General features: G+C 38.7%; 6 protein-coding genes across 9 annotated transcripts; 2 read left to right on the plus strand and 4 right to left on the minus strand.

The window, feature by feature from the left end:
- The first annotated feature begins 19024 nt into the window (after positions 1-19024).
- LOC107782640 (putative F-box/kelch-repeat protein At1g15680) lies at positions 19025-20919 on the plus strand. Its single transcript, XM_016603537.2, has one exon. It carries the CDS (start codon positions 19433-19435, stop codon positions 20819-20821), a length of 1389 nt encoding a protein of 462 aa, XP_016459023.1. The 5' UTR covers positions 19025-19432; the 3' UTR covers positions 20822-20919.
- An 8609-nt stretch (positions 20920-29528) lies between these two features.
- LOC107817446 (E3 ubiquitin-protein ligase RMA3) lies at positions 29529-32863 on the minus strand. Of its 4 annotated transcripts, none has more exons than XM_075257227.1 (3): positions 32650-32863; positions 31937-32090; positions 29529-30457 (listed from the first exon to the last, which is right to left on the minus strand). In XM_075257227.1, exon 3 carries the CDS (start codon positions 30450-30452, stop codon positions 29697-29699), a length of 756 nt encoding a protein of 251 aa, XP_075113328.1. In that variant the 5' UTR covers positions 30453-30457; positions 31937-32090; positions 32650-32863; the 3' UTR covers positions 29529-29696. The 4 variants fall into 4 exon arrangements, with proteins under 4 accessions (XP_075113328.1, XP_075113326.1, XP_075113325.1 ...); XM_075257225.1 differs by having other exon boundaries at positions 31903-32083; positions 32650-32862; XM_075257224.1 differs by having other exon boundaries at positions 31903-32090; positions 32650-32862.
- Positions 32864-35008: 2145 nt separating this feature from the next.
- Positions 35009-37367, minus strand: LOC107817447 (uncharacterized). Its single transcript, XM_016643275.2, has 2 exons — positions 37004-37367; positions 35009-35518 (listed from the first exon to the last, which is right to left on the minus strand). Exons 1-2 carry the CDS (start codon positions 37239-37241, stop codon positions 35205-35207), a joined length of 552 nt encoding a protein of 183 aa, XP_016498761.1. The 5' UTR covers positions 37242-37367; the 3' UTR covers positions 35009-35204.
- A 931-nt stretch (positions 37368-38298) lies between these two features.
- On the minus strand, positions 38299-42874 carry LOC107817448 (3-deoxy-manno-octulosonate cytidylyltransferase, mitochondrial). Its single transcript, XM_075257235.1, has 8 exons — positions 42527-42874; positions 41382-41427; positions 41126-41212; positions 40907-41031; positions 39446-39585; positions 39306-39357; positions 39100-39210; positions 38299-38827 (listed from the first exon to the last, which is right to left on the minus strand). Exons 1-8 carry the CDS (start codon positions 42764-42766, stop codon positions 38735-38737), a joined length of 894 nt encoding a protein of 297 aa, XP_075113336.1. The 5' UTR covers positions 42767-42874; the 3' UTR covers positions 38299-38734.
- A 1020-nt stretch (positions 42875-43894) lies between these two features.
- LOC107822004 (uncharacterized) lies at positions 43895-54386 on the minus strand. The gene is made up of 13 exons (XM_016648497.2): positions 53954-54386; positions 52749-52861; positions 52559-52615; positions 51876-51971; positions 51675-51745; positions 49043-49085; positions 48883-48963; positions 48682-48741; positions 47763-47813; positions 45890-45987; positions 45740-45788; positions 45372-45416; positions 43895-44853 (listed from the first exon to the last, which is right to left on the minus strand). The coding sequence occupies exons 1-13, from the start codon at positions 54306-54308 to the stop codon at positions 44407-44409; spliced, it is 1566 nt and encodes a 521-aa protein (XP_016503983.2). The 5' UTR covers positions 54309-54386; the 3' UTR covers positions 43895-44406.
- Positions 54387-63020: 8634 nt separating this feature from the next.
- LOC142164808 (uncharacterized) lies at positions 63021-63413 on the plus strand. The gene is made up of 2 exons (XM_075223506.1): positions 63021-63210; positions 63289-63413. The coding sequence occupies exons 1-2, from the start codon at positions 63021-63023 to the stop codon at positions 63411-63413; spliced, it is 315 nt and encodes a 104-aa protein (XP_075079607.1).
- Positions 63414-71806: the final 8393 nt, after the last annotated feature.

Raw genomic sequence — 71806 nt, forward strand, 5'->3', positions numbered from 1 at the left:
TCCTAGGCCCTTTCAGTCAACTCTTCAGGTTTCCCATGGTACTTCAGGTGGTCGTGGTTCTCAGACGCACTATTCTGATCAGCAGCCTTACAGTGCACCATCAACACCTATCAGTGCACCGCCGCTTCAGAGTTTCTAGGTTCGTCAGCCCCAGTAACCGAGGGCTTGTTTTACTTATGGCGACACGTGGCACATTGCTAGGTATTGCCCTCGAGCTTCGAGCAGTTCTCCGCATCAGGGTACTCGTGCTATGGTACAAGCATCAGATGTCCCACAGCCTGCCCAGCCAACAAGAGGCGGGGGCAAAGGTGTTAGAGGTGGAGGTAGAGGTCCTAGAGATGGAGCTCAAGCCGCCAAAGGTGGAGGCCAACCAGCAGCAGGCCGTCCTAGAGAAGCAGTTCAGGGTGGTGGGGCTCAGCCCCGATGTTATGCACTTCCAGCCAGGCCCAAGGCTGAGTCTTCAGATGCAGTCATTACAGGTACTATACTGGTTTGTGATAGAGATGCTTCAGTGCTATTTGATCCAGGGTCTACATATTAGTACGTGTCATCTTATTTTGCCCCGTACCTGGTCATGCCTAGTGATTCATTGAGTATTCTCGTTTATGTGTCTACACCAGTGGGTGATTCTATTGTGGTCGATCAAGTTCATTGTTCTTGTATTGTAGTGTTTGGGGGTCTTGAGACCCGTGTCGATTTGTTGCTTTTGGACATGGTCGATTTCGATGTTATATTGGGAATGGATTGGTTATCCCCGTACCATGCTATCTTGGATTGTCATGCCAAGACCGTGACCTTAGTCTTGCCGGGTTTGTCCCGTTTAGAGTGGAGAGGGACCCCTAGTCATTCTACCCGTAGTGTTATCTCTTATGTGAAGGCTCGGCGTATGGTCGAGAAGGAGTGTTTGGCCTATTTGGCTTATGTTCGTGATTCTAGTGTGGAGGTCCCTTCTATTGATTTTGTACCCATTGTTCGGGAGTTTCCTGAGGTTTTTCCTTCAGACCTGCCGGGTATGCCGCCCGACAGGGATATCAACTTTTGCATTGATTTGACTCCAGGCACCCCGCCCATTTCTATCCCGTCGTATCGTATGCCCCCGCCGAAGTTGAAAGAGTTAAAAAAACAGTTGCAGGATTTGCTTGAGAAGGGTTTCATTAGACCCAGCGTTTTGTCTTGGGGTGCGCCGGTGTTGTTTGTGAAGAAAAAGGATGGGTTGATGAGAATGTACATTGATTACCGGCAATTGAACAAGGTTACGATCAAGAATAAGTATACACTGCAGAGGATTGATGATTTGTTCGATCAGCTTCAGGGTGCCAAGGTATTTTCAAAGATTGACTTGAGATCTGGCTACCATCAGTTAAGGATTAGGGCATCTGACGTCCCTAAAATAGCTTTCCGCACTCGGTACGGGCATTATGAGTTATTGGTTATGTCATTCGGGTTGACCAATGCCCCAACAATGTTTATGGAGTTGATGGACTGAGTGTTCAGGCCTTATTTGGACTTGTTCGTGATAGTCTTTATTGATGATATCCTGATATATTCCCGCAGCCAGGAGGAGCACGAGCAACACCTCAAAGTGGTTCTTCAGACTCTGAAGGATAGTCAGTTATATGCTAAGTTCTCGAAGTGTGAGTTCTGGTTGAGTTCGGTGGCATTCCTGGGTCACGTTTTATCAGCAGAGGGTATTCAGGTTGATCCAAAGAAGATTGAGACAGTCAAGGACTGGCCTAGACCAGCATCAGCTACAGAGATTCGGAGTTTCTTGGGATTGGCAGGCTACTATCGTCGGTTCGTGGAGGGGTTCTCGTCTATTGCAGCCCCGATGACCAGGTTGACCCAGAAGGGTGCCCAGTTCAGATGGTCGGACGAGTGTGAGGCGAGCTTTCAGAGTCTCAAGACAACCCTCACTACGGTGCCGGTGTTAGTTTTGCCCACAGGTTCAGGGCCTTACACCATTTATTGTGATGTATCTCGCATTGGACTTGGTGCAGTGTTAATGAATGATGGCAAGGTCATTGCCTATGCTTCGAGGCAGTTGAAGGTTCATGAGAAGAACTATCCAGTGCATGATTTGGAGTTGGCAGCCATTGTCCATGCATTGAAGATTTGGAGGCACTATCTATATGGAATGGCATGTGAGGTGTTCACGGATCATAAGAGTCTTCAATATTTGTTCAAGCAAAAGGAGTTGAATTTGAGGCAGAGGAGGTGGTTGGAGTTGTTGAAAGATTATGACACCACTATCCTATATCACCTAGGGAATGCCAACGTGGTGGCCGATGCTTTGAGTAGAAAGTCAGCCAGTATGGGCAGTCTTGCTTATATTCCGGTCGGTGAAAGGCCGCTTGCTTTGGATGTTCAGGCTTTGGCCAATCGATTTGTGAGGTTGGATATTTCTGAGCCTAGTCGAGTTTTAGCTTGCACGGTCGCTCGTTCTTCGTTATTGGAGCGTATCTGTGATCGGCAGTTTGACGATCCCCATTTGTGTGTCCTTAGAGACACAGTGCAGCACGGAGGTGCCAAGCAGGTTACCTTAGGTGATGATGGAGTTTTGAGTTTGCAGGGTCGAGTTTGTGTGCCTAATGTGGATGGGCTTCGAAAGTTGATTTTAGAGGAGGCCCATAGTTCCCTGTACTCTATTCATCCGGGTGCCGCGAAGATATATCAGGATTTGCGGCAGCATTATTGGTGGCGTAGAATGAAGAAGGATATCGTTGCCTATGTGGCTCGGTGTTTGAATTGTCAGCAGGTTAAGTATGAGCATCAGAGGCCTGGTGGTTTATTTCAGAGGATTGAGCTTCCCGAGTGGAAGTGGGAGAGAATCACTATGGACTTCGTTACTGGACTTCCGTTGATCCGGAAGAAGTTTGATGCAGTTTGGGTCATTGTTGATAGGCTGACCAAGTCAGCGCATTTCATTCCTATGGCAGTCTCTTACTCGTCCGAGATGTTAGCTGAGATCTATATTCGGGAGATTGTTCGTCTTCATGGTGTGCAAATATCTATCATTTCGGACCGAGGTACGCAGTTCACCTCGCGTTTTTGGAGAGCAGTTCAGCGAAGGTTAGGCACCCAGGTTGAGTTGAGTACATCATTTCATCCTCAGACGGATGGACAGTCCGAGCGGACTATTCAGATATTGAAGGATATGCTCAGAGCTTGTGTTATTGACTTTGGAGGTTCGTGGGATCAGTTCTTGCCTTTAGCAGAGTTTTCCTACAATAACACCTACCAGTCAAGTATCCAGATGGCTCCTTACGAGGCTCTATATGGTAGGCGGTGTCGATCTCCGATTGGATGGTTTGAGCCGGGAGAGGCTCGGTTGTTGGGTACAGATTTGGTTCAAGAGTCCTTGGATAAGGTCAGGATCATTCATGATAGGCTTCGTACAGCTCAGTCCAGGCAAAAGAGCTATGCAGATCGTAAGGTTCGAGATGTGGCTTTTATGGTTGGTGAGCGGGCATTGCTCCGAGTGTCGCCTACGAAGGGCGTGATGAGATCGGGAATAAGGGCAAGCTTAGCCATAGGTTCATTGGTCCATTTGAGATCATTGATCGAGTGGGAGAGGTGGCTTATAGACTGGCATTGCTGCCTAGCTTATCAGTCGTGCATCCAGTGTTTCATGTGTCCATGCTTCGGAAATATCACGGTGATCCATCCCACGTGTTAGATTTCAGCACTGTCCAGTTGGACAAGGATTTGTCATATGAGGATGAGCCGGTGGCTATTCTAGACCGACAGGTTCGCCAGCTGAGGTTGAAGAGTTTTCCTTCGATTCGTGTTCAGTGGAGAGGTCAGCCTCCTGAGGCATTGACCTGGGAGTCCGAGTTCGATATACGGGACCGTTATCCTCATCTTTTCCCCGACTCAGGTACTTCCTTCTTCTGTCCGTTCGAGGACGAACGATTATTTTAGAGGTGGAGAATGTGAAGACCCAAAGGGGGTCATCACCTGTTTCTAATTGAAATTTGTCTCTGAGGCCCTGAAAACCTCATTTAGAGTTGCCTCGATTTGTGTGCGTAGTCCGGGCGCGTAGCCGGAAAGTTTAAACGTGAAATCTTGTGAAAATTTCTAAGTTTTTACCTCGAAATGAATAAGTTTGACTTCGGTCAACATTTTAGGTAAACAGACCCGGACCCGTGATTTGACGATCTCGAAGGGTCAGTAGGAAAATATGGGACTCGGGCGTATGCCCGGAATCGAATTCCGAGGTCCCCAGCCCGAGTTATGAATTTTTAAGTGAAATTGTTCTCTGAAAATGTTTAAAGAAAAGTGAAATGAAAACTGATGTGAAAGTAATGATATCGGACCCGTATTTTGGTTCCGGCGCCCGGTACAGGTTTTATATATGTTTTGAATCACTCCTGTAAAGTTTGGTCAAAAACGGATGTCGTTTGACGTGATCCGGACCCAAATTGGGAAAAATGATGTTTAAAAGGAAACCTGAGAAATTTCATGGATCGTGAGGCTCAATTCGATGTTCATGACATTATATTGGTGATGTGATCACACGAATATATTCGTAGGGTGTTTTGAGGTAGTGTGCATGCTTGGTTTAGAGTTTCGAGGGCTCGGTGAGTTTCTAGTAGGTTCCGGGATGTTTTAAGCTTAAAAAGATCAGATGTTGCAGGTTCAGAAAAATATTGCAGACCTCTGAACCCTTTGGCGCGGCCCGCGAGGAAACGCGTGCGGCCGCGGTCACTTTTGCGCGGTCCGCGGTGGGTGCTGTGCGGCCGCGGTCGGCCTTGCGGGGTCCGCACGGGGCATAGATCCGCAGGCCTTCAGGAAGCCTGTGCGGCCGCGTTCCTTCTTGCGCGGTCCGCGGTGGGGACTTCGGAGGGGTATAAATACACGTGAATTTCAGTTATTTTACACTTTTCAAAACCCCAAAACATAAGAGGCGATTTTTCAAACAACTTTTCTTCTCCAAAATGATTAGTAAGTGATTTCTAACTTATTTTCTTCACTTCTTAACATCTTTTAACATGATTTCAACTTCAAATCAAAGATTTTCATGGGGAAATTGGGTGATTTGGGTAGAACCTAGGTTTCTCAAAAAATTGGGGATTTGGACCTCTATTTGAGGTCCGAATTCAAAATAAACCATATATTTGAATTTGTGGGGGAATGGGTAATCGGGTTTTGGTCCGAACCTCAGGTTTCGACCACGTGGGCCCGGGGGTCATTTTTGACTTTTGGGTAAGACTTTTGAAAACTCATTTTCATGCATTGGGGTTGATTCATTTAGCATTTATTAATGTGATTAAGTAACTTATGACTAGATTCGAGCGGATTGGTGGTGAAATCAAGGGGTAAAGCTATAATTGAGACTTGAGTGGTGTTCAAGGCACCGAGGTAAGTGTTTGGTTTAACCCTAACTTGAGGGATTAGAAGTTGGGTCATATTTGCTACTTGCTTCTTGTTGAGTACGACGTATAGGTATGGCGACGAGTATCTATGCGTTGGTGTCAAGCATGACCGTGGGTCTTAACTTGAAAATTGTTGTGTTTTTGAATGACACCGTGTATACTTTAATTAATGATCCTATATGATTAAGTATTTCCATTAATTTAACTAAGTACTAGTAAAGTGAGATTGGTTATAGCTGATTCTCCCTTGCCGGGATGACTATTTCGATATCCTTGTTCCCTTACCGGGAAGTTATTATATTACCTATGTTCCCTTGCCGGAATTTCTTGTGATTGTGTGGTTAATTGAAATGGGAGCGGGTGGTATGCCTACCACAAGATATTATGAAATGGGAGCGGGTGGTACGCCTACCACAAGATATTATGAAATGGGAGCGGGTGGTACGCCTACCACAAGATATTATGAAATGGGAGCGGGTGGTACGCCTACCACAAGATATTATGAAATGGGAGCGGGTGGTACGCCTACCACAAGATATTATGAAATGGGAGCGGGTGGTACGCCTACCACGAGATATGAGAAATGGGATCGGGTTGCACGCCTGCAACAAGAGGAAACTGAAAGTGAAAGTTGCTTTATTTTCTTCATTTGTGATAGAAGTTATAGTGCTAGCTTCCTTATTATTCTGTGTTATTCCTTTTACTGCTATCCCCGAAGCATGTTCCCCTTCCCCAGCTTTAAATGCTTATTACTTGTTTACTTTTCCGCCATATATTATATAATTGTATAGGTTTATCTGGAGTCTGGTCCTAGCCTTGTCACTACCTCGTCGGGGTTAGGCCAGACACTTACCAGCACATGGGGCCGGTTGTGCTGATACTACGCTCTGTGCTCTTTTGCATATATCCAGGTTTTGGACAGCAGCAGTAGCGCGGGAGCCAGCCTTCAGTTCAGTGAGACACTGAGGTAGCCTTGCAGACGTTCGCAGGCCCGGCGTCTCCTCTATCTTTTATTTCCGTCTGTTATCTCATATATTCGAGACAAACAGTTTATATTTTCTTTCAAACGGTTGTATTTAGCACTCTTAGAAGCTCGTGAGTAATGTGACACCAGTTCTTGGGTAGGGGCATATGTTGATTCTCGCTTTATTGTTCAGTTTTTCTTTAAATTTAAGTCTTCCGTATATTTATTTAATTCTGTTGCTTTCATGCTATCGCCGATAATTGTTAAAAGAAGTAATTGTTAACGATGTAAGTAGTTAAGGATTGGCTTGCCTAGCTCTCATTAGTAGGTGCCATCACGAATCCCAAGGGTAGAAAATCCGGATCGTGACATTTTTGTTCAGATTTATCTTTTATATGAAAAATGGCTAAATTTGATTACTTTTAAAACGATGGCTATTTTCAAATACCACTGACAAATTTGGCTATTTTGAATTTATCCCCAATTAAGTGTTATTATACATAGGCAAAGTTAATATATATAGGTTCGAAATCTTAATCTTTCGAAGTTATTGAGATTTTAAATAAATGCTTTATATATATATATATATTTAATGAATTTCTTAAGACAGATAAACTATTTAAACTAAAACTACTAATGCCGAACCCGTAAGCATACTCTAGCTCTGCACCTCTAAAAATTATTCTATGATTCTATCCACTCCAATTATAACTGACACTCTTTCAATTTTGGAATGCTCCAAAAATATTAATGACCATTTTATTATTATATAACTTTAAAAAAAGTTCAATTTATTAAACTATCTACTATGATTATGGCGTGAGGTTTGCTCTTTTTTCAACCACAATTTTAATCTTTTAATCCATTTCACTAGCATATCGGGTATAATCACTTTTAGCCTATATCAAAAATTATTTATATTTGATAATTAAAAAAGTATATAAAATCTGTATAATTTTACATATAACATATATATATATATATATATATATTATTTTTATAACGGTTATATAGTATCATTTTTCGTATTAAAATTCACATTCAGCCAAATACCATCAAATAAATTAAAACGGATAAAATATCTTCTTTAATTAAAGAAAGGCAAGCATAATATTACCTACATAATTGGTTTACCAGCTGCATTAATGATTAATGTAGATGAAGAATTAATGTACCTGAAATTAGTTTTTATAATTAAGTTGACTACTAATTGAAGACACTAGAATTCAACTTTAATATGAAAAAGGACGTTATTTCTCAAGACCAACTAATTATCGTTTTAGTTGACAAGGAAAAAAAGTCAAGAAGCTTGAAAATAAGTCTTTTGGACTTTTTGACCAATTCTAATTCTTATCACTAAAGTAAAATAATATTTGCTCTCTTTTATTTTATTTTACGTATATATTCTTGTTTGATTCATTTTAAATTTTTTCGTTATTGATATGTTCGTAAAGAATGAGATATCATGAATTTCCTCACACCCCAAGAATGAGATATTGTTAAAATCGTTTGATTGTTGATAATTTATGCTTAAATTTTTTAGTTCAAATACCGATTTAGTGATGTACTTTAAATAGCGTTAAACTCTTTGTTTGACTTTAGAAAGTGTTGAAGAAGACAAAATGGATCTTTTTAATTTGGTGTTATTTGACTAAATTGTTTATTGGGGATTGTTTATATTGATATTTGGAAGTTTTATTTCAAATTTGAGATCATTTGAAGCTGAACACTTTAATAGAAATTAAAGTTGTAAATTCGAAGAATACTTTGTTAAAACAACACACAAAAAATTATGCCAATCGAGCAGACTTCGATGAGTAACTTAAAAAATATAGTATAAACTCTACCAATCCGGCAGAGAAATCTTGAACATCGAAATCATGTCAATTGGTAAACTTTGATGAGCATCTTAATATATGTGTAGAGTAAAATATAACATAAACTCTAATAATCCGGTAGAGAAATACCTGACCACGAATTCATGCCAACCCGGTAGACTTTGATGAGCATCTTAACATATATGTAGAGTAAAATATAACATAAACTCTACCAATCTAGTAGAGAAATCCCAGAACAGTGAAATCATGCCAACGTGATAGACTTTGAGGAGCAACCTAACAAATAAGTAGAATAAATATAGCATAAACTCTACTATCTGCTAGAAAAACGTTGATCAACAATAACTAAGTGCTGGTTCTGATAATATATATACCCCTCAACTTTCGGATATTGTCTACATTTAACCTCTGTTATACTAACAGGCTAAATTTATACCTCCGTTATACTATCCGGTCAATTTTATCCCTATTGTTATACTATCCGACTAAATAACAGATCTGGGGGTAATTTTTAAAAGTTTATTGATGGTAGAGGTAAATTTGGCCCGATAGTACTCCCTCCATTTCAAATTAGATGAGGTACTTTCCTTTTTAGTCCGTTCCAAAATAAATGACATATTTCTAAATTTGGAAATAATTCAAATAATAATTCAACTTTAAATTCTATATTTTACCCATTTACCCTTAATGAGAAGCTTTTATAACCACACAAATGTTATGACCCAACAAAACTTTTACCCCTTAAGCTTTTAAGACCACAAGTTTCAAAAGTCTTTTTTTTTCTTAAACTCCATGCCAAGTCAAATGACATCATCTAAATTGAAACGAAAGGAGTATAATGGTACGGGTAAATTTGGCTGGATAGTATAATGAAGGTTAAATGGAGTCCGAAATCTAAATGCCAATATTTTGGACTCAAAATACCTTTCTACTATATTAAAAAAAAGATACTTTTCTATATATAATGTGGTATTATACCGCGATATAGTTTAACGATGTTTCTGCCGTTAAAATATAGCGCGATATAATAACACGTTATATATAGCACTGTATAATACCACGTTATAAATAGCGCGGTATTATAACGCGTTATAAATAGCTCGGTATTATAACGCGCTATACCTATTAAATAATAACCCCTTCTTCTTCCCCACGACAGAGACCTTTCTCTCCTCCCCCCCCCCCATTTTTTAAAACAATATTGGGGTCCCCCCCCCCCCTCTTTTTCTCCAAAAACAATTCGAGTGGACCCCACTCTTTTTCTCCTAAAACAATTCGAGTGGACCCCACCCGTCACACCACATAAAAAGATAGTATTGTAGGTCCCGCATCCAACCCAAGCCTTCTGTTATTGTAATTTCCTCGTTTTGGGCTCAAATTTTTAATTTTTCGACTTTTCTAGAAACATAAATCGAGGTATTCTGATTTAGTTTATGTCGAAACTCGTATAATAATGCACATTAGTTGTCTTGAATGTGTGTCCATATTTTTTTGTGTTTTGTTTGCGATTAAATTAGTATGTTATTTTTATCCGGATTAAGATATTAGTGTTTTAAAAAAATATTTAAAATTGAGAAATAATTCTATTATTGTTTTATATGTAATTTCGTGAATGTTATGTTATTAAAATATGTTTGTTGTTTTTATTTTGTTTAGATTATTTATTTAAAGACTAGTGCCCTTATAGCGTAGTAAAATATAGAGTCTTTTAGCGTAGTAAAATATAGAGCCTTTTAGCGTAGTAAAATATAGAGCCTTTTAGCGTAGTAAAATATAGAGACTTTTAGCATAGAATCTTTGTAGTTTAAGTATCTACTATATTGATAGATCAAAGACAAACTTTGTCCAATTACAATTTTACAAAAATTAATTATTTAATTTATAAAACAAACACACAAAATTATGAAAAATATTGAAATTAACACACATAAGAATTCAGGAAAGCGTGGTGCTACTGGGCCTCAAATATCGAACCTGAAACCCATAGATATATGCGATGTCCAATTAAAAATTAATTATTTAATTAATAAAACAAACAAACAGAATTATAAAAAATATTAAAATTAACACACATAAGAACTCAGGAAAGCGTGGTGCTAATGGGCCTCAAATATCGAGCCTGGAACCCATAGATATATACGATGTCCCATTAAAAATTAATTATTTAATTTATAAAACAAACACACAGAATTATGAAAAATATTGAAATTGACACATATAAGAATTCAGAATAGCTTGGTGGTACTGGACCACAAATATCGAGCCTGGAACCAATAAGTATATACTCTGTCCCATTAAAAATTAATTATTTAATTTATAAAACACACAAAATTATGAAAAGTATTGAAATTGACACACATAAGAATTCAGGATAGCTTGGTGCTACCGGACCTCAAATATCGAGACTGGAACCCATAGGTATATACTATGTCCAATTAAAAATTAATTATTTAATTTATAAAACAAACACACAGAATTATGAAAAATATTGAAATTGACACACATAAGAATTCAGGATAGCTTGGTGCTAGTGAGCCTCAAATATCGAGCATGGAACCCATAGATATATACTCTGTCCAATTAAAAATTAATTATTTAATTTATAAAACGCACAAAATTCTAAAAATATTGAAATTGACATACATAAGAATTCAGGAAAGTTTGGTGCTACTGGGCCTCAAATATCGAGCTTGGAACTCATAAATATATACGCTGTCCAATAAAAAATTAATTATTTAATTTATAAAACAAACACACAAAATTATAAAAAATATTGAAATTGATACACATAAGAATTCAGGATAGCTTGGTGCTACTGGGACTCAAATATCGAGTCTGGAACCCATAGATATATACTCTGTCCAATTAATAATTAAATATTAATTATTTACAAAACAAACACACAATTAATATTGTTTAATTTACAATAGACGACATGGACGTGCCGCCTGTGCATCCTGGACCTTTCTCGGATGAGCTATTAGTGTTACAGGGCGATCATAGGTCCGCCTACGTATGGGAGGGAGAGCTACTGGAGCAGACTCTCCACGCCAGGAGAGTGGATGACTTGTGGGACTTTATGAGGGGCAGAGTTTCCATCCCCGTGTAGTCCAGCGCCTGAAGGATACCGGCTTCTATAGGATATTTGAGATTGGGCGGTTGCAGCTCGACTGGTCTCTGATCACGGCCTTGATAGAGCGGTGGCGGCCGGAGACGCACACTTTCCATTTGCCCATTGGCGAGGCCACCATCACGCTGCAGGATGTTGAGGTTTTATATGGGCTGCCTGCTGATGGACTGGCCGTTGCACTGCCTCAGAAAATGAAATCTATATCGCATGAGCAGTATTGGGACTTGCTGCAGCAGTTCACTGGTTTCAGGCCACAGGCTGAGACTGCAGCTTCAGGGGCCAGTCGCATGGCTTTGACAACTATTAGACAGCATCTGCAGATATTGCACCCCGACATCACCGGCGAGCCAGATGATCTACATATTCACCGGTACACGAGGTTGGTGTTGCTCCTTCTTTTTGGGGGTGTCTTGTTCCCGAACACTTCGGGAAATCTTGTGAGTTTGCGATTTCTACATTATCTTCAGCAGCTAGATGATTTACCCCAGTACAGCTGGGGTGATGTTGTTCTCGCCTACTTGTACAGGCAGATGTGCCGGTCAAGCATGGGAAACCAGAGCGACGTATGTGGTTTTCTACCGCTTCTACAGGTGACAACATATTCGAATACTATGTTCATTACTTCCAATTCTATCTAGTCAAAAAATTTCTTAAATTTTACGTCAACCTTGTATGTTAGGTTTGGCCCTGGGAGCGGTTCCTGCCGTTGCAACCACCTCTACCACTATTACCTCCGGATGTACAGCCTCTGTTTCTCCCTCTATCTACGAGGTGAGTTCTCCGGCGTGGAAATTACGAGCCATTGATGCTCATCATAATCTCCCCCTAGTCAGGGATATGTTAGATATGTTGGAGGGCACACATGTAAATGTGTAACTAAACTTACTTGTTATAAATTCACTTGTGTTGCGCATACTCACTTTTATGTTATTATTTGATAGTTCATCTGGACGCCATACAACGACGACTTGATAGATGGCCTGCCCGATTATTGCTCGGCCGGCCGACTAATTTGGAGCACTTCCATCCCGCTGATGTGCCTCGATATTGTGGAGCATCATGCCACAGAGCGGGTACTTCGCCAGTTTGGCCGTCCGCAGACTATACCGAGGGGGCCTACATGGGAGGCTACACATTATCGGTGGGATAGTCGTTCGAGGGCGGACGACACATTTATGGCATGGCTAAAGGCGCAGGTCCATACTTAGGAGGGGCGAGAGGACCTCATTCCGCCCCCACCGTCACAAATCCAGGCGGCGACTATTCAGATGTATATGTCATGGTACGGCCACATTACCCAACTTTTTATCGGGGACCCCATTCATCAAGTTGGCGGTCGGTACACACCATACGTCGGGAGGCACGAGGCACTGGTATGTTATTTGGTATTCTTACTTATAACTGTGATATAGCATTTTATAATTAATATTTGAAATATTGTGCAAGCTATTGGTCATCATTTATTCTACCAGTTGGGACTGCAGATGCAGCAGCATGTCGGCGATCCTACAGCCGCTGAGTATGGTCGGCATATGACAGAGTTGGCTCTCCAGACACTGCAGCGAGCCAGACTAGGCGAGCACTTAGATCACGACCCTGATTATGGGGAGCCAGAGAACCACCAGTGGGGTAGGCCTGTCGCACTCCCGAGGGGACGGGGACGAGGCAAGGCTGTCCCACGAGGCGGGGGTGCCCCACGAGGCAGGGGTGCCCTACGGGGTCATGGGGGCCAGTGAGGAGGTGGTCCCCAGCAAGGGGACGTTGAGGCACCTGATGAGGATCTTGGAGCTGATCTGCCGGGTTACATCCCTCAGCAAGACGAGCCTCCCAGCAGGATGCCGTCGTACAGCCTTCAGCTGGAGCTGCCAGCATCGCAGGTGACCCCGTCAGATCCATTGTTGATCACGGGCACGAGCTTCACCGCAGATATAGAGCAGTGTTTTTCAGGCCCATCGAGCGCAGCAGAGGATCAGCCGACCCTAAACGTGGATGGTGGGCGCAGGTTGAGTTTTGGCCCATCATCGTCGGATGCGGCGGATCTATCACAGGCGCAGGTATGCTTGTATTACAATTAAATTTTAATTTGTTTTTTTTCTCAATGATTTACCATAAATTAATCTTTATTTTCTTATTAAGGCTTTATCCCAGCCCGTCACGGAGGCCACTTTATGCGATGATGAGGACACCACGGATGCTTATATTCAGGAACCCGACGAAACCATGGTAAGAAAATATTTTTGACTTAACACGTACATTACTAATATACATTTTTATATACTGAGCTTACTTATTGTTTTGTAGGTTGTTGATGGACCAACGACCCCTTCTACCTACCCTGCCAGCCCAACTAACGATCATCCTACAGCGCATCCTCATATAAAGAGGCGGCGTGATGAGGATGATCTTGATAGTGTATCCGGGCATAAGGGGATACGCTTCAGACCAACGGCTGCATTGAAGCACAAAGGATGTGGGACTCATTGATTTTCTTTTTCTTTTTTGTATTTTATGTACACTATGTAAATATTATTTTATGTAAATAATAATAACAGCTTTTTATGCTTACATAATATGCGCATTATGTTGCTATTACCCCGTTTCTTCTTTATTTTAATAGTATAACATAAACACAAACATCGAAACTTAACATAACTTAAATTCAGTACAACTAATGAAAACACATGAACGGAAAACATAAAGATACACTACTACGCTCAACACGTACATGTCATTGTTTAGTCACGACCGCCTAGTATTCTCTGCTCCAACCACTTAAATTTGTCTTCCAGCTTATTTTTTTCTTCTTCTACCTCTTTGAATTCTCCTTCAACTCCGCAACTTCTAGTTTGGATTGTCGTTCTCTTTTCCACTGCTTCAAACACAAACAATGAAGATACTACAACTTTTCTTTGTAGTATTCCTGCTGACAGGGTTCATCAATCCATACCTCAAAATTGCAAACAGGTTCTTCGGGAACCCTATAAAACTTGTTCATACATGCCCAGTAGCGGCGTCCAGCTTCACCATCATACCAACAGTCTTGCATCATGTATTTTTTGCCGCACTCGCACCTTGGAACATAAAGGGGTTCAGACATTTGTTAAAGTGTAAAGAAAAACCTTGCTTTTATGGAAAATTTTGCTATTGGTTATTGTTAAGTGCAGAAAATAACTAGAATGCACCCTTTATTTATAAACAAGACAACACACAAAATGTAGTATTGTACCACGCTATACATATTCACTTTTTCTGAAACGAAACAGCTTTTTCGCAGTCGGTCAGCTTTTCAGACCGACAAGACAACACACAAAACGGAGTATTGTACCGTGCTATACATATATCACTTTTTCTGAAATGAAGTAGCTTTTTGGCAGTCGGTCAGCTTTTCATACCGACAAGACAACACACAAAATGTAGTATTGTACCGCGCTATACATATTCACTTTTTCTGAAATGAAACAACTTTTTCGTAGTTGGTCAGCTTTTCAGACTGACAAGACAACACACAAAATGTAGTATTGTACCGCGCTATACATATTCACTTTTTCTAAAACGAAACAGTTTTTTCGCAGTCGGTCAGCTTTTCATACCAACAAGACAACACACAAAATGTAGTATTGTACCGCGCTATACATATTGACTTTTTCTGAAACGAAACATTTTTGTCTTGATTTATCCCTTTATTATCTTTTATTTTCAGGTATGTTGCTTTAGTTATGGTTGTTGTGCTTTTATCTCTTCGAATATTATGTTATAAAATTTCAATCTTTATATTGGTCTTCTTTACTAACACCAATAAGTTGAATGTTGGAACTATCATATCATCATCCCAATTCAAAAGGTCATGTTAAAAAATAAGATGTAACAAGACAGTGGAATATAATTTTATTTGATAGATATTGCAACATAAACAAGTACAGACACTTATTACAAAAAATATTACGAAAAATAAAACACTAGGTGTATCCTTGATAGTTGGGTACATTAGACGAACTTGCACCAGGAGCTGGATTACCACCGCCACCCAGACCAGTTGAAGGACATTTATGACGAGCGTGTCCTGTTTGCGAGCATATGCCACATTTACGCGCATAAACAGTATCACCAACATCCATTTGGTTTCGTATACGCGTTCTCTTTTGCACTTGCAGCTTGCACAAATAGTCCTTGTTACACAGCATTTTAAATGGTTCCGGCAGCCAATAATGCTCAGCACCCAATGGCTGCAACTACCCACTATATGTGTTTACGTATGCAACAACACTGTATTGCCTATATACATAGTTGGTTGCCCCTAAACCAACTTGTTGAAAGCACTTCATGGCATGTGCGCACGGCATGTGGTAGATAGTCCATTTCCCACATGAACACAACCTGCTGACTTCATTCACGGTTTGTAGATTATTCCCTCGGTTTCCGCGAATTGCGAACTTCAAAAATACCCCGGTCGTGATCATATTGTAAAAATGAATGCCAATGTGCTCGCCTCCTCTATTTCTCAAATCTTCTCATCGGTAATGGAATAAATTGAACATCATTGTCCATCAATTCCGATGTAGCTCTATGCCTTTCAACAAACCTCTTCGTAATTTGTTTGAATGTCATCCGGACCATGGCAGTGACAGGCAATCCGCGTGCAGACTTCAATAAGCCGTTGAGTGACTCCGACACATTTATAGTCAGGGCTCCCCATCGTCTGCCACCATTAGCATGTAATGTCCACTTGTGAAGCTCATGTCCCATCAGCCAATTATAGGCTCTTTCGTCTAACTGCTGGATCGCTTCCATGCGCCTCACGAATTTGCACTGCTGGTGCTTAGTTGCAGCCATCCACATTAAATCATGCAAGGCCTTGTCGGGATATTTCTTCTGGAAATTGGCTTTCAGATACCTCACACAGTAACAGTGGTATGCATATGGTTCCTGACATTCAGGCAAATGCCTTACAAAGCTTGAAATATCACTATGTCGATAAGATATTAGACAAATACCTGAACGTTGTTTGACAACGTGCTGCTTCAAGTGGTTCAAAAAAAGTGTCCACGTCTCTTCGCTTTCATTGGCACAAATGAAAAAAACTAGTGGAAATATTTGTCAGTTGGCATCTACTGCAACTGCGATCAAAAGCTTAATATCATACTTTCTATAGACATGAGTACCGTCTATGGAAATGACCGGACGACAATGCACAAAACCATCAATTGTTGGTTTAAATGACAAGAACACATAGTTGAAAATATATTTCGGGCATCCTAGACTCCACAAATGCCTCCATTCAACAACAGACACGGGGTTAAAGTGTTTCAGTGCGGCTGGGTAGAGATGAAAATGACTTATCCCAATCACCATAAATAATTTCAAGTGCACGTTTGCGCCTGATATATGCCTTTCTTTTTGGTTATAGTACACCTATATTCCTGGTGGAGGGATGCAATACACTCTTTGATCTTGTACCTAATGGACACTTCCAAGTATGGAATCAAGACAAGAGAAATCAAGTCTACATCTAAGTTGAAGTGATTATGATTAAATGGGTTTGTTTCACATCTGTGGGTGCCAATATATTTACCCATTTTCCACAACCCTGTTTCCTTCTTGATCGCACGCAACATCCAGTTAGAACCCATAAACTGTCTATGGCATACAGCCTTGTATACCTCCGGAGTTGACTCTTTTACCGTCATCTCACGACACTCTCTTACGTTGTATATTTTTACAGCCCTGGTTAAGCGAGCTTTATCGGGAAAATACATACCATTTTCCAGCACCGTTGGTCTAGACTCATCCTACGTTGCTGACCGAAATTCGTCAGCATCCCTTGTGAGGACATCCACATCCGGCATACTTGGCAAATTATCAAGGTAGGGAATATTCCGCTCATGAAACGGCACGTGGAACTCGTACACTCTTGGTCTAACGGGAGGTGGGGGAACATGATCCCTCGTCGGCTCAGGTTCAACATTCACTTCCTCCTCATCATCACCCTCGTCGGAGAAGGATGTTCCATCTCTAGACTCATCGGCATTGTTGTCATAATCACTATTATCTTCCCGACTCTGCGCATCTGTCAGATCACGAGTAAATACGTCGTCTACGGGCAACTGATTGAGGTTAGGACCATCAAGTTGCTCGTTTTCACTGCAGAAAAAGAACAAAATGATAAGCTACTCAAATTGATAAATATTTTACATATAGCTATATCACTTCACTTACAAGTCGTACTGCGTTGACATTCTATGATGCACATTTTCCTGTTGGTGATGACTCCCGGATGGACCACCGTGATCCAACACGCCAGAACTACGCATATTCCAACTGGGCGTGGGGTCATAACTTGTAAAATTCATATCTGGATGGTATCCCCTGTGAAAAATATGAGTGTTAATACAAATTCAATTCAACAAAAAATAAACATCGTAACAGAAAGGAAAATTGAAGTTTACCAGTCGTCTTGTGGATTATGTAAAGTAGGAGAGAAATTATTTCCTCACTCCTCGTTCGCCCGCAGAGATAAGTTAAGATCCGGCCAAACTCTTTCAGCTGGAACATGTTGGGTTAAAATTGCTCCAGAATAACCACCCGATGATTGGGGCTTATCCCTGCTTTGCGCAATCTCATTATTGCTAACGTCTTCAGCCTTGACGTACATTTTCAATAATTTTATTACAATAAATTTCCTGTATTCATCGCGAATCCACAAAAAATCTCTAAGAGTTTCATCATCTTCGATGTTAAACTTAGAATAATAAGCAAACCCTTGTGGAGTCACAAAATACGGAAATCTACCGGTTACTTTAAGGTTCACCGAACGTTTCCTCACACTCATTTTTTTACGTAACAATGATACCAATTTATCGTACTCCATTGTAAGCGGCAATTTAACATGATACTATGGAGATGAACTATACCTCACAGAGTTATTCTCTATTACAACTGCATTCCTCCCTCCCTCCCCACAACCTCACCCCCACCAATACAATGAAACCCTTATTTTTGGCTCTTCAGACATTATAAAAAATGTTTGATGACAAGAAGAAAAGTTTGAACGGAAGTTAGAATATTTTTTGAATGGATTTTCATAAAATCCTAACTCCTTTAAATAAGGCAATGTCAAGCCTAGGGTGCTGAATTTTTTGATGTATAGCGAGGTATTACACCGCGCTATACCCATTTGAATTATTGTTATGTCAGTTAATCGCAGGAGAGTTATTGGTGGGCCCACAAACATGTATAGCACGGTATAATATCGCGCTATATATATTTGAATTACAGTTATGTCAGTTAAATGCAGGAGACTAATTGTTGGGCCCAAAAACAGGTATAGCGCGTTATAATATAGCGCTATATATAACGCGGTATTATACTGCACTATATATAACGCGTTATTATACCGCATTATACTTTAACGGCAGAAACACTGTTAAACTATAGCGCGGTATAATACCGCGTTATATATAGAAAAGTATCTATTTTTTTAATACAGTAAACGGTATTTTGAGTCCAAAATATTGACATTTAGGTTCGGACTCAGATTAAATGTGGACAATATCCGAAAGTAAAGAGGTATATTTGGCCTTTTCCCTTTTTCAAATACTGCCAACTTTAAAAAAATTGGCTAAGAAAAGATCAGCCGCTTACGGCGCGGCCATCCCCTGCCAATCCCCAATAAATTTTGGAGACCAGATCTTTCTTTAAAAATAAAACATAAAAAATCCGTTCCATCACCAAATCAAAAAGTGTTTTTTTTTTTAAATAATCAAGAGTTCATTACCCAATATACACTCCATTTATTTTTTTTATAACTACTCTCTATTTTTTTATGTAGTATTTTTATTTGGTTGTTATTAAAAAAATGGTATACCAGTATACCAGAAAAGACTAAGAAAATGGAGTCAGTATCAAATTGCAGGAATGGGCGAATCCACGAGGTGAGAAAATCTGTCTTATGAATTTTGCTAGTCATTTTTAGTCTGCTTGACTTTAAGCCATATTTACATACATTCTCAAGCTATAAATATGTAAAATCTTAAGTCCTCTAAATCTAAGCTCATTTCTTCTTTATTTCTTGACTCCCTCAAGATTTGTCTACTCAATTCTTTATTCTCCAAATTTAAGCTTTAAAAAAATGGAACTTTATGTTCATAACATAAAGGGAGAAAAATTTGACAACCCCATTGAAGGGAAATTTACAAAACCTAAATTAAAGATTTTTTTCAAGAATGAATACCTTCCTAATTGGTTCTTGGAAGAAATTTTCTTAAGATTGCCTGTAAAATGTGTTTTTAGGTACAAATGTGTTTCAAAACAATGGCTTTCTTTAATTTCTGCACCTTCTTTTGTATCTCTTTATATTTCTAGAGCTTCTTTGTTGCCCCAACAAACACCTATTTGGACCATTCTTGCTAACACTTTGAGTGTTAATAATGGTGTTAACTATTTTGCTCAGTCATACTTGCCTGATTTGTTGTCTGATAATCGGTTACATCCGAGATTCTGTACTATTCATTTTCCTTATGTTGGTTGTCCTGAAGATGAAAGATATGCTATTGTAGCAGTCAGTGATGGGCTAGTTTTGTATGATCGAGGTGGAAGTGATTATCGCATTTACAATGCTATTACAGGGGATTGTATTGCGCTTCCTCCACCTTCGATGAGTTTTGAGCGTGTTAGTACTGGTTTTATAACGGAATCTGAAGGGGGGTCTCTGAGAAGTTTTAAAGTGGTGAGATTTGATTGTCAGTTTGGCGAGTCGTATATACTCAAGTTTGAGATATTCTTGTCTGAGACTGGAAGTTGGAGAAGTCTTGTTGTTCATAATGATGTACCAATTGAAGTTGTGTCCCTCAGGAGGCCTGTTTCTTTGAATGGGAACCTACATTGGATTGATCGTCGCCTTGGTATTATGGCGTTCGATCCGTCCAATGACTTGAATCAATGTCGCGTAATTGAACTTCATGATGATATTGATAAGCAATGTAATGATGCTAGAAATAATGGAAGTCCTACTTTGTGTGATGTTCATCAGGGTCGCCTGAGGTATATCGAGGTGTCTCTTGTTCCCTCATATCCCTTTGGATTTTCAGGCTTTTCTGTTTGGGTTCTTGACGATTATGACTCTTCAAATTGGAGTCTGCAACACAGGGTGAAGATCCGTGACATCGTGTTTGATGATATTTCAATGAGCAAAGCGTTAACTGGGCTCATTCCTACTCCAATCGCCTTCCATCCGCTTGATGCCAACATCTTATACCTTGGTTTCGGGGATGCTGTTGTTTCATATAACATGAAGACATTGAAGTTGGATGTCGTTGCTGTAACAGCGGCTCAACAAAATTCGTGGCCTAAAGCCGGTACTGTACCGGCTTCACCGTTCAGTCGACTCTGCCTTGGTGATCCAGATGATGTTCCAGTTATGATTCAAAGATTATTGCCTTGTTGGTCATCAGCATTCTTGTTCATGCTTCCTGCATGGCCAATTTCTCTTCCTATTGATTACAAAGGACTGAAGAAGTAATGTTGTGCTTAAATTAGTATTAATTAAAAAGTAGTAAGCAATAAAGTAAATGCTGATGATTCTGTGTATTAGTGAAATTAATATGGAGCTGCTTGTTCATGTCATTTACTTTAAAAACATTTTCCTGTACTAATCACTTTTGTAGCGGTCCCCGAACTCAGCGCATAACGGGAACTTAATATACCGGACTGTTTTATGTTTTAATAACACACACACACACACACACACACACACACACACACACACACACACATATATATATATATATATATATATATATATATATATATATATATATATATATATATATATATATATATATGTGTGTGTGTATACGTAATCTGTGAAAGCAACTTTAGTGTTATTAAACATTTAAATCAAGCTGGCATTTTAGAATTTATGTTATCCGAATATCACATAAAATAAAACGGGGAAGTGCTTTATTTAATTAAATAAAGTCGGCATACTGTTTTTATAATATTTATCATACTGGATAATAATGGGGCTAAAGATTTTATGTACCACAAATTGTTTTTTTAATAATTAGATTGATTAATAATTGAAAACACTAAAATTCAACTCTAAATGAAAGTGACATTATTTGTTGTTATCGAAAAGGAATAAAAAAGTACTCCTATATGAAAATAAGTTTGTGGCCCCTCCCCTTAACCAGAGATTTCAAGTTCGAGTCCTGGGTATGGAAAAATTCTTGGTAGGGAGCGCTTCTCCTCGAATAGGGCCTATGCGACGCGAATCCGGATATAGTCGGGCTCCAATGCGGGTACCGAACACCGGGTGGAAAACCAAAAAAAAAGTTTGTGGCCCCTCAATAGATGAACGCCAATTGTCCAATTTTATTTTCTAAAATAACTTAAAACGCCATCTTTGACCAAAAATAGACACTGTCATATTAAAATGCTTAATAAAGTAGTGTTGAAAAGTTGGTTTCATTAATGATACACAAATAAAATAAGTATTAAAGTGTGTTGTAAAGTTAGTTTGATTGATAAATTTCACGTAAAGTTTAAACTGTAAGTAGATTAAATGAATTCTTAGAAAAGTAAGTAGTCTTTATATTTGACTCTTTCTTAAAATATATCGTACTAAAGAAATATTTGTCATATTTTTAGTAATGTTTCAAAATTATTTTAAGAACACCCAATGGAATAGATTGCGTGTTGTATGTATTCGCAAATAATGTAATTAAATAGTTTTGTATTTTTGTTATTGGACAACTAGTCATGTGTCTGTGATTGTTTTTTCAAGGGGAAAGTAAATGAAAGTCTTTTCTACTCATAAAAGACTTCCAAAATCACACAAACCGATAGTTAACAAATGAAAGTCTTTTCTGTTATTTTCATTTGAATTACTCGCCCACTTACAAATAAGTTATTGCTTCTCCGGAGTCAATCTGGCTAATCTTCAAAACTAAATCAGAACAACATGCAAACTTCCCCACGACCCAGAACCTCGAAAGGGAATCGTTGCCTCTAATGGTAATAACAGCCCCACTACCACCAGACCACCTTCCCACTTCTTGGATGAAAATGGCATTGTAGAGAGCAACCTTTCCACCGACCCTCTCATAGGGTCTTTGCTAATCACTGTCGTAATCCAGAACCCTCATTACTTAGCCAAGATAGTCACTGCATGCTTCAATTATGCAATGTTGAACTATGGGCATCAACTGTGACTAGCAACCTTGGTACAAGCCTAGGTAACACCCAGCCAACAAACAATGACACCAAACCAATTGAGTGCCCTGATGGATCAGATCAGCAACTCCCTACTTTTCTTCCCCCTAGTAACACCAGGGAAGGAGATTGTAAGCCCATTATTCTCCCAATGGAGCAGCATGGACCACGACCCCACCATAAAGGGAAACCCTGATGGCAGGATTAGAAAAAGTCCACGAGCACCTCCAAGCCTCCAACACAGAGCTAGAGGCACTGATTGTAAAGCTGGGAGTGCCAAAACAAAGGCAATCTCCTACAACAAGAGGAGTTAATAGAGTTTAGAGGGCCTGGGTGAGAAATGCTTATCGCATAGAGCATGAAACTGTGCGGGATGAGCCTAAGGTTAGCCTCAAATCCAAACTCAGGAGACTTAGCTGTAAGACTAAGCCCAGTTCTGATACAGGAAGACAAACAGGTCATCTCTGTACAAGTGAACTTGGAGGCCAATCCTGTGAAAGGGAAGGCGAAATGCCTGAAAAGGAAGTCCCCACCACACTCCAAGTTGTTAATGAATTTCATCATTTGGAATGATAGGGGTGCCAATAGTAGTGAGTTTAGGAGGCATTACGCTGAGATGGTCAAAATGCACAAGCCTGCAATGCTAGTCCTCCTAGAAACTAGGATGACTGAGCATAAGAACCGGATTCATGAACTGGGATTCTCTGGGAAAATCCAAAGCCCAGCTATTGGCCTATTTGGGGACATAGTCATCATGTGGAAAGATGATCTACTCAAAATTGATGAAGTCTCTGCCACATCTCATGGCATTAATGTCATAGTCAAGGTAATCCCCTCTTCCAACTCTTGGCTTTTCATTGTTGTTTATGCTAGCAACACTTATGCACTTAGGAGAAACCACTGACAGAAGCTCAGAACTATACCTGATACCTATCATGGAAGCTAGCTAGTAGGGGGACTTCAATGAAGTCCTGAGAGCTAGAGACAAGTATGGGGGAAATTGTATCTCTGCTCCTCGGGCTAATATCTTCTAGCAATGCATAAATCAATGTAAGCTGATTGATCTTGGTTTCAAAGGTAGCAAATTTACCAGGACTAATATGAGATATAGGAATAGAAGTCACTTAATCCTGGAAATACTAGACAGGTGATTTATTAATGAGGATTGGATCCAAAAATTCCCTTCTAGTACAATTAGCCCCCTTCCTAGAACTCACTCTAATCACTTGCCCTATGCTTATAAATCTTTGGTTCAGGCCCAGCAGTCTCTTTAAACCATTTAGATTTGAGCCCATATGGTGCAGCCATCCCTCCCTCACCAGTGTGGTGCACCAGGCCTATGAGGGTAAGTGTAACCTACTTGAGGGAACTACCAAATTCCAAGACCAAGTTACTACTTGGTATAAGATAGTTTTTGGTAACATCTTCCATAAAAAGAAACATCTACTAGCTAGGCTTGGAGGTCTCCAAAAATCCAATGTCTATCCCTTCAGCCCTTACTTTTAGCATCTAGAGTGCCAACTTCTAGAAGACTATTCACCTATTCTGAGAAGTGAAGAGGAATTCTGAAAAACTAAGTCTAGGATAAACTGCTTATGGAGGGAGATGCTAACACAAAGTTCTTGCACACCCCCGCTCCCAACATGAGAAGAAGGAACATGTTTCTGGGACTCCAAAATGAGGCAGGGGATTGGATAGATGACCATAAGGGAATTGAAGATATCATATTCCAGTTCTACTCATTCATATTCAACACTAACCATCAATCTTCTACCAAGGGTAGGGATACTACCGTTTATGACTCTCACACCCTTTCACATAGGGAACAGAACATTTTTAGTGCTCCCCTAAGGAATAGTGAAATAAAGATTGTTTTATTCTCATTCAAACCTTCCAAAGTCCTTGGGCTTGATGCCCTACACCCAATATTCTACCAAAAGTACTGGAATATCCTTGAGGGTAAGAAAACATGCTTTTGTAAGCAGGTCTTCCACACCCTTGAAATGAACCTTGAGGTTAACACTACCCATATGTGCCTAATCTCTAAATGTGCAAATGCTATTGTGCTGAAGAACTTCAAACCTATTGGCCTATATACAATGTACAAATTGATCACTAAAATCATTGTTAACAGAGTTAAGCCTATACTTCCCTCTATCATAAGCCCTAGCCAAGCTAGCTTCCTGTCTAACAGGAGGGCCTGTGATAATGCTATTATTGTGCAAGAATACATTAGTCACTTTAAGAAAATAAAAGGCAGAAATGCCAACAAGATCCTAAAGATTGACCTGGAGAAGGCATTTGATAGGTTAGAATTGTCCTTCATCAGGGACACACTGCTTTTCTTTGGTTTCCCTAGCAACACCACAAAGCTGATTATGTCCTCCATTTTCACCAGTTCTATCTTTGTGCTTGTCAATAGGAGCAGGACTGAGTATTTTAAGCCTAGTAGGGGCATCAGACAAGGAGACTCTATCTTCCTACATCTTCATCATTTTTTATGGAGAGACTACCCGGAAGCATTGATGCAAAAATGCATAATGGGAATTGGTTCCCCAACCAATTTCAGTCAAACAGGGCTAAAAATCTCCCATCTCTTCTTTACAGATGACCTCACTCTCTTTGCTAGAGCATACACCAAGAACTGCAATACCATAATAGAAACTCTCTGGGAGCATAAATGTAAGTCTAGCCAAAAGGTAAATAATATCATGTCCAAAGTTATCTTCTCCACAAACTGCCAGCAAGAGGAAGTTAGACTAGCCAGGATATTGACCATTAAACCCAGTCTCTCTTTTGGTAAGTACATAGCCTTTCCCGTCTTCCACAAAAGACCCACCAATAGAGACTATCAGTTTATCATTGATAGTATGCAGTCTAAGCTGGCAGGCTGGAAAACCCAGTTCCTGAATATGGCTGGGAGAACTATACTAGCTAAATCCTTCCTTGGGTGCATCTCTAGCCATGTCATGCAATACATTAAGCTCCCAGCTCAGGTGTCCAACCAAATTAACATAATTCAGAGGAATATCATTCGGGGTATCATTGCAGCTAAAAGGAAAATGCACCTAGTTGGATGGAAAACTATGACAAAGCCTCGGGATGAGGGTGGTTTGGGAGTTCAAACAGCTGAAAACAGAAACATTGCCACCCACACTGGCCTGGCCTGAAGGATGTACAACAATACCAATGCCCTCTGAGCCGGGGTTCTGTTCCACAAGCACTGTACTAGTAGGAACCCTTCTAGGCACATTGCCTCTAGGACTTGGCAAAATGTCAAAATGGTTGGTATGTTTGTAGTAAGGCTACTAGGTGGGTAGTACATAAAGGGGGATAGAATTAACCTTTATAGTGACAGATGGATCCCTGGTATGGAGACTCTTAGGAGCATTATCAATGGTCCACTCAAAATGGGAGAGGAGAGTTTGAATGTAGGCTCATGCTACAATGAAGGTCATTGGGACATTAGTAATATCTCCTTTGACCTTCCTGAGAAGGTAGTTATTATTATCAATTCTATCTTTATTAATCCTAATTCTGGGAATCTGGATAGGATGGTAAATTGATAGTGGCCTTTTCTCAATAAAAATTGCATATACCCGCATTAGAAGTCTGAATAATCATCAGAATCATAACTCTGGGAAATACTTCAACTGGTGTTGGGGCCAAAAACTTCCAAACAAGATAAAATACTTTCTTTGGTTAGTAACCCATGCTAGGCTCCCTACAACTCAATAAATTCACTCGATGGGTATGAATCTTAACCCCATGTGCTTCTTCTGTAACAAGGAAGAAGAAACTATTGAACACATACTCTCCAGATGTGGCAATGCTAACCAATGTTTCCAGAAGTTAGCTGAGCAATGCCATTCTAACCTCTGCATCCTAAACCTTATAATTAGCCAAACAAACTGGGTGCACACTCTTAACAAGGTAAAGCACCAACCCTTTAATGACATACTCAAATGGGGGCACTTAATCCCTTTCTGCCTTGGCAAATTTGGATAACCATGAACATTAACAGGTTCAACTAGGGGTGTTCATGGTTCGGTTTGGATCGGTTTTTTCCTAAAAAGAAACCAAACCAAGTAAGTCGATTTGTCAAATATTAGAACCAAACCAAACCAATTAAGTCGGTTTTATCTCGATTCGGTTTATGTTGGGTTTTGTCGGTTATTTACCGATTTTTTCTTAAATATAAGACATACACTACCAAACACATATTCCGGCGACTACATTTTCAATGTAACACTATCAAATCAATTGCCCTTTGAAAAATCGATTATTTACTAAGATATAATGATGATAATTGAATCAAATAGTGATGAATAATTTAAGGACTCAATTAAAAAAATATTTTTTTAACATGAAATGGATTCTTACACTTAACAAAAGAAAATTACTAATCAAAATAGAATGTAAAGGTAAAGAACTGTACTAAAAGTGCAAACGATTAACATTCACCATAAAAAATTTGAAACTTTGTATAAAAATATACATATATATAGGTATAATAATAAATTTGAAATAGTTACTCCTATAGTCGGTTTGGTTCAGTTTTTCCGGTTATTTTGTGATTAAAATCAAAACCAAACCAAATTTGATCGATTTTTAAAATTCAAAGTCAAAACCAAACCAAACCAAACCAAAAAGTATCGATTTTTTTGGTCGGTTTGGTTTGGTTTTCGGTTTGGTTCGATTTTTCGGGTTTTTATGAACACCCCTAGCTTCAACTATATGAAGGATCATGTCCCCTTTAGAGTGGCCATTAACAAGGCTGCAGAATTCATGCACATAGCAATAGGAGGGAAAGAGCCCAGACACAGTACTGTTGTCTCTATTAAATGACAGCCCCCCAGGGAAGGGTTGTTACAAGCTAAACATTGATGGTGTTACCATCAAAAAGATACCACATGGGGAATAGGAGCAATAATTAGAAACAACAATGGGGATTATGTAACAGGGTACATGGGGAAAATTAAGTGCACAAATACCCTCCATTATGAGCTAACAGCTTTCTTGGAGGGCCTAAAAATGGCAATATCAAACAATCTAGTGCCCTTAGAGGCCACTGTGGACTCGACAGAGGTAATATAATGCATAAACAATGGTCATATGATATATGATTCCCTGATCTGTGAATGCAGCTCTCTCCTAGCAGCGTTGGGTCATCCACCAGTAAATCACACATTCAGAGAGGGAAATAGGGTGGCAGACAAGTTGGCAACAGAGGCAGGGAAGCAGGAATCAACTTTTTGGTAGTTCTTCCGATGTTTGTCAATGAAGTACTATGGGCAGACACCCTTGGAACTATTTTTGAAAGAAACGTTAAAAGTTGTAATATTGTAAATGTATCTTTGCACTACTCACTGTTTGGTACGATGTGCTTAACTCCTCAACAGCCCAATGTAAGAACAATCTTAACTTAGTATTATAAATATAGTATCCTTTTGACCAAAAAAAAACTAAAGTTCATTATGTCTAACTCGATAGCTTGCAGCTAAAATTAAGATATTTAACTTTTGGGGTTATGCAATAATTTTTTTTATTATATCCACTTTTCGTGTGCATATGCTGATTTTGTAGAATTTCTTTAACAGATTTCGATTGGTTTGAAATTTTGTTGGTCCATAGAAACAGCCTAGTGACTAATACTCATTGTTTCGCCATGACTTTCTAGTTCATTTTCTAGTATTTTTGGGTCATGCAACACAGAATTTGTAATTATATATATTTTTTCATGTGTATTAGTATATGTTGATTTTGTAAAATATATATATTGACGGACTCTGATTAGCCTCAAATTTCGTAGGTCCGCAGAAATTGGCCTAGTGACTAATACTCATTACTTTGCCATGATTTTCGAATTTATTTTATGGCGTTTCGAGGTCATGCAATACGAATTTATGATTATATTCGTTTTTTTGTGTGTATTAGCACATGCTGATTTTGTAGAATTTTTTGACGAACTCCGATTGATTTGAAATTTCGTTAATCTATAAAAAAAAGGCCTAGTGACCAATACATATCGCTTCTCCATGACTTTTAGATTCATTTTTTTGTATGCAACATATGATTATATCCACTTTTTTATGTGTAGTACATGCTTATATAGTAAAAAAATTGATGGATTATGATTGGCCTGAAATTTCCTATGTCCACAGGAAATGGCCTAGTGACCAATATCAATCGCTTCGCCATGACTTTTGGACTCATTTATGGCGTTTCGTGGTTACGCAACATGAATTTGTGATTATATCCACTGTTTCTATGGGTTAATATATGTTGATTTTGTAGTTATTTTTTTTTATGGACTCCGATTGGACTGAAATTTCGTAAGTCCATAGGGAACGGTCTAATGACCAATACTCATAGCTTCATCATGACTTTCGGATTCTTTTTTTGGCGTTTTAAGGTCATACAATACGAATTTATGATTATATCCACCTTTCCGTGTGTATTAGTACATGCTAATTATTTTTTTGACGGACTCCGATTGTCCTGAAATTTTATAGGCGTATAGGAATCGGCCTAGTGACCAATGCTCATTGTTTTGTCATGACTTTTAGATTCATTTTATAGTGTTTCGGGGTCATGCAACACGAATTTTTTATTATATCCACTTTTTCATGTGTATAAGTACATGCTGATTTTGTTAAAAAAATAATAATAATAATAACAAAAATAATAACGGACACCAATTGGCCTAAATTTCATAGGTAATAGGAAACAGCCTAGTGACCAATATTCATTGTTTCGCCATGACTTTCAAGTTTATTTTATGAGTAAATAGTGAGGACTGCAGAATCTTGAACAACATAAAACTAGTCATTTATGATGAATCTTCGTAGTAATAAATACGTTGTTGTATCAGGTATACATACGTATCCAACACATTTTTTGCTAATTTTCTCATATAATTCAAAGAATTCGCGCAGATATATATCTTCATATCACACTCAAGTTCGAACGATGATTAGCATATATAAACTGTGTGGATAAGGCCCTAGAAAGGATAAAATAAACCTTTGCAAATTGCAAGGTATAGAGCCTTTTCTGTTTAATCACTATAAGTCTGTTCTTTTTTCTTTTCTTTTTTACTATCAACTACATGCCCGACTGCTGGTAAGCACAGTCACATTTGTACATCTATACAGTGATGAAGAAATATGATACTATAATCAGAATAGGAGAAGGCACAAGATGAAGCAACAGAAGAGAAAGGTGGATACTCTGTTAAGAGACTTGTCCACCTGCATTTCTTGCCTTCTCATTCTAGAGCTACCACCTCCCGGGATGGGATACGACCCCGGATAAGGATATGAAAACGAACTTGCATCCGAGCCCCCCAACATCCTCGTGAGGAACATTTCTCCGAACATCACAACCATTGGGCTGAATAAACTAGTCATCGCAGTGCCTCCAACGCTAGATGGAGCTATAGCCGAAAAGCCACCAAAAGCGTGGGGATAATACAAAGAAGTGTGATGAAGTTGTTGATGAACGTGAGAAGTTGGCGATGATGTATTGACTTGTGTGGTTGTCCAAATGGCTGGGGGACGGCGAGGTATGGCCACATCAACTTGAGACTCAGTGGATCGGTGTTCTGCTGATGATGTTCCGCGGCCATAGAGAGGTACCAGTGAGGAGTTTGAGATGTGAGCTTTGCAGACCGGACATTTAGGTGTCTCTTCTGATCCGGGGTTTGAGTTCTCAACTTGGAGCCACTTGTAAATGCAAGGCCAGCAGTAGAGGTGACCGCAGAGGGTGACTACAGGATCATGAGCTGAATCGAGACAAATGTTGCAATCGAAACATCCCATTATATTTCCAGAGTTTGCCGTTGGAACCGGAACTGAGTTCCTCGCTTTAAGGGAAACGTCTTCATCAGATCCAAAACTGATTATAGGTTCACCAAAAGATTGTTCTAGATCCATAGAATCTGTTAAAAAGATAAAAAATCACAAACATATCAATCACTTGACGATATTCCTTTGAAAATCATCTAAGAAATCCACATGAAAATAAAGAGCTGGTTTTTACACATCTGAACTTTGAGAATACATGACGACAGGAGCTACGACTATGGTCTATGCTACTGTCACGTACAATGGATACTCACACAACCATATCGGATACATGCCCCATAATTTAGTCTATGTAACATATGGCTATACTTCAATAACTAGGAAAGGCACCATATAAAAGAAAACATATATCTTTACCAGCATAGCTACATTTCTTTTTGCCTGTCCACTTCGAACCAGATTAGTACAAAATTAAGTTAGTATCTACTACTATTTATAATCACAAAATGCTGGCATTTGCTCCCCAAGAAAGAAATTCAAATCAGATGAGCACTACATTAGTCATTAGACTATGCTCCACTTGGATTCATTACTTTTTCTTTAAATTCCTTTGAAATGTGTTTGAATGTATGTGCATTTCTCGCTCGCACTCATACTTAAATAATAACCCCCACCTGTACTCCTGAGTCTCAATTCTGTTTTTCGTTTAACTATTTCCAACAATGCCCAAGGACATACAATTTATTTGTGGAGATTTACTATTATGCTACAAGAATGAAACTGAAATGTTTCATTTTTTGAAGTACCGCAATCTGACAGTAGGCTTAAATCCAGTAAGTTGCACACACAGAGGCAATCCAAATAATCTAAATATGTATGCTCGCACACCAAGAAACTAGAATAGCAGCAACGCAGAATTTTAAGAAATTTTTTCTGAATGTATGCTAAAACAGAAGCACGAAAAAGTAAGTGCGAATGACAACGAGAGAGCCACGATTAAGATCTTCATGAATGAAAAGGAGCATATGGTAACAAATATAGAATAATGAGACTTAAAGTTATTTCAAATGCACCAGACATTTTCCCATTAAAGGGGATGTTAAGAATCGAACTTCAAAAACTTCAGAAGTTTGTAAACTATTATGCAACATTTGATTTGGATTCATTATCGTATTTTTGTTCTTTTAAGGTTAAATTTTTTTCTTTAAAGGATCAGAGGATGGGGATTTTGGGGTGGTGGAGGTAGTGTAACTGATTGAAAAGGAAGTCCAAAAAGAGGTGGAAAATGTGAAGAAAAGCCAAGTTAACTAAAATTTCAACATCAGAAATGTTAATTTCAACAAGTGATAGGTCAACAAAGATTTATCCCGAAATGGAAGGAAAGCTGCAATTCCACATTTTCTATTCCTTGGAGGGGAAAAACTTATGTCGGAAACATTGTATCGCGGCAATGAAAAGAAAGACAACCTATTTTATAAAGCATTAAAATTATTGGCAATTGCTCTAGTCAATTAAGCATGCGTTAACCTTGGCCATTGAAATAAAGCCTACAAATGATCTCAAGCTTGACACGACTTACATCAGCAACAAATCTCAAGCTTGACACGACTTACATCAGCAACAACAACAACATATCCAGCGTAATCCCAAACATTCCTTTATATCCCTTTAGCTTTATTCAGATCCATTCCGTTCCAATGCTAAATAATTTGTATTAACTTCCTTGTTAATACTGTAATCAATTGATGACACCATATCCCCTGGACACTAAAACAAAAACGCCTATAAACGATCTCAAGCATGAAAATACACATCAAACAAGATCAATCACCACGCAAATCTTGAAGCCAAGAGTTCAACTATAAATCCTCTATATTCATTTTGCTTTATTGGATCCATTTCTTATCAATATTAAACAATTTATCCTCTAAGCCAAATTAGACATTCTTATACAACAAAAGAAATTTTCTAATTGCCACATTTATCCTACACACTATATACAAGTTTCTCACCAACTTTATTTGCATTATACTCTATTATTATCTATGAAGTCAGGGGCCGAGCTAGAAGCCTGAATACAGGATCAAACGAACCCAGTAACTTTTGCTCAAATACATTATTTGTGTTAAAAAATTCATTAAATACGAACAAATATTAAACGTAAAACCTAGTTATTAGCACGTGAAGTTGTCGTTCTAAAATCTAAAACTCATAAGGTTAAAATTATAGCTTCGCCTCAGTATGAAGCAAAAGATTAACAGAAAACAAAATTAAGTAAACCACGAGACAGACAGAACATTAACAGAATACAATGCGAATAATGTACCGGCGCGTGGGATAACGGAAGAGTATGAACGGCGACTGAATCGCGTGGACGAGGAGATTATCAACGGCGAATCCCAAAAAAAAAGTGTCGCCGGAAGTGATTTTGGAGGAGAAATGAAGTTATGAAGGAAGATAAGGAGAGCAAATGTAGCAACGAATGGGGTGTAAATTATTTGGGGTTAGTATTTATTATTTAAAAACAGTAAAATGTTTTTCTCGACCGCAAATGGGAGAGAAATATGGGTTGACACGTGAAGAGGGAGGCGCGTGTGGGCGGTTTTTTCTCTTGGAGTTACACGTGGCCTTATGCTACACGCGCTTGGATCTTGTCCTTTTTATGGAGAATACACTTTTTTCAAAAAAAAAAATTAGAGAAGTAATAATTGACGTGTAAATATCATTTGACTATTATATACAAAATTATCCAAAAATATAATTTTTATTATGTGACGAGAATGTGCCACCGAAACTCAAAGGTAAGTTCTATAGAGCGGTGGTTAGACCGGTCATGTTGTATGGGGCTGAGTCAAGAAATCACATATCCAGAAAATGAAAGTTGCAGAAATGAGGATGTTGAGATGGATGTGTGGGCACACTAGGCTGGATAAAATTAGGAATGAAGATATTCGGGAGAGGGTGGGCGTGGCTCCGGTGGACAACAAGATGCGGGAAGCGCGACTTAGATGGTTCGGACACGTGCAGAGAAGAAGCCTAGATGCCCCCGGTTAGGAGGTGTGAGCGGTTGGCTTTGGCAGGTACGAGAAGAGGTAGAGGGCGGCCTAAGAAGTATTGTGTCGAGGTGATCAGACAGGACATGACGCGACTCCAGATTTTCGAGGACATGGTCAGACTTTTGTATAATATTTGTGGTACTGCTTTTCCATCTATTTGATGTCTCTCACGTTGCTGATATTATTTTTTCGGGTTTTGTTGTCACATATCTATTGTCTCAGAGCCGAGGGTCTCCCGGAAACAGCCTCTCCACCCCCTCCGGGGTTGGGGTAAGGTCTGCGTATGCTTTACCCTCCCCATAACCCACTGAATGGGATTTTACTGGGTTGTTGTTGTTGTATTATTATAAAATACAAAAAAAATTATATTTTTTCTCTTCCATCTTTCTTCCTTGCTTGCTTCCCTCTTCTTCTTGCCCTTCCTGAGCTGAGGGTCTATTGGAAACAGCTTTTATACCTGCATTAGGTAGGGGTAAGGTCTGCGTACAGACTACCCTCCCCAGACCCCACATATTGGGATCAAACTGGGTTTGTTGTTGTTTATAAAATACAAAAAAAATTAAAATTTCAGAAGGTATATTTTACTAATTAAAAATTAGAAAAAGCTAATTTTTTCCATCTACATAGATTTTCAATCATTTTCGAATTGGAGAATGAAAAACTTACACTTTAATACTTATTCTTCAAATCTTAAACTTTATACAAGATGAAGAACTTTTGTCCAAAGGAATAGAAATATATTTAGAGATCTTTCAAAGAAATAAAATCTTTAATTATAGAAATATTTATTCACGTAATTTGTCCTAAGTAGTGTATAAAAAATTTAAAATATTTGATCAAAATCTATAATCAGAATTAATTATCCATCTGTTTTACTCACTTTACATGACATTATTACAATTAGGTGAATGAACATCTTTTTCGTTGACCACAGCTTTTCCATTTTCTAACAATGTTTTAATTGTAAGAAGTTGTATGTAATTTCTAGTTATGTAAAAAAATTTAGAAAAAAGAAGCCTAACTGTAGTTGCTTTTCGATCCGGCGGCCAAACAGTAGGTCGCTTTTCGATAAGTTTGAAAATTAGATGTAATGTTAAATAAAATGGTGAAAATAGCATAAGTGGAATTTGGTGCTCTAGTCTGTTGTTTGTATTTATGCACTATGCATAAAAACCAATATACTTTCGACACAAAATTTAAATATATTTGATGATTACTAAAAATTTAACATATATTAAATTTAAATTCATAATTTCAAAAGTAGAATAAGTTAAGCTAGAAACCTTCAAGGTTGAACCCATCAAATTTAAATCCTAAATTTTCACTTTGCATAAAACTCAACAATGATTAGATACAACAACAATAATAACAAACCCAGTGGAATCCCACGAGTATGGGGAGGGTAGTATGTATGCGACCTTACCCCTACCCTGGGAAGGTAGAGAAGTTGTTTCCGCTAGACCTTCAGCTCAAGTAAGATGAAGAGAAACAATAGAAATATCAACAACAACGGCCATTGATAGATACAACAGATCCCAAAAATTACATGTAGAAGTTTTTAGTTAGAAGCATACCTGATGCCGTGTTCTGCAATAATAACAAACACAAGGATCCTTCTAAGGGAAAGTGTAGCACAGAATACCAGTGAATTTCAGTTACTAATGTAATGCAAAAGTGAGAGGAGAGGAAACATAGCTCCTCAATCTATACAGAAGAATTTCAGGTTTATTAAGCATATTACTCTACCTGTGTTGAAGGCAAAGAGAGAATATATAAAGAAGAGAAACAGCTAAATTCCCATAATTTATATTTGCATTGCATCATTTTACAAGAACTTCTCTATGCTGGTGGTCAATGTCGTTTTCGGAACTGCGCCAATGACTGCATCTTTCTTCTCTCCGCCCTTGAAAATCATGACAGTTGGAATACTTCGGATTCCATATTCGCTTGCTGTTGAGGGGCTTTCATCTGTATTCAGCTGGAAGAACTTGAACTTGCCAGCGTATTCCTGTGATAGTTCACCAATGACGGGGTGAATCATTCGGCATGGACCACACCAGGGAGCCCAAAATTCGACCAAGACAGGTAAATCGGACTCAATTACAAGTGATTTCCATGTTTTGTCGGTAACAGCAGGCACTGCATTTTCCATGAACCATGTCAGACAAGAAAAAAAACTGATAAATGATGGGAGTGAGGCAGAAGCAATGCTTATCAGAGCAACTAAAACTGAGAAACAATATGAAATTTACTACCGGAGATAGCCGATGCATTGAATATCTTAACATCCTATTAAGTTAGGCCAAAGAGAAAATTTACAACATCTGATCTCATTCATTCAACTAAGGATTATTCTATATACTAGTGCAATGCCTATAGTCACACAAAAGCATAAGCAATGCTTCCCACTTTACTGAAGAACGAAGCCAGCGCAAAGTCCACTGCACAGATTTCCGACATCTGAACACAAGGTCAAAGTAACTTGCATAACATATTGCATAGATGCTTTTACTCAATAGGCAAAGTACTCATAGGAGTCTGAAAGTTGATACAGAAGCTTGAGACAGTACAAGCTTCTATGTTGTTCCAAAGCATATGTCATCATGAATCGCCAAGCTAATGAGTATAAATGAATTCTAAGAAGGTTAGTAAGTAGCAAATTTCCAGGCAAAATATTACATATAGCCCCTTAGATGTCTTTGACATTCAACTTGGCAGAGGTGGATCTAGAGTGGTGACATCGGGTTCATCTGAACCCAGTTATTGTGGAGCATAAATTTATGTGTAAAAACCTACAAAAAGTGCAACAAATAGTAGATTCCATAATGTTGAAAATACAATAGGTTCAACGCTAAGAATCTAAGTTGCAGCTGTGAGGTTGGTTCTGGAAGACGGGGAAAAAGAGCTTGGACAGGGACTGTATAGGTGGGGAGGGGGAGAAGTGAAGACGACAAAGTTGCTAGTCACGAGAATCATGACACAAGTAAATAGCAAAACCAAGTAACCAACCTCCAGAAAATGCACAAGTAAACCAGAAGAAAAGCCAAATTTATTCAGATACATATTACCAAATAAATTTATCTTTAGAAAAGAAATGCAAGGAATTCCAATGATATCTGATTAGCAGTACAGCAGAAGCTCTCAGTCTAGTTAGAACGTGATGCGTACATCACTTAAATATTGAACAGATGTGTTGGAACAAAAATATTGCTAGCTTGTCTCAACTTCTGTTCCTCAAACGACAGATTTACCCTTCAATAATGCAGTTTTAAATGGCCTGGAACTAGTTTACACAGAGATTCAAAATTTTACTATAATAGTATTATGTTTTAACCTTGAATATTTCTTAATACATTACTCAAGTTCTTAGTAAGTAGAGTTGCTTGAACAGCCAGTGAATGGGCCAGGTGTGTGCAAAATGACCCGAATAACATTACACTGAAAATTTAAGCAATAACAATATATACAAATTTTATTGAATAGATTCCGGCATCAATTTTATTGAGCCGCCCCTGAATATCACAGAAGAAACAAGATACGTTGTTCTAGGCCAAAAGAATCACAATTAAAAACAATCATCCATCATTAAGTAGTGAATTTGACGGGAAAGAAGAGTAGAAACACCTTGAACAGCTGTTTCCTGCGCCTCACAGACGACTCGTCCACCACGGCGAACGGATTTTGACTGTGAGCTGAGGGAGACCGGCGACCGGACCGGTTGGAACTTAAGTCCTCTGAACTGAGAAAAATTAACGGAGGAGCGACGGCCGGAGGACGAAGAAGAATTCGCTATAGGAGCCAAACGCGCCGATGAGAAAGCGGAGGCGCGTGGAACTGCGATGGTTTCCAACACACCAGCCATTGAAATAGTAGAGAGAGAAACGGCGATGTGTAAGAGAGAGAGTACTGATTTTAATTAAATTTTTTTACAGAGAAAATGTTAGTGAGAGTGAGGTCTGTGGTTCAGTGGAGTTTGTATTGTTTTTGTGAGATTTCATATATGATACGAATATCCGTTCGTTAGGATCAGGACTCCACGTGATTCGCACGTGACTTTTTTATATATACTTCCAAAAATTATATTTTCGTGGGCAGAATATTTTTCGAGAAATTATCTTTCTGTTCTTGCTTGTCATATTACCAAAATTATTATAGGCATAAATCTTTAACAGACATGTGATCTTATTCGGTTACTAATTATTCACACTTCTCTCAATTGATTTCAAATAATGCATATCTGAAAATGCATTGCGCTATCAAATGAATTATTCTCTGATCATAAACTTTTATGTCTTTTAAGTATTTTAAATTATAAAATATTATGACTTATAATAATACTTTTTTATGTAGTTTTAAAATATATAAATTTTATTTAAAAAAAAAGTTTAAAGATTCTATATTCAAATATATAGTCAAAATTAAAAAATTTGAATCTCGAAAAGCAAAAATTATTGAGTACATAAATTGAGCCAAATGGTTTTCAGTTCGTTCAAAGGTACTAAGGACGAGCCATTACAAACGGTCTAATGCTTTTTGGAGATTTATTTGAGAGTTAGCAGAAAAGTAAGGGCAGCACAATGCACTAAGCTCCCGTTATGCGAGATCCGAGAAAGGGATAGACCACAAAAGTCTATTATACGCAATCTTACCTTACATTTCTTCAGGAGGCTGTTTATACTGCTTGAACCCGTGACCTCCTGGTCACATGGCAACTTTACCAGTTATATAAGACTCCTCTTCATCATACAAACTAGTATATTTTCTCAGAATGCACACAAAAGTCACACATCCACTGCATTCTACTTCTTTCACCCCCACAGATCATGATATCTGAAGCATTATCAGCACACTCATCTACCAAAAAGTTGTCTGTCTTGTATTACTTTTATTTGCATAATATTGTGCACACAACGCAAAAATAAGCTCAAACGTATTCAAGTATTTCCAATAACAAAACAAAGCAGAAAATGTTGTTCAAACTCATGGAAGATACAACAATAAACAATCCCGGCAAATATTATCTCAAAATAGCTTCCAGTAACAGCCCTCAACCTTAACTATGGGCATACATAGAGAGGGTTGTCTGTCGACGAAATCTAACTTCCACCAATTAAAGAATAAGAATACACAACCTTAGCACAGCAATGAATACCTAAGTGAAACATACACATCACAGAACACTAAATATGAACTATTTGCAGGATTGATACAGTAAGTTCCTATTTCTTTTTCTTTACAAAAATAACTCTGGAAGACAAATGACGTGTTAATTCAAAGTGCAAATGGAAACCAAAGAACTCCACCTTTATAGCTCTAGGAGTCGCATAAGCTATCAAAAAAATAACTATCTTTGCTCTAAGCCAAGTTTCTTTCACGCATGAACCGCTCTATCTTCTCTACATCTTCCGGGGTGTCAACACCGTGGGTCTCATGGTCAACTTTAATAACCTGCAGCAAAAAAAAAGAGCCATGCAGTTATATAACCACTTTCTTACAGAAAAAACACAAGAGGAAAAGCAAACAGGCAGAATGTAAAGAATAAATTAATAGATAAAAAGGCTGCAAAATTTTCCGCATATTTGAAATGCTTATCAACCTTTCTACCAATGTTTCTTCTTTTGTTTTGTTTGGTTAACTATAGTTTCATCTAGAAATACATTTCCCCGTCATTTAAACAGATACTCAACATAGGGATGTGCAAATTGAAGAGAGAATGTTACCTTCATTTTGTATCCATTCTCAAGGACCTTTAGCTGTTCAAGATCTTCTTCTAGTTGCAATGGTGTTGGCGTCAGCTCTGGATATATTTTCAGGAACTTTGTATCATAGCTCTAGAATGAAATAAAAGACACTGTATCATTTTGATCATATAAAGTTACCCAGAAAAACTAGTTGATAGGTGAACTAAAATTGTACTACTAGATACCTGGATCCCGAGGTGCAGCAAGTAAGGAAACTGAGGATTAACCTTGCCTGACCTGAATGTATGGAAAAGCTGATTAGGTTCTATAACGGAAGATATAACCAGCCATTGCAACAGGCTTTTTAAGCGAAAAGGGGACTAACTTGTTATAAGGGATAAGCCCTCGTGAAAAATATATTGCATAACCACGATTGTCAACCACACATTTTACACGATTTGGATCAAATGCATCCTCAGGTTTCAAGGACGTCACAGCAGTGCTAAAGACTGCATCCGGTGCAGCCTGCACGAATCATAGAGTAATGCTATTAGTCATTTTAAGGCAAAAAGTACAAAGTTGTGGACAGAGGAGATTCAGTTAGAATTCTCATACAAAGTAAACTTCACTTCTCAAATACAGTATGATATGATATCCAATTTCATGGGTAATTAGCTCCCTAATATTCATAGCTACCTGTAAAAGATGATACCCTATAATATCTAGATAATCTGCTAATTAAAAATATATCTATGGGAAACAGCCACAAACCAGCAAAGAGGCAACTTTTGGTGACTATGACTCTATGAGTTTATGCTCGTTATTGTCTAAGTTCTTTAGCCAATTTGGATTTACATCTCGGGGTTAAACGTCCATGCTGCTCCCTACTTCCCAGTTCCTTTTACAGATCTACATCCTAATTGAACAGTCCCAAGAGAATTGTCATTTCTACATAAATGGTAAAGAATGCCAACCCACAGAAATTATACTAACTAGAAAGTATCTATACTTTGGACTATATTGTCCTAAATTTGATGTCGTACTCAGAAATTACAATTTTCCTCAGTCAATCTCAAAAAATCTACACATACCTCATTAAAATTTGGTCTTAGTGGCCCGTTTAACACTTCCCTTCCTAAATCTCCATATTCACACTAACTCACATAATATATGATGGACAGAATAGCTGATAAGAGCCCAAAAATATGTAGCTTCACGTTCCAAGTCAACATATCCCCGATAGTATATTCACCTAAGAACTACTTGGGTGTGACAGAATGGTATATCTATTTTGGTTGAATATGGAGATTGAGGAAAATAGAGTATGAATGAGCTCTTTTTCCTTCATAAAGAGGAATGGCCATTTTACATAGTTAAATATCTTTCAAATAATAGCTGGTATATGAGAAAGGGAATACGGATCTTCCCTACCCCAAAAACTAAGTGAAATTTTACTGGAGTGAATACAAAGACCGAACAAGTTGTAGCACTAAAATTTGTAGTAAGAGACAAAGAGAGAGGAAAATGAATACTGACTCGTGTTTCCAGTTATTAGCAAGGAGACAGAATAAAGGGACCTTTTAACAGCCCAAGGAGTGTTGTACTCCGAAAGAAAAGGTGATCTCAAGTTCGGTGCATCAAACTATGAAGCAATAGGTCAAAGGTATTGAACACTTGACTGACACTGAATATAAATTAAACAATCAGCGAGCGAGGAGAGTTGGCTAGTGTATTTACATTTTACAGGAGAAAAACAAGCGACTATCTGAAGTCTCCAAGAAACTAATTCCAGAGTATAACAACAATTCTTATCATCACTAAGGAAAAAACAAGAAAGGAAAATTACCTGCAGGGCTTTGACGATACCATCAATTATTTCAGGTTCAATAAGAGGTTCATCTCCTTGTATATTAACAACAATGTCATACTTCTTACCAAGTTTTTCCAGAGCTTGGGTACAACGCTCAGTTCCTACAATTTAACAACTAAGCATCATCTATTCAAAAACTGAAATTTCCATAAGTTGCAAAACAAGTATGTAGAAAATAAATGGTATTGTGTTTACCATTTCTACATGATTCAGCAGTCATTATCACTTCAGCACCGAAACTCCGACAGCACTCAGCTATCTTTTCATCATCTGTTGCCACAACTGTCAAACAACAAACCAAATAAGCACATGCAATAACCCTCTTTCAAAACTGCACCCACCGCAATCTTCTTTTTTTTCCTTTTTAGGGGAGCAGGGGGCGTGGTGGATGTGGGAGGGAAAAGTAGGCTTGGTTATAGAGGCAGTCAAGCCAGGTCAAATGGATACATACCAACTTGATCCAATGTCTCAGCAAGCTTTGCCCTTTCCCATGTTCTCTGCCAATAAGATTTTGCATATGGTGGAAGGTTTCAGTTTCTTTTAGAAAAAAATGGCGATAATTACACTGCTGAATCAAAGCTTCACCCAAGGGTACATGGAAAAAAGAGAGAAATCGCTTGAATATGGCATATAAGTTCCTAAATTTTGCAACTTCCTGAAAAGTTTGAAGCAGATTTTTGGGATCTTAATATTGCCAGAAGGGAAAGCACCTTGCAAGAGCAATAAATGGATCTAGAAACTTCATACCTGACAATATCAGATCCCTTACTTTTAATTATTCAAAGCAAACTTATAAATACTCAGTACCGACATCATTTCAGGTATTCATGTGAAAACTGATGTTTCGGTTGTAACATTGATTTGTAACTATGTTTCCTTTGGCATTAGTAGTTTGCTCAGGATTCTTTTCTCAATTTGACAAATCACTGCTTCAGTTTTATCCTTTGATACATTGATAGTGGATAAATGGCAATTAATACCCTATTGCTAACCATCTGGATATCCATACAATGAAGGGAAGAAGCTCATGTCTGGAGCTATGCCACTGTAGAATCAGAAAGTACTCAAATTCTCGAATCTCTACCAGCAACCAGGACAGGCACAAGAACTAAAAATATTACCAAAAGCTCTTATCAAAAGGATTTGACCTCTCCTGGACCTAAAGCCTTAAAATAAGAACAAGGTAAAGGTCGGGCACTACTTCCTTGTTGAAGTATCTCATTCCACGTAATTGGAACAAATCCCTCATTTTGCATATGTGCCTCATTTTACTCTCCATTTCACCACTCCAATCAAAGGTGGAACTAAGTAGAGTAAAGGGGGTTCAACTGAATCCCCTTTGTCGGAAATTTACACTGTACAAATCGGGTAAAAATAAATATTTTTTTTATTACATGTAAGAAAAATTTGAGTGCACAGGTAAAGGGGGTTCAAAAGTTTCTTTAGATCATAGTTTATGCATTCGGACTTAGTATAAATATGAAAAAAATAAATAAATAACTCGAGATGAAGTTAATTATGAATGTGATCACACGATTTACATTCTAATTGAGCTCCGAAGCAAGGAAAGAAAAGCATGGGGAGCAATAGAAGTACCTGGATCATGGGCTTGCCGAGAATTTGAACGAGGGGTTTTCCTTGAAATCGAGTAGAAGCAAAACGGGCGGGTATAATTCCTATGACCCGGCTCCGAAACTTGCTGGATCGGGCGAGGTAAGCGCGAGCGCCGAGAGCTACGGCTACTGCAGCTCCCACAGCTAAACCGTGAAGGATCCATGATTTTGTAGAACTTGACGATGACGATGACGATGACGATGACGAGCTGCAGATCGACATCGGCAATGCGCTTTTACGGTTTTCAGTTTTCCCAGCGCCAAAGTTGAGAGTAGTTTGAGAAATTGGGAATTTGTCGGTGTTTATTTCAATGTGGAAAGTTGAAGACTGACTTTTGCAAAAGTTTGCTATTGCAACTTTACAACTCAATGAAGGAAAAAGAAAATAATAATTTTATTATAATATTATATAGTAATATAATAATATACTAATACGATATTAATATAATAATATTGACTCACATATGTGTCTGTCGATAAAAAGTTTATTATATACTCTCTGAGTTCAATATATGTGGCATTGTTTGATTTGACATGGAGTTTAAGAAAGAAAAAAAAAATTTAAATTTGTAATTTAAATCAAGTCGTAGATATTTGCGTAGCTATAAAACATATCATTAAGATTAAAGTAAAAATAAAATAAAAATTAAAAATATTTATCAAGAAAGATATAAATATTTTTTTAACAGACTAAAAAGTAAGGTAGGAAATATAAATTGGGACAAAGCTAATAACAAATTACACCTAGTTTGGATCTATTATTGACTTCAAATGCTAGATCTATCTCTACATATGTTTGTGGTTGTCACATAGTTCCATAGTACTGTATTAATTTCGGTGAATAGACTGTAAAGTATGTTACAATCAAGAATTTAAAGAGAATTTTCGAAAAATATGTTTTTTTAATAATTGTAATGTATGTACACGCTTGCAGTGTATTTCGACTATTCCATACTACTTCCTCCATCTCATAATATGTGTCGTGATTTCTGCTATGCACGCCCCTTAAGAAAGAATAATTTTTTAATACTTTACCATTATTAAATGTTTTCTCAATTTATGTGTCAATCTCTATGAATAACGTTATCCATATTTTGATTAAATGTGAATACAATTGATTATTAAGGGTAAAAAAAAAAATATAATCAATTTTGTTTTGAACTTCAATGACAAATAATTTAAGACAACTATTTCTAGTAACCACGACACATATTATGAGACGGAGGGAGCACATACTATACTTTTTATCCATACAATTATCGGATAATTCTGTCAAATTTACTCTTTGGGAGATAAGAGAAATATAAAAAGAAGAGCCTCACTGAAACTACATTAGTTCAAGAATACCAATGAAACGCCCAAAAATGTATCTGCATTTCATCAAATTGTGTTTTTAGGAATTCATTAACTAACAAGCAGTCTCTTATATTCAAATTTAAAAGAAGTCTTACAAAAGCAGCTTTATTTTCCCAGAATTACAACAGCAGTTCTCTCTTGTCAAAACTGGCATGTTACAACACTGAGGATGATCTTCACCACTTTGTATCAAAACTTTTGTGCAATATGAATTCTCCAATGCACTTGAACCTGATTCGCTAGTGCACACGTCAACGTTATAGCCATCAGAGAAACTAGCTAAAGAACTTTGCCATATAAACACTGCCATTCAGTTCACCAGAGAAAACAGGTATCTTGGCAACCCAAATGGAGTTACGCTTTACAAATGGGCATCTCCAGCGATACATCAGTAAAATTACAGTAAGGTTCCTCATGATCTGACTATTTGATGCAGGTTAAATATCATGTAGAGGCATCCCAGTAGATGGACTCTAACCATTACAAATAAATATTGCTGTCGTCTTATCACCATCTATTATGTTTCCAATGCTTCTTCGAACTTTTCTCTTTCCTCGAGGAATTCCCTTCATCTCTAACATTACTACTCTCCCCATTTTCTTTCACCTTCTTAGCAGATTTTTTTTCCTTTGACGATTTCCTCTTCTTTCCTGAGGACTGCAGCGCTCCACCATCCTCTGCGACCCCATTTCCTCGAGGGAGTGCTTCTTCATCGTCATCATTTAACCGCCAGTTACAATAGATTTCCTGCTGGTCGGTATACTGCTGCAGTCCCTCCCCGGCGCCTGGTAGCAAGTTAGTAAAAGTCACTTCCCCATTGGACCCCCCTTTCCTTTCCACTAGTATTTCATCTGGTCTAATTATTGTGCCAAGAATACTCCTGTTGGGACCTAGGCCAAATATGGCTTTTGCATTTGTCAATGTCGTGAAAGCCATCGCAAAAGCAGATCTGACCTGCACCAATATGAACAAGAACCTCAGAGTGTAGCTCCAGAGGAGGCAAGAAGCAAGAGAACCGTGTAAACAAGTAACTAACAAAAATAATAGAGACCTAGAGTCCTCTTGATTGGGGTAGGTATTAAACTCTATGATTTCCTGTTTTTATACACAAAAGCTGAGCAAACGTATGAAAGGATCACATCAAAATTCGGATCGGCATGCAATCTAAACTAATATTTCAAACTTGGATGCTTGAAATTGCCAAGTGTATCGAACAGCTAAGATAAACCTAAACGATAATGCATGCTGTTTGATAATAAGCTGCCTGTTAAATACCCAATGTTCAAGACAACAGAAACATGCCAACTTTTCACAATTACTGAAACTCATATATATTTGCCAGACAAAGCAGCTTCTTATATCGCCCAACAAAACTTAAGCAGTCTTATTGATTTGGTGCGTTGCCTCTAATATGATTTTGACTGAAAATGGATTAAAACGATGAGCAGATTCTGGAATCATGTGGAATGTACCTGAAAATAATTGAAGGAGCTCTTTCCAATATCATTTTCTGGTGTCTGCAATCACAAGAAAACACCTAGTTTAGTACTTTGTTTATACTGTATGCAACCTTCAAAGGAAAAAGTTACTTAGTACTTTGTTTCTAATGTACACACCAAATAACTGTACAAACACAAAATGAACAAAAACAACGGAAATAACTGACACCATAGTCAAGCTTAAAAAGCACAAAATTAAATAGAATATTATATAACTAAAATTTAAAAAAAAAAAAAAGAAAGAAGGAAGAACAGAGATAACAATGTTGGCTCATGGATGTACTCTGTGATGTTCAAATAGACCATACAGAAATGTGAAAGGCATAGATATAAGAGGTAACCTGTGGATCCTCAATAGAAATAAGAGATTGCTTCCCTTTAATGGAGAACCTGAAGAACAAAAAGGCAACAAAGTAAATTACCCAACGGATATATTTTGACAACTTAAAGCAAAACACAGAAATATCTAACTATATATCAAAATTTCATACCCTTTGCTACTCTTCAGGAAGAAGGTACCTTCTCCATTACAAGATACGCCAACATCTGATGTATTTAATTTGCGTCCATAAATATCAAAGAAACTAACCTAAATCAACAACATAAGAACAAATGTGAGCAGCTTACCCTGAATAATATAAACCTGTAGGAAGGTTTTTGCTTTTAAGAAGTCCCAATATGCTGAAATAGCATAAAAGAAGGAAAAGGAGAAGGAATGGAAGCAAACAGAAATAGCAGGCAAGGAGGAACTGGAAAAGAGGTCGTCGCTCAGCTAAATAATTAGTTCTGGAATCTAAGATTAAGAAGGAAAGAAGTGAGCACAGGACACAGACAGGACAAAATGCACAACCTGCACTGCACAAAAGTTACAACCTTCCCTTTCTCTTGATTGCTTTTGAGTAATGGAAACTTCCTTTAGAGATCTTTCAAGTGGCAAGAACTAGACATCCTAGACTGATAACAATTAGCATTCATACTCTTTCTCCTACAAATGCAAGTGATATGGCTTTGGTTTTATCTTTGTATTGTTCCTCCAAGAATCTGCTTGAACTACCCATTAAGTATTTCTTTTTAGTTCTCCTGATTAAAAAAAAGTATTTCTTTTAGTTCTCCCAGTCCCAGACAAACTAAGATTTAGAGATGAGCCAAGGTAAAATTTTGTCCCCACCACTCGCCTGTATTAGTTGGCAGTAGAGTCAAAATGTTTTTCTTCCTGATATCAATAATAGTGTTAACAATTGGATCAAAAGAAATTAATAGCAAGTCAATAACACTTCTTGAAGAAATTAATAGCAAGTCAATAACACTTTGTCTAGCCTTTATCCAAAAAAAGACACTTCTTCTAGTAAAACAAAAAACAAATAAGGTTCAAGCAAAAATCCAAGAAGCTAGTAGGAAATTTCAGATATATCATAAAGTAATCTGGAAGAGAGGTTCTTTTAAGGAAAGCGAAAATCCCGTTTGAATTTCCGCACTACTTATGATGTTCTCCATGCGAAGATAAAACAGTCAATTTGGATCTCTCTCAATCCTCTTTGGTAGTCTTCAAAAACAACACAATTGCTTGATGATTTTGAACTGATATAATAGGTGAGTGAAATTGTCCATGGAGTTTTTGAGAGAGATAGCTGAGAAGAAAGGTCAACAGCAGTCGTGGTTGAACATGACAACCGTGAATTATCACATTGGAACATTAAGAGAGAAGATTTGTTTCATATCTTAAAAAGAAATACGAGAAGTTCTTCTTTTTTTTTTTGGTGACAAGGAAGAGAGAAGATTTGTGTATTAGCAAGGAACATATGAAGCATATAATAGGTGAGTTAAATTGTCCATGGAGTTTTTGAGAGAGGTAGCTGAGAAGAAAGGTCAATAGCAGTCATGGTTAAACATGACAACCGTGAATTATCACATTGGAACTTTAAGAGAGAAGACTTGTGTTCATCTGTTTAAAAAGAAATAAGAGATTTTTTTTTTGTGACAAGGAAGAGAGAAGATTTGTATATTAGCAAGGAACATATAAAGCTAACACCTTTTCAATATGGTTTAGAAGTTCCGCACAGGCATGCTCGCATACAGCTGATATGGCTTTGTATTAAGAAGAAGTTGTAAGTAGACAAACTTTGCCTTAGGCTTTCATCTCCTCTTAGAAAGACATTTGTTTGCTAAATTATCTCTTTTAAGGATTTCTCTCTTTTGCCCCTCTAAGAAACTACAGTTTTGATTCTTTTATCCGTTCTCCCACCAGCAGTACGCTATCTTTCTTGACCATTCTCTTTCAAAGACAAGAACATTGTTGGGTCATCTTAGGTACAGCATTGATTTCATTGAAACTTTTCAAGTAATAAAACTTCGAAGGAGACATACCAAAAGAATTCCCAAATTCTGTTCCGGAGAAGCTTGACCATTTCGATGATTCTGGCAAATGAATTACATAGCATGACCAAATAATCAGAACAAGGTAAAACACAAAAACACATTGGTGACAACTAATTTTACATACAAACTAGCACATCACAATAATACCCCACAGAGAGTAAAGTTAATTCTTAAGTATCAAATAGTGGTACATCGTAAAACTCGATTCTTTTCCTCTTCTTTTTTCAGGGTGATTCCACTAAAAAAAATTCTTTTCCGTAAAATGATTTCACTTAAAGTCTTCAAAAGTAGTTAATACAGAAGTGATAACAATACATATTTGATCTAACCAAAACAGAAAACAAGACAACCTTTCCCAGATGGATGAAGTATCAGATGCAAAGGAAACAGGACTCACAGCAGAATTCCTTGGTACCTCAGTTCTCAGTTTTTTTTCCATCTCAACCTATGTCTAATAGAAAACACAATAAGTTCTTCAAACCTTAATGCCAAACTGACTGGGGAAGAAAAAGGCCAATACTAATTGATCAAATAAAGACAACAAGACTGAGTTTCCTCATTTCAGAAAAGTGTTTTAATCCATACTCCTTCAATCCCAGATGGAATTTCCATCTTTGTTTCATTTGTAACAGGCCAGTACTGCCACAGGCATTTTGCAAGTGAAAAGCAAGGGTTGGCACAGTTGAGAAAGGATATAACACCAGTGAAACATAAAGTGTAACAGCGACAAGAGGGTCTTTTTCTAAGTTATTAGAGGACTGCCGTAAAACTAATTCTTCACTTATTCAAACAACTATTTCACTCAAATAACTACTTGTGAGACCATAAGTCCAATTTTAGACATTAATATGTGACCAGTCGTAATTTACCATTCACACTATAAGAGCATGTGACTGAGTTTATTCACCTGCAACATTGCTATGAGCATCACAAGCAGCGCATAGGAACCAATCCCACCAGTATAAACCTGCAATACAAGAAGACCATAAGTCAAAGCAGAAAAGATCTAAACATTATCATCAGCAAGTAACCTTAACATGCCTTTTAAGCATGTCTCCGCTGACAGTTAGCAACTTGGATATATTAGAAGATATTAAGAATACCGTACCTCATTTAACTCTCTCTGTTGCAAGAATACTTTCAAAATCAAACACAATGGTCGTAGAGGGGGCCAGTTAGACATAGCATCCTATAGAGGTTTGCAAACACAGTAACATCAGATGCAGTTAGTTTCTACATCAGTAGATTGTGGATACATCAGCACAAACCTTAATAAATTCAGCAGCTCTGGGTCCATTTTCCACATCAAAACTGTGGTCAAAAACAGAAAATTAGTAGTAAGAAGTTAGCTAAATAACCATATGCTAAGGCAAGTGATATGAAGACCCCTTTTTGTCAACCCATAAGAAACTTATCTTCAAAATACAAACTCAATTCTTCCCTCAAGTCATCGTACTCTACCTTATCCAAGTCATCTCAACCAACTAAAAGTATAAAAGCAGTTGGGCTAATTCGATAGTAAATCAGAGTACTATCCCAATTAGCTTACTAAACCTTTTTTTACAAGGGACTATTCTTAGTAAACCCTTATTTTATTGAGATGAGCCATGGCAGTAACTTCATTGATGGAACGAGCAACTCCAACAGAAATTTAGCCTCCATTTCTTCCCAATACCACCCACTTCTTCATCAAAATATATCCTCTCCCAGAGGTGTGCATTATTCAGTTTATACCAAGTAAATCGACTGACCAAAGTTTTCATCTGTTTGGTTCTTTCTTTCTTTCTTTCTTTAACTTGTGCTTTTCAGTCATTTTTTGGTTTTAAGGGTTAAAGGATTTTGATTTTCTGGTTAGGTTCCTGGCTTTAACAAAAAAGGAGTATATATAGTGTGCTAGGGTTTGCCTTAAATTTGGGAAGGCCACACTACAGCCAATAGAAGGAGCAGCAACACTGTTTTTTTTTCTGATCTTATTCACACTGTCACATCTCAAGCAGTACTACTAGGTCTTCCACCTTCCGCTCTTTCTCTATCCTCCTAACTTGCATTTTCTTCTCAACGCCCCCAGGTTTCCCACTTTTGCGCTATAATTTTTGCTACGAATCTCCCCATTCTAAGTACCTTTGCTCTTTAGGCCATGCACGATGAACTTTAATTTATTAACAGAACTTCTGCAGTCATTTTCAGGCATCTGACAAAATGTCAGTGACCACTGGAGTACAACTTGCATATGATCGTAATTGGTCTGAAAAATGACTTGTTGCGGGAAAATGAAACTAAATATCACTATCACGGTTACCAAGTACACCATTTGACTTTAAGGTAGAAATTTTGTGTGGTGAATCAACGCACTTGGTTAGGTATTTTTTTTGAGAAGGTAACATTTGTGTGTATTGATATATAACAGTACATAGGTTGTACTGAAACCATATTTACAATATGCAAAAGGATAGACTACTGAGTTACAATCCTAGCAGTATTCTAGGACTTCTAGGATCGATACAGTATCTTCTGGCCACTTTTGTTTACACCAAAAATAAAAAAGTAGGACACAATTCATTTTGATCTTCTGTATTGAATTGCTACTATCCTCAAAACATCTAGAGTTTCTCTCCTTCCATATTGTCCACCATATACATGCGGGGACAGTCCTCCATCTATCTCTTCTTAATGTTGAATGGTGAATTCTAACTGATATTGACATTGCCCAATTGTCTCTAATTCTATGAAGAGTGTGCATTATGCATGTTTACCATTTCTCTTCACCAATCTATAAGTAGCCAAATCTTAGATATTATGGAAGTTCCCAACATTAAGTAGTAAGGAAAATGGGTACTAAGATGAAGTTGCAGCGTGCTTTCTCATCCATTTCGTCAATTGAAATATTTGCAAAAATATTTGCTTTTGCAATTATTATTATTATCATTATTGTAAAAAAAAAAGTGCACAACATCTCTAACCAGCTCTAAAATTTGTGCCAAAACTGCTAATATACAAATTCCTAACACCTAGGCTACGGTCATATTGTAGGGTTTGGAAGATGGGCCGTCTCAATATCAGACTTAGTCAAATGAGTTCAAAAGGTTGGTAGTCTTGTTTGCATAGTAAACGGTTGGCCGACCTTTAGAGGAAGCAGCTAAAAATAATGAGGTATGTCCCAAAGCGATTTCCAGTTACCTAGGATGAGGAGTGGGTTGTCATAGGTTTTTTCTCTAACTTTCAAGAAGCACAGAAGGGGAGAGATTGGTCAATTCTCCATTTCATTTTGTTAGCTCATTAAGATAATAAAGTCTAAACTAATATGAACAAATTGACAATCACATGCACCAAGCAAGAAACTCAAACACAAGAGGAACACAAGATAGAGGATTATCCCAAAACACAAAATAAAGTACATAATAAAATCTGTGGAATTATTTCCATTAGATAATAAACTGAAATCAAGAATGGAAAAGCTGAAAAGCACAAATCAAGCTCCCCACACTATCCAAATGACCACCAAGTAGGGGCAAGATAATTTGCAGCAAGAGACTAAGAGCCCGTTTGGATTGGCTTATTTTAAGTGCTTTTAAGCTAAAATAACTTTTAAGCCACTTTATAGTGTTTGGATAAAGTAAAAAAAGTGCTTTTAAGCACTTACTTTTAAGCTAAAATGACAAAAATAAGTCAAAAGCCAAAAGTTAAAATTCCTAACTTATGACTTTTGGCTTAAAAGCCACTTACAACAAGCCCATCCAAACGGGCTCTAAATGGAAGAAGTTCTCGCCAATTCAAAACATGGTTTTATTTAGCTACATTTCAGGACAAAGACAACACAAATAAACATAAAAAATATGAACTATCTTCTACAAACTTACAATAGTATTGTCAGAATCCCATAAAAGTTGTACATAATCAAACCTTATATCAAATGAAATGCCACTTTTCTTCTCCACAAATTTGATTATTGGCACACGAGCCTTTGATATCACCTAATTTGGAAAAGCACATGAAAAATCCAGATTGTAAGTTCTCTTCGCAGAAACCTATCACAAGGTTGGGGGAGGGAGGAAATGAAAGAAAATGTTCCTCATTGAGAGATCACAGGGTCATGTCATGAACCTGTATCTTCTTTGCAACTCCTTTTTGTGAGAGAGCCCTGGAAAGAGCCTGTAACCCAAGTTGAGGACTTCTAATATCTGACCCTAAAATCACCAGCTGTATATCAAAGAGTAGCTCAACACGTTAACTTTAACTTAGATCATTATTGTTTCCACACCACAATCAGCCAACAAGTCACATATGTCTAATGACTGTGAATGGAAAGATCTATCATCACAAACAAAGCAAGTCTGCAAACTTAAACACATTCATAACACGGTAACCACCACAGAGCAGTATCACGCTCCAGAACTATTTTTTCAATTAGCAACTAATTATGTTTCTCTTATAAAAGCACATGCTCCTTAATTGGGTCAACAGCCTTTACAGGTTTCACATCACAGAATAAGTGGTCAAGTACAGGATGTCCAGGTTAGCATGATGCTTTTTGTTGCATGTCATGTGGAGGATTTGGAACCCAACCAGTACAGTATTGAGGGGTAGTTGCTGTTGCTGTTGTAACTTTTCTTTGGGGGGATAAAAGGATATTGAGGGGTACTGTTATTGTTGTTAAAGTTAGGATTCTATTAGCTCAACTTTAGGCAGAAGTAGCAGCACTTCAGTGAGAAATTTTAAGGAAAAATATCTTTCTACCGAGAAAGGAAATCTCAAATTTACTTGAAAAATAAGCAGAGTAAGCTTACATCAACATCACTAGTGGGAAGATATAGCCCTGTCTTGAATGATCCAAAGACTTCTGGCTGGAAAAAAGAATAAGAATGATAAATTAAAACAACGAACTTCAACAAAGTAAATCAATCTGCTTCTGTACATCACAACAGATATAATGTGCTATATAGTGATGGGAGGAGAATGGAAAGTGTGAGAACAGACCTTGCAGTTGGGCCAGATATATCTGATAACATCAAAGACACATTCTATGGCTGCATTACGAGATGCTTGCTCCTCAGGTGTAGGTGATAAAAACTCACAAAAATCTATTATCTCTGCAAATATAGCACACAGCAAATTTAGCTGCACAGCTTCTAGTTCAACATTATGTAGTAGTATATAAATATGTGTACATAAATATGCATGCACACAACAACAAGAAGAAGCCCAGTGTGGGATTGCGCAGTGTAATCCCACATGTGGGGTCTGGGGAGGACAGTGTCCAATAGACCTCGGCAAATATGCATGCACACAATTAAACTTTTATCCAAGGGTGTGATCTAGTTGTCAATGAAGTGGAAGGAGGACCATGAGGTCTCATGATCAAATTCTAGCGGAGCCAAAAGATACTAGGTGATTTCTTCCCACATGCCTATGCCTAGATAGCCTTATCTAGCAGAGTTACCCGATACCTAAAGGCGGATTTAGGATTTGAAGTTTATGAGTTTTGAGGACCTTGCGCTTGCCACCGAACCCACAGCCCATTTATGTTACTGGGTTCTAGTTTATTATACATAATGGATTTCTCAGACACATATATGGGGTCCGGGCTAAACTGCCAGACCCGTACCATATGTTGCATCTGCCCTCCCGGCACCAGTGTTGGTGAGAGGCAGAAACCATATGGAATAGTTGAGGTGGACCCAAGCTAACCGGATACCACCATCATGAAAAAAAAAATTATGCATGCACAAAAACGCATGCGTGTGAACAGTACAGGCATACATCCATGATCGACACATATACAAAGCAAATTTAATTGCACTGCTTCTAGAAGAAGAATCAAGAGGAGAGTCAGAATTTGAAGCTTATGGGTTTGGGATTCTAGTCCTTTTAAGTTATTGGGTTCTAGATTACTATTTTGTACATATTCAATGAATTTACAAATACAAGGTTTGGAGCAAAGTTACTTGTAAACTAAAGAGAATGTTATACACATGCATAGATATACACATACACATACACACACATATCTATGTGTTTGCGTGAGCTTATTCATTCTTTAAAATCATATTTCAGTTGAGGCTTGATTATAGATTAATCACAACCAGAAATTAATGAGACAATTAAAGGAAAGTGTGAGGAGGAAAATCGAAAGAAAATAACTGAAAACAGAATTGCGAGAACTAAAAACGACGTCGCAATACCCTTATGAAGCTGAAGCATAGGACTCTTAAACCGACAATTAGCACGAAACCAATTGCCTTCAAGTCCTCTCGCTGTTTCCTTAACCGGCAACGGAGTACCAGCAGCTGATGCCGGCGTCGAAACGGAACCGTTGTTCAGCTCGGCGGCGTCACCGTCGAGGTCGAGTGAGAAGTAATCGACCGCGGCGGTTTCCGGTGAGGGACATTGGATAGTAGACAGAGAAATTTCGTTGCGGAATACGAGGTAAGGCTCATGTTCGTCGGAGGACGACGGAGGTGGGTGCTCGGTGGTGGTGGAGGTAGTGGTGGCGGAGAGAGGGCTGAGAGTTTCGTACAAAAAGCCCTCAACCTCCATTGGTTACTGAACCGCACAATGTGCCGCGCGTAGTTTACGGTCGTGGAATTAAGTTGGACTGTTTTAGTGGGGGTATTTGATACGGACGAAAAAGTTGACGGGTTGATTATTAACCCGGGATCCAATTTAGGGTTTTGCTTTGATTTTATTTATTTTTTTAATTTATGGGTTGGGGCGATAGAAATCAAAGTAGCAAATTCTAGTACAATATAAACTTAGAGCTCTCGAGTTTGAGCTTTGGAATGAAATCGTCTTTAGTAGAATGTATTTTACTTCCAAAAGTAAGACATTTCAATGTAATTCCATTATTCGGGCTATAAAAATTTGTACTCCCTCCGTTTTAATTTATGTGAACTTATTTCCTTTTTAGTCCGTGCCAAAAAGAATGACTTCTTTCCCTATTTGGAAACAATTTACTTTTATGCAATAATTTATAGCCACACAAAATATATGTGCTTCATTTTACACCACAAGTTCAATAGTCTTCTCTCTTTTCTTAAACTCCGTGCCGAGTCAAATGGGTTCACATAAATTGAAACGGAGGGAGTATCAAATACCAAATTAAAAAAATATTCAAAAATGAAAAAAAGAAGGAAATAAAAACAAATCGAATTAATTTATGTTGATGGAGGTTTGCTTTATTGATAAAATATCTTCATCGTCATTTACCCATATTTTAGTTTTACTTAACTGTTTGATTAAAAAAATATTGGAACCTTTTTAGACATATCAATCAAAGAAAGTGAAAGGGTAAATCTTAGTTAAGTATAGTAATCTCCAGATCAATGAGCTAATTGAAAGAATAGTATACGAGATAAAGTAGAGGTAATCGATCATATACTCTTCATTGTGGCTCTCATTAATCAATGGGAGAGGTAGTTTTACATGTTTTTTTTTTGGAGATTCCTTCTTTCTTCTTTATTATGAAGATTACAAGGAAAGAACTTAGGAGAGAGGATGGACAGGAGACCCTGATCGAAGGTTTCCCCCTATTATATATAGTCATGCGACCTTTGTTATTCACTCGGTTCGACGCTCTCTCACTTTATGTCTGCCTTGGTCGTCCTTTAAAAGTTGTTTCTACTGCATCGACAGGTATCGAGAGATTTTGACCAATACAGTTAATCCCTCTGTCTGTTGGGGTCGTCCCCTGTCGGGCCAGGCAGACGGATCATGATTGTTACGAATTCGAAAGGAATCTGACTGCTTGTTCCTTGGTTGTACTTTTTAGGTTGCAAGTGAGATGACATCGCTCTTCCGATATCCCTGGACCGTTGCGACTGTTTCAGAACCGAAACGTCGTTTGATATTGAAGCGTTGTTTCGTGGTTGCCGCCATTATGACACATGTTCCAGGGGAACCGAAATATTTCGTGCCCTATCAGATTCGATTGGCGACTCTTGGGCTTCGTGCTTGGTGAATTTATGTCTCTTATAAATAGAAGGAACACATCCTTCGATTGACACATTTCTTTGCCTTTTGCTTGAAAGAATATTGCGAGCATATTTTCTTCCTGATACTTCAAATTTTCGTTCGCCCCCAACTGGTTGAAAACTTTCATCCTTCTTCTCCATTGTCTTTTTGCCCCTCCCCCTTAACAAAATGGCTGGTGATTCTTCTCGCACTGATCTCCCTGTCACAATTCCGGCACCGAAAAATGTTTGTCAGGCCACAAGTGAAGTAGAAGTGGTGGAGGATGAGGAGGTCTCGTCGGTAGCCAAGATTTTGCCTCGTCTTAGGAGAGAATGGAATGACTTATGCGGCCGCGCTGGGGTGGAGCCGGAACCTGTCCCTTCTGCTTTAAAGAAGAAGACATTGCAGAGTTGAAAGCTAGGTGGGGAATCCCTAACTACGTTGACATGCGGCCGGTCGCAGGGGACGATATAGTCCATTTTAACCGTCCCGGGTACTACGTGTTCTACGCCTAGCCCTTTCTCATTGGGTACACACTTCTTCTCCCTCTCCTGGTGGTGGATTTCTACAATTTTTACGAGGTATGCCCTGCCCAACTTTCGTCGTACCTATACAAGTTGTTCCTTATGTTGCTCAAGTTTGCGGAGCTCGTCGGTCGTAAGATCACTTTGGATCACATGATCAATATCTTCGCCCTTCAACTCATTCACGGCACAATGCTTCACATGCGTCCTCGGGGGTCGAAGAGTCTGGTGGTTGATAGTAGGTTATATAGATGATATTTACACCTTAATATTACCATATTTTACTGTGTTTTTATAGGCAAATTGATAACAAAATGCTCTAATTGGTGTTCTTTTGCTTCGCAGGGAATAATCTAATGGAGGAAGCACTAAGGAGTGTTTTAAAGTCAATAATGTGAAGAAAACGCCCAATCAAGAAGTACCCGAGCATGAAGTAGCGAAAATGGAATGAAGGAAATCCACCGCGATCGCGATGGAACCGCGGTAGATCAAGTGGCGAGGCAGAATGTTTAGCGTTCACCGCGGTCTTACCGCGGTTCTGCCGCGACCGCGGTGAACTGTTCATTCGCCAGAAAATTGAGGGACCAAAGTGCAAAAATCGGGAAAACTTGTTCCAAACCATTATTAAACTTTAGAAGCTCGCCCACAATAGAGCTAAGCTGGTTTTTAGACATTAATGGAGGCAAGAACAAGTGTGAGAAGATCAACCAAACATTAGAGTTTTTCTATCTCCCTTTTATTTTCTTGCAATCTTATATTATGAACAATTTAGTAGTTTTCTCGTATTTTTTTATGAGTAGCTAAACAATTATCTAGGGTTGATGAACCCAATTGTTGATTGAAGTTTTGACTCAACTTGTTATAATCGAGCCGGATTTATTATATGATTGTTCTACTATATTTTGTATGGTGATTAATTGAATGGGCCCTTGATTAATCGTGTCTAGTTACCTCTTATTGCTTGAGAAAAAATATTGGGTTAGATTGATGTTAAACAACATCACTTTTGGGCAATTGAAGAGATTCATTACTTGAACTTAAAATTGGGTTTAGAAACTTTGGTGGGATAATTTAAAGTTGTACATATTGTCAGCTAGAGTAGTTCGAGAGAATGCTCTAGTAAATTATTGTAGTTGATCGAGAGATAATTACGATAATCCATAGCTCTTAATCCTCATAGAATATTACGGCGAGATTATAGCGAAAGAGTCAAGATCTAAAACTAGCAATTGGGGACATCACTGCCCTAGACCTTTTTACCATTGAATTATCTTTGCTTAAGCTTATTGTTATTTTTAATATTATTCGAAGTAGTTAAACGAAAACCAAATCTTTATTGATCAAAATCTTATATCTAGAAAGTGGTTGAGTTGATAATAGCATTGCCAAAAAGTTGTAATAGATAGGATTATAATTGCAACGACCATTTTGTCTTTTAGAAGGCATAGTTGGGCATGATCAAATTTTGGCGCCATTGTCGGAGAATCTAACGGTGTATTTATTACAACTTAGAAGTAGTATTAGAATTATTAGTTTAAATCAATTTTTGAAGGTGTTAAACAACCTTTTTATTGAAATTCTCACGTTTGAACTCTTGTGAACTTCAGGTGTATGCCTAGAAACTCTTCAAGGACTGGAGAACTGCTTGAAGGACTCTCAGATCCCGAGAAAACATTCAGGGCATTGAAACGTGCCAACAAGAGGATCCACCAATCACAGCACCACACCAACTCGAATTTGATATGGGTGATGCAGAAAACATCAATAGAAATATCGGGGATGCGCAAACGCCCCCAAACGTTGGAGTAGTGGCACCTCTTATGCCAGAAGTTGCACTTTATGATTGGGCACAGTCTACAGCTAACAACCTGGATACTGCCATTGTTATGCCCCCAATTCAAGTGGAGACATTCGAGATCACCAACAACATGATGCACCTTCTGTAGAATAAGGAATTGTTCTCCGGGTCACACATTGAAGACCCTCAGCAACACTTGAAAAATTTTCTATCGGTTTGTGTGACCCAAAAACAATCGAATGTGACCTAGAAGCTATCAAGCTACTACTGTTTCTATTTTCCGTGACTGGGGAAGCTCATACTTGGCTGAATTCGCTCCCAATCAATTCCATTGTCACCTGGGAGAAATTAGTCAAGTAGTTCCTGAATAAGTTCTACCCGCCCAACAAAACTGCAATGCAGATTGATGAAATATTGCAGTACAAGCAGCAACAGACTGAGACCTTGTGGGACACTTGGGAAAGGTTCAAAGGGATGCTAGTGAAGTGTCCTCACCATGGTATTCCGGATCAAATGCTCGGGCAGAGATTCTATATGGGGTAAGCTGACAATTTAAAGGCCAATGTGATGCTTCAGCTGGAGGTACATTTTTTAGTAAGACATTCACCGAGTGCAAAGTCCTTCTTGACAAGATGCCCCAAAATTAGGGGTGGATGACTAGAGGTACAACACTAGCACCCATAATGCATTCCATTCCTCTTGACCCAAATAATTCGCATGCAGAGAACATGGCCACACTCCTGACTCAAATGAGTATATTGACAAAGAAGTTTGATGCGATGGGTACGAAACAGGTGCATATTGTTGACACAACAAATTGAGGACTGTGTACACCCTGTGTTAATCAGTCTTATGTGTGCTCATGGAGTGGAGAAGGTGACAATCAAGGGGTAAGAGAAGATATGAATTATGTCAACAACTTTGGGGGTCAGAGACCAGGAGGACAGCAGTGGAGACCGACACCATATCAACAATACAGGCCAAACATGCAACATCCTGGAGGTATGCAACCTCAAGGCCAAGTGGTGTCATACCAGAGATAGCAGGGTTATCCACAACAGAACCAGCAACAGTTGACATATCAGTCACCTGCTCAACAACAAGATAACAACATGGTAGAGATCAGGGGTATGCTTCAGCAGCTCATTGGGACAAATGGTAAGATGCAGGAAAAGTTGGCAGTGCATGACTCAGCTATAAAGAACATTGAAACTCAGTTGGGGCAGTTGTCTATGGCTTTAAACAACCGCCCCAGGGAACATTGCCAGCGACACAAATATCAACCCCAAAGAACAAAACTCGAATCAGCTGATGGCAATAAGTCTCCGGAATGGGAGAGATTTAGACAAAGAGTAGGAAATGGCACAAGCCAGCAAAGAGACTACGCCAGCCACGCCAATTCCACTAGAAGTAGATGAACCAGCAGAACTTACTGAAATGGTGGTTGAACTGGATCAGGGCGAAAAGGGTAAGGCAAAGGCGAGTGAATAAGCTGCAAAACAGGAGGTACCTCTTGTGCCACAAAACCCCAACAAAGAGAAGCTAGCAAGCAGTGCACAAAAGGTGGTACATATACCATTCCCTCAGAGACTGGTAAAACAAATGAAGGAAGATCAATACAGGAAATTCATGGAGATATTGCGACAAATTCAGTTGAATATTCCGTTGATGGATGCCTTGAGAGAGATGCCAGGTTATGTAAAGATGATGAAGGATCTAAGGTCACAAAAGTTTGACTTTCAGGACCTATCCACAGTGAATCTGACGTAGACCTGCAGCGCAGTAGTGACAAGACCCATGGCTCAAAAGATGTCTGAGCCAGGTAGCTTTACGATTCCATGCACTATTGGGAGTTATGCCTTTGCAAGGTCATTATGTGACTTAGAAGCCAGCATAAATTTGATGCCTCTGGCTGTATACACCAAACTGGGCATTAGCAGAGCTAAACCGACTTCGATGTTGTTGCAGCTGGCATACCGCACGGTTAAACGGCCGACTGGGATTCTTGATGATGTGTTGGTACAAGTGGGGAAGTTTGTGTTCCTTGCAAATTTTGTTATTCTGGACTGTCGCGTAGATGAGGAGATCCCATCATTTTAGGGAGGCCATTCTTAGCCACTAGGAGAGCATTGATTGATTGTGAGACTGGGGAACTAAAAATGAGGAAGAAGTCATATTCAACGTTTAGCAATCCATGAGGAGACCCACTAAATATGCTAATTGCTCCTTAGTGGAGGCAGTGGATGTGATCCTACACGAAGATGATGTGACCTTGACTGCTAAAGATCCATTAAAGGCTTGCCTAACAAACTTAGAGGAGATGGATGGTAACGGGTTAGCTGGGTGGGTCATGGCACTTGAAGGCCAAGGATTCTGGAGGAGGGAACCTCAGTACGAGTCCCTTAAGTTAGAAAAAGGGCTACACCTCCAGCAAAGCCATCAGTAGAGGAACCACCCAAGTTGGAGCTGAAACCACTCCTAGTTCACCTCAGGTACGTTTTCTTAGGCCCTGACTCTACTTTGTCTATCATTATATCATCCGGTTTGCTAGATGTGCAGGTAGAGTAGCTCCTACAAGTACTACAGGAATGGAAGACTGCCATTGGTTGGACCATGGCAAACATAAAAGGTATCAGCCTAACTTTCTGTATGCATAAGATTCTCTTGGAAGAAGGGCACAAGCCTTCCAGAGAACATCAACGAAAGCTGAACCCTAATATGAAAGAGGTGGTGAAGAAGGAAGTGATCAAATGGTTAGATGCGGGAATCATCTTCCCCATCTCTGATAGCAATTGGGTCAGCCCTATCCAATGTGTGCCGAAAAAGGGGGGAATGACTGTTGTACAAAATGAGAACAATGAGTTGATCTCAACTCGTACAGTCACGGGATGGCGGATTTGCATAGATTACCGGAAATTAAACACAGCCACCTAGAAGGACCATTTTCCTCTGCCATTCATTGACCAAATATTGGATAGGTTGGCTGGGCGATCGCACTTCTGTTTCTTGAATGGATATTCGGGGTACAATCAGATCTCAATAGCCCCCGAAGATAGAGAGAAAACATCCTTCACTTGTTCGTATGGCGTCTTTGCCTTTCGGAGAATGCCTTTTGGGCTTTGCAATGCACCAGCGACATTTCAATGGTGCATGTTAGCCATTTTCACAGACATGGTAGAGGATATTATGGAGGTTTTTATGGATGATTTCTTCGTAGTGGGGATTCATTTGAGGATTGTCTTCACAATTTAAGAAGAGTGCTCAAAAGATGTGTGGAGACAAATTTAGTGCTAAACTGGGAGAAGTGCCATTTTATGGTACAAGAAGGGATAGTCCCAGGGAATCGAGTGTCTATTAAGGGAATTGAGGTTGACCATGCTAAGGTTGACGTTATTGAAAAGTTGCCACCGCCTACTTCGGTCAAGGTGGTGAGAAGTTTCCTTGGGCACGCCGGGTTCTACCGGCGATTCTTAAAAGATTTCTCTAAAATTGCTAACCCATTATGCAAACTCCTTGAAAAGGATCATCCCTTTTTGTTTTCTAATGATTACAGGTTGGCATTTTAGGAGTTGAAAAAGAGATTGGTGACTGCACCCAACTTGGAGCAACCGTTTGAGCTCATGTGCGATGCAAGCAATTATGCTATAGGAACAGTCTCGGGGCAGAGAAAAGATAAACTGATGCACTCGATTACTATGCAAGCAGAACGCTTAGCGGTGCACAAGTCAATTACACCGTGACTGAGAAGGAGATGTTGGCTGTCATTTTTGCATTCGACAAATTCAGGTCATACTTAATTGGCTCAAAAGTTATTGTTTACACTGACCATGCAGCAATTAGGTACCTGATAGAAAAGAAAGAGTCAAAGTCACGCTTGATTCGCTGGGTTCTCCTGTTACAAGAATTCGATCTGGAGATACGTGACAGAAAAGGGATAGAGAACCAAGTAGCTGACCACCTCTCAAGGTTCGATGGAGCTGAAAAGAAAGTAGAGGTTGAGGATATAACAGAGACATTCCCGGATGAACAATTACTAGCAATGACACTGGAGGAAGCACCATGGTATGCTGACATTGCTAATTATTTAGCAAGTGGTATTGTACCTCACGAGCTCTCCTCTATTCAAAAGAAAAAGTTCTTTCGTGATTGTCGGTATTATTATTGGGATGAACCTCTTTTGTTTAAAATCTGTGTAGATAATATGATCCGGCGGTGTATCCCCGAGAAAGATCAAAATTCTGTTTTGCAGGCCTGCCATGCCTCACCATATGGTGGGCACTTTGGAGGAATTCGGACAGCAGCTAAGGTGTTGGAGTTGGGCTTGTATTGGCCAACCTTGTTCATGGATGCCCATACTTGGGTCAAAAGCTGTGATGAATGCCAAAAGACAAGCAATATATCTCGCAGACATGAGATGCCAATGACCACAATTCAAGAGGTTGAGGTTTTTGACATGTGGATTATGAGGGATCGACTTCATGGGGCCATTTGACAGCTCATATGGTAACAAGTACATATTGGTAGCAGTTGACTACGTCTCCAAGTAGGTCGAAGAAGTGGCTCTCCCGACCAATGATGCTAAAGGGGTAACAAGCTTTCTGAAGAAGAACATTTTCACACGATTTGGCACCCAAGAGCTATACTCAGTGATGGCGGAACTCATTTCTGTAATAGAGCGTTCGCACGGCTGCTTGAAAAATATGGAGTTCGTTATAAGGTGATCACCCTATATCATTCACAATCGAGAAGGCAAGTTGAAGTGTCCAACAGGGAGATTAAAAGTGTCCTTACAAAAATAGTGAATGCAACAAGAACCGATTGGGAAAGGAAGTTGGATGATGCATTGTGGGCATACCACACAGCCTTCAAAACCCCAATTGGTATGTCACCGTACAAATTGGTCTTTGGTAAGGATGCCACTTCCCGGTGGAGCTTGAGCATAAAGCACTTTGGGCATTGCGACAGTTGAACTTGGACATGGAAACAACAGGTACTAACAGAGTCACTGGGTTACATGAGCTTGAGGAATTCAGGTTCCACGCATTCGAGAGTGCTAGATTATACAAAGAATGGATGAAGCTGATGCATGACAAGAACATTGTGGACCGAAACTTCAAATCCAGAGAGCTAGTGTTGTTATACAACTCTAGATTGAGATTGTATCCGGGTAAGTTGAAGTCCCGATGGTAAGGACCTTTTAGAGTGGTGCAAATGTTCCCAAGTGGAGCTGTTGGGATTGAATCAGAGGATGGGACGAATAAGTTCACAGTGAATAGTCAGAGGTTGAAACATTACCTTGTAATGGCAAATGACAAAGGGGACAGAGAGATAATCATGTTGGAAGAGCCCCAGTACGTGAATGAGGAGTGATGCTCCAAGACTGCGTCGTGCCGCGACGTTAAACCAGGCGCTGCGTGGGAGGCAGCCCACGAATATTGTTTGTAGTATTTGTTTTTATGAAACATCCTATATATATATATATATATATATATATAATAATAATAATAATAATAATATTGGTTTCACCGCGATCGCGGTAGAACCGTGGTAGAACCACAGTGAAACGTTAACATTCTGTTTTGGACTGTTTAACCCATCGCGGTCGCGGTAGGTCCGCGGTCGACCGTAGTGGGCACCAGATATGTTTTTTTAATTTTTTCTTCCTTTTATTTATTTTCTTCCTCTCTATTTCACATTTATTCAACCCCCCCCCCCTTAATATATCAACATAAGCGACCCCCCCTCATATTTTCTAATCTCTCTCTCTCTCTTTAAACCCTTACCCCCCAAATCCCTCCTCTCTTCTTCTTCTTGTTCACTCATACATCTTTCTCCATCTCCATTCCTCTCATTCCTTCATCATTCCAAGTATGTAACTCTTTCCCCTTGCCTTTTCTTTTTGTATTTTGTATAATTGTATGAATTTTAGTAATTATGTAGTGATTTTTAATTGTATAGTAATCTTTAGTAGATTTTTGTTAGTTTTCTTTTGAAATTCGTTTTTAGATGTATTGGTGAAGGGGCTGTGTGTATAAAGTGGTAGTAAGGTGGAAATTTGTGGGTGATTGCACTAATATTTGTGGTGTGTAATGAGGTAGTAAATCTTTGATTTGGGAGAGGCTTAGCTATGTCCATATGGGTTATATGTTTAAAGAAGTTGTCTTGCCTACAAGGTGTTTGGGAAATTGCCCCAATTGAGTTATAAGGGCTAAAGTGACATGGTTGTGGTGAAGTTTGAGTAACCACCCATATTCACACAATTCACACACTCACTGATAGGTGTTACTCTGTTTGACAGGTACAATGAATCCTTCTAGGAAGAGACGCAATGTCGAGTCCTCCGCTAGTGGACCGGGCAGCTCCTCGAGAGCTAGGGGCCAAGCTAGTGCGTTGCAATTTGACACCACTAGGTTTGTCTTCAAACAGGCGGAGGACAGGTACAATGCCAAGTGTCGCGCCCCCCTTTTTTCTCGCGAAAATCGGGTTTGTGACATTTGGGAGACAACTCGTTCCCTTTCGGGGATTGGGTTTGAATTGGAGAGTCGCCACCTAATGATTTAAGTACATTAGGACACTAAGAAAGTTTTGGTTTGAACAACCAGAGATTGGGTAAGGGCTTGAAATTATCCCAAGAGTAAGGTGTTAGGCACCCCTCAGGATCCACTAGTGTGGTTCCTTGCCAAGCTATTGTTGTGACTTAAGTGCAAATAACACATAGGCAAATAAAGACTTCAAATAAGAGGGGATTTTCACGTAATGGTTACAAATAAACAAAAGTAAGAAAAAAGGAACTAAAAGGAGTTGATTTTCTTAAAAGAAATGGTTTAAAAAGATTTAAAAGAAACAAAGAAAACAAAGGGAAGGGGGATCCTAGATTTATTAATAATATGAATCACCCCACACAATATCCGGTAATCACTCCTCAATGAGGGGCTACACGAGATGTTATCGCGTGGTCATCATATCAATATCTACCCTTTCCCACCCCGTTGAGGTATTAAAGCGCGGAATGGTCTCACTTACTTATTGCATGCTATTACCCATCCCCATCTTATCAGCCCCGGAGGCACTTGGGACTACTAATCCTAAAGGGAGGAGGTATTGGGCTTATTTGTGGTTTCAAAGGGTAAAATACTAAGGCGACAATCAAAAAACGTATGGCAAGTATGGGTAAGCATATAAACAAAAGAAAAGGCTCAAACAGACCTCCTTTAAACAGAGAAAAGTAAGTAGTTAGCATGACTTACACATACTATTTAGGGTCTGATTAAACTTAAAGGACCGAGGCAGTCTATTTTATTATATAGTGTGAGCACGTGATTTTTGCCTTACGAAAACTACTCCAAAATAAATCAAAAAATAAAATAAATTTCTTTTACTGTGTAATTCTTGAATTTGCGGGGTGTTAAATATTTGTGTTATATCCGTAAATGTTTACTTTGTCATAATAAAATGAAAATTAAAATAAAATACATGTTGCATGCATATAGGATTTAATTATGTATTTGAAAGATAATTTAAATAAAATCACCAAAATATGCATTTCGTTCTATTTTTTATATTCCACTGTGTGATTAATGTTTTATCTACGCGTTAATGGTTATTAAAAGATAATTAATATTATTGTAATGATAATTTTGTTTTTATAATTTTTGATTAGGATTTTATTAATTAATAATAAAATTAGAAAATAAAAAATATACAAGTTGTAAAATAAAAATTGGACCTGGACCCACAGCCCAATCCAAACAGCCTGTCCGGTCCAATTCAAAGCCAAGACCAAACGACGACGTTTGGTCACACTTTATCAAGACCGTTGGATCAAAGCCAACCAACGGCTGAGATCCCACGAACCGTAACCCATAGCCCGTACCCGATCCGATACCCGGTTCAACCCGTCCCCCCCCCAGCTTAAACCAAACGACATCGTTTGGTTAAGTGAATAAATCGGATCTTTTGGTACATCAAATTCAAGGAGAATGGGAAACTCGAGACTTGAAGCTCATACCATACCGACAATGTCTACATGATCTTTGTCAGCGGTTTCAATCAGTGGAGTTCCAACATATTCCAAGAATCCATAATGAGGTTGCCGATGCATTGGCTACCTTGGCATCAATGTTGCATCATCCATATAAAGTTTATGTAGATCCGATACATATTCAAGTCCACGATCAGCACGCTTATTGCAATATGGTCGAAGAAGAATTTGATGGTGAACCATGGTTCCACGACATCAAGGAGTATATCAGGATGGGGATATATCCCGCACAAGCCACAGGAGATCAAAAGAGGACCATTAGACGATTGGCAAATGGATTCTTCTTAAGCGGAGGAGTTTTGTATAAAAGAACACCAGATCTTGGATTATTAAGATGCATAGATGTCAGACAAGCTACAGCTGTCATGTCTGAAATACATTCGGGAGTTTGCGGACCCCACATGAGTGGATATGTATTAGCAAAGAAGATCCTCCGTGCTGGTTACTATTGGCTTACCATGGAGCGAGATTGTATCAGTTTTGTGCGCAAGTGTCATCAATGCCAAATACACGGAGATTTGATTCATTCTCCACCATCCGAATTGCACACAATGTCGGCACCATGGCCCTTTGTTGCTTGGGGCATGGATGTGATTGGACCAATTGAGCCGACAACATCCAATGGGCACAGGTTCATTCTGGTAGCCATTGATTATTTTACCAAATGGGTTGAGGCCAAAACATTTAAATCAGTGACCAAGAAAGTTGTGGTCGATTTTGTCCACTCAAATATCATATGTCGATTCGGAATCCCAAAGGTGATCATCACAGATAACAGTGCTAATCTTAACAACAACTTAATGAAGGAAGTATGTCAACAATTTAAGATTACACATCGCAACTCTACCCCATATCGGCCCAAGGCGAATGGAGCAGTAGAGGCAGCCAACAAAAACATAAAGAAGATACTTCGGAAAATGGTAGAAGGTTCAAAACAATGGCATGAAAAATTACCATTTGCATTATTGGGATACCGCACTACTGTTCGCACTTCAGTAGGAGCAACTCCTTATTTGTTGGTATATGGCACGGAAGCAGTAATTCCTACAGAAGTTGAGATTCCTTCCCTTCGGATCATCGTCGAAGCAAAGATTGATGATGATGAATGGGTCAAAACCCGTCTGGAACAGTTAAACTTGATTGATGAAAAACGATTGGCCGCAGTATGTCATGGTCAATTATATCAAAGAAGAATAGAAAGAGCATATAACAAAAAGGTGCGTCCACGGAAGTTTGAAGTGGGTCAGCATGTGCTGAAACGTATTCTTCCACATCAGGTTGAGGCGAAAGGTAAATTTCCCCCGAATTGGCAAGGACCATTCATTGTGACCAGAGTATTGTTGAATGGTGCACTATGCTTAACAGATATTGAAGGCAAATGCATAGACATGGCGATCAATTCTGACGCGGTAAAGAGATATTACGCATAACTTTTTGAATGTTTGTATTTAGCATTATTTCGAAGATTGGAATGACAAAGGCAATTTATTCTGCTATCCAAACACTATACCCTTTGTTTCCCCTTTGAGCCATACTTGTTTCTTTCCTACCCTCTCTTGGAATCAAAAAAAAAATCAATATTATTTAGTGAACTACGTTTGACCTGATTCCTCAAAGAAGGATACGTAGGCGCCTCACGGCTCGGTCATAGGGTACACGACATACACAATGTGCACGAAAAGAAACATTAAGAGACCCCAATCAAGAAACTGGGGCAGGAATTGTATTGGAAATAAGAAAAGATTCCAAGAGTTGTAATTTTAAACCCATACCAAAGCTATTTAGCTTTTAATACCTTTTCCATTTCTAACCCCATACCAAAAAGACCTTTCGATCAATCTTAGAAAAATGCTGAGACAAGCAAATGAAGATGGTTCATAACACTCTGGTACAAACAAGAAAAGAAAGTAAAAATGAGAGAGTCTTATAGGTGAAAACCCACACGGGCACCATAAGGCGACGGAAGTTGAGAGAAAAGTAAAATGAGAGAGTCTTATTGGTGAAAACCTTCGTAGGCACCATAAGGCGAAAAAGAAGTAAGAAATGAACAAATGAGGAAGGTTTATCGGTGAAAACTCTTTGAGATATTACAAGTCCAACAGGTCTGTAAAAGGAAAAATGAAGATGGATTACGGAAATTTTAGGGAAAACAAAAATGAGACAATTAAGAGGAAATTGATTAAAGACTGGGTTGATTAATCCAAAATGCATACCCTGATCATTGGCGCCAGTGATTCCAATCAGATAAGTCCTTTATTCCTTTTCCAACAGTCATCCAAATTTGGATTTTTCTTTTCATTCTATAATTGTCGAAATCAGCGCGTTTCGTCACTAATAATCTTACTTTTCTAAAGCTTTGAGATAAGTTTTATTCCAAACAAATAAGAAGGAGTGTCAAGGTATACTACCAAGAATCAAGGTTACATGATGCAAAATAAGGCCATGAAAGGCGGGAGATAAAAATAATAAGATATGGGAGAAAGAAAAGTGAAATCAAAAGTGGATCAACAATGTCAGGAGAGACATATGATCACGGCTAAAAGGATTTGAAGGAAAACATACAGAGGGAAATCCTATAGTCAAGGATCAATTACAAGGACAAAACGGTCTTTTTCGACCATTCCAAGGCAATAAAAAAAAGAGACGAAGAGAAGCCTCACCATCGGCAAGAATACCCCAGTTAACCACCCTGCTTTAAACTAACGAAGTTTTCTTTGATTTAAAACAGGGGCAAAGACAATATTTGTGTCAGGAAATACCTGGTAAAGAAGAAGAAGTCAGGCGTCCACCTGGAGAACGAGGATAAGAATTAAAGAAGTCAGGCGTCCACCTGGAGAACGAGGATAAGAATTAAAGAAGTCAGGCGTCCACCTGGAGAACGAGGATAAGAATTGAAGAATTCAGGCGTCCACCTGGAGAATGAGGACAAAGAATTGAAGAAATCAGGCGTCCACCTGGAGAATGAGGATAAGAAATTAAAAAGAAAAATCAGGCGTCCACCTGGAGAATGAGGATAAGAATTAAAAAGAAATCAGGCGTCCACCTGGAGAACGAGGATGAGAATTGAAGAAGTCAGGCGTCTACCTGGAGAATGAGGATGAGAAAAAAAAGAATTCAGGCGTCCACCTGGAGAATGTGGATGAAGAATTAAAGAAGTCAGGCGTCCACCTAGAGAATGAGGATGAAGAATTGAAGAAGTCAGGCGTCCACCTGGAGAATGAGGATAAGAATTGAAGAAATCAGGCATCCACCTGGAGAATGAGGATGAAGAAGAAATCAGGCGTCCACCTAGAGAATGAAGATGAGAATTAAAGAAATCAGGCGTCCACCTGGAGAACGAGGATGAGAATTGAAGAAGTCAGGCGTCCACCTGGAGAATGAGGATGAAGAAGTTAAAAAGAAATCAGGCATCCACCTGGAGAATGAGGCTATCCTCATTCTCCAGATGGACGCCTGATTTCTTTAATTCTCATCCTCATTCTCCAGGTGGACGCCTGACTTCTTCAATTCTCATTCCTCATTCTCCAGGTGGACGCATGACTTCTTTTATCTTTCATCCACATTCTCCAGGTGGACGCCTGAATTCTTTTTTTTCTCATCCTCATTCTCCAGGTGGACGCCTGATTTCTTGGAGAATGAGGATGAGAATTAAAGAAGTCAGGCGTCCACCTGGAGAATGAGGATGAGAATTAAAGAAATCAGGCGTCCACCTGGAGAATGAGGATGAGAAAAGAAGAAGTCAGGCGTCCACCTGGAGAATAAGGATGAAGAAGTTAAGCAGAAATCAGGCGTCCACCTGGAGAATGAGGATAAAGAAAAGAAGCAGTCAGGCGTCCACCTGAAGAATGAGGACAAAGAAAAGAAGAAGTCAGGCATCCACCTGGAGAATGAGGATGAATCCGCAGTCAGGCACCCACCTGGAGAACAAGGGAGTACAATTGAAGTGTTGAAATCAAAAATCCGCTCATATGAGAAAGGAGCACATTTAGAATTAATAAAGCAGAGGAGTCCAACAAAATCCCCAGCAAGAAACAACAAGAGTCCCAAAAGAAAATACGGGACACAATGAAAAGGAATACGGAATAAGCCAAATGCCCAAGAGTCACCAAGATATCAAGACAACAAGAAACGCAAGGGCATGATCTAGATAAGATTTTTTATAATTCCTGTACCATAATCTAGTTTAGTTTTTGCATTACCTTTGAAGTAAGGTGTAATAAGGAGGTCAGCAAGCAGTAAAAGCAGCACGAAGCAGCAGTAACATCACAGTCCCACGGTAGTCCCAGCTACCCAAAACTTCCCGAACTACATTGACCTGATTCCTTTATAGCCAAGGATATGTAAGAAACCTTTGAAGCAGAGGTTCGGTCAAATCTTTCAAAAAATGCTTCCCACGGAGTATTTGAACTGGCAAAAATCGCTCGTATCCGCTCACTTTATCTTTGCACGAAAACTCTTCGAGTTTCCGCACAAAGAGGGGCAGCTGTGAGCACGTGATTTTTGCCTTACGAAAACTACTCCAAAATAAATCAAAAAATAAAATAAATTTCTTTTACTGTGTAATTCTTGAATTTGCGTGGTATTAAATATTTGTGTTATGTCCGTAAATGTTTACTTTGTCATAATAAAATAAAAATTAAAATAAAATACATGTTGTATGCATATAGGATTTAATTATGTATTTGAAAGATAATTTAAATAAAATCACCAAAATATGCATTTCGCTCTATTTTTTATATTCCACTGTGTGATTAATGTTTTATCTACGCGTTAATGGTTATTAAAAGATAATTAATATTATTGTAATGATAATTTTGTTTTTATAATTTTCGATTAGGATTTTATTAGTTAATAATAAAATTAGAAAATAAAAAATATACAAGTTGTAAAATAAAAATTGGACCTGGATTAAAATCCAGGCCCAAATCAAATTACCCCCCCCCCCCCACAGCCCAATCCAAACAGCCTGTCCGGTCCAATTCAAAGCCAAGACCAAACGACGACGTTTGGTCACACTTTATCAAGACCGTTGGATCAAAGCCAACCAACGGCTGAGATCCCACGAACCGTAACCCATAGCCCGTACCCGATCCGATACCCGGTTCAACCCGTCCCCCCCAGCTTAAACCAAACGACATCGTTTGGTTAAGTGAATAAATCCTGACCTCTCATCCTACTAGATCTAACGGTCAGCATCAACCCACCCCGTCCCTATATAAGCCCATAATCCTTACCCCGGCCCCCTAACTAAACCCCCCCTCTCCACTGTTCATCATCATCTTCCTCAGACCCACCCCTAACCCTAGCCGCCCTAGAATCCCACCGCCTGAAACTCGGCGGCATCAACGTCGCCGGTCACCAAAATACCACCCTAGAACCTCCTGAACATCCTCTACACAAATCTGACCTTAGTTTCCTTCGAATCAGACCCTAACTCTTCGAATACTAAATCGAAGGTGGGTCTGAAAACTCAAACCTTTCCAATGGCTTCCAAAATAACACCATAGTACCCCCTAGCATGCCTCGTTATGGATCTGAAGTTTGTTTGGCTCGAATCAGTTCCGAGCTTCTCGAATCTTCTTTTGAAGATTCGGACCAAACAAGAACAAACTCAGATCCGTTCTAAACTGACACCAAATGACCCCTAGGCTACCCTCACCCTTGTGTCGTATTTGGTCCCCCTCGAATCTGACCAGAAATGGTTAAGTCCCAAATCGAACCT

Source organism: Nicotiana tabacum, chromosome 1 (assembly GCF_000715075.1).
Source record: "Nicotiana tabacum cultivar K326 chromosome 1, ASM71507v2, whole genome shotgun sequence".
In the NCBI taxonomy this organism is placed as follows: Eukaryota; Viridiplantae; Streptophyta; class Magnoliopsida; order Solanales; family Solanaceae; genus Nicotiana; species Nicotiana tabacum.

What these genes read in the sequence shown, in the direction of transcription:
- LOC107782640 (XM_016603537.2), top strand. Translation starts at nt 19,433, where the DNA reads ATGGAACTTTATGTTCATAACATAAAGGGAGAAAAATTTGACAACCCC.
- LOC107817446 (XM_075257227.1), bottom strand. Translation starts at nt 30,452, where the DNA reads ATGGATCTAGAACAATCTTTTGGTGAACCTATAATCAGTTTTGGATCT.
- LOC107817447 (XM_016643275.2), bottom strand. Translation starts at nt 37,241, where the DNA reads ATGGCTGGTGTGTTGGAAACCATCGCAGTTCCACGCGCCTCCGCTTTC. An exon ending in GCAGGAAACAGCTGTTCAAG is followed by an intron (nt 35,519 to 37,003) that starts GTGTTTCTACTC and finishes TGGAAAATGCAG; the next exon opens with TGCCTGCTGTTACCGACAAA.
- LOC107817448 (XM_075257235.1), bottom strand. Translation starts at nt 42,766, where the DNA reads ATGTCGATCTGCAGCTCGTCATCGTCATCGTCATCGTCATCGTCAAGT. An exon ending in TGCTGAATCATGTAGAAATG is followed by an intron (nt 41,032 to 41,125) that starts GTAAACACAATA and finishes GTTAAATTGTAG; the next exon opens with GAACTGAGCGTTGTACCCAA. An exon ending in AGAATGGATACAAAATGAAG is followed by an intron (nt 38,828 to 39,099) that starts GTAACATTCTCT and finishes TTTTTGCTGCAG; the next exon opens with GTTATTAAAGTTGACCATGA.
- LOC107822004 (XM_016648497.2), bottom strand. Translation starts at nt 54,308, where the DNA reads ATGGAGGTTGAGGGCTTTTTGTACGAAACTCTCAGCCCTCTCTCCGCC. An exon ending in GGCATTTCATTTGATATAAG is followed by an intron (nt 49,086 to 51,674) that starts GTTTGATTATGT and finishes TTTTGACCACAG; the next exon opens with TTTTGATGTGGAAAATGGAC. An exon ending in GCTCCTTCAATTATTTTCAG is followed by an intron (nt 44,854 to 45,371) that starts GTACATTCCACA and finishes ATATTGGTGCAG; the next exon opens with GTCAGATCTGCTTTTGCGAT.
- LOC142164808 (XM_075223506.1), top strand. Translation starts at nt 63,021, where the DNA reads ATGGAAACAACAGGTACTAACAGAGTCACTGGGTTACATGAGCTTGAG. An exon ending in TAGATTGAGATTGTATCCGG is followed by an intron (nt 63,211 to 63,288) that starts GTAAGTTGAAGT and finishes GGATTGAATCAG; the next exon opens with AGGATGGGACGAATAAGTTC.